This window comes from Halichoeres trimaculatus, unplaced genomic scaffold (genome assembly GCF_033239565.1).
Source record: "Halichoeres trimaculatus isolate MK-OKI-2021-1 unplaced genomic scaffold, fHalTri1.1 fHalTri1_scaffold_13, whole genome shotgun sequence".
Lineage (NCBI taxonomy): Eukaryota > Metazoa > Chordata > Actinopteri > Labriformes > Labridae > Halichoeres > Halichoeres trimaculatus.
Window position 1 is genome coordinate 20,886,660 of NW_027437191.1, and position 59,842 is coordinate 20,946,501.

The 59,842-nt window shown below is 39.7% G+C and overlaps 4 protein-coding genes across 4 annotated transcripts; 3 read left to right on the forward strand and 1 right to left on the reverse strand.

Moving 5' to 3' along the window:
* Positions 1–5,431: 5,431 nt before the first annotated feature.
* On the reverse strand, positions 5,432–8,593 carry LOC141801914 (protein c-Fos). Its single transcript, XM_074685244.1, has 4 exons — positions 8,366–8,593; positions 7,694–7,906; positions 6,908–7,015; positions 5,432–6,711 (listed from the first exon to the last, which is right to left on the reverse strand). The coding sequence occupies exons 1-4, from the start codon at positions 8,507–8,509 to the stop codon at positions 6,001–6,003; spliced, it is 1,176 nt and encodes a 391-aa protein (XP_074541345.1). The 5' UTR covers positions 8,510–8,593; the 3' UTR covers positions 5,432–6,000.
* A 4,949-nt stretch (positions 8,594–13,542) lies between these two features.
* On the forward strand, positions 13,543–16,035 carry fosab (v-fos FBJ murine osteosarcoma viral oncogene homolog Ab). Its single transcript, XM_074685844.1, has 4 exons — positions 13,543–13,839; positions 14,285–14,512; positions 14,629–14,736; positions 14,848–16,035. Exons 1-4 carry the CDS (start codon positions 13,708–13,710, stop codon positions 15,520–15,522), a joined length of 1,143 nt encoding a protein of 380 aa, XP_074541945.1. The 5' UTR covers positions 13,543–13,707; the 3' UTR covers positions 15,523–16,035.
* Positions 16,036–20,898: 4,863 nt separating this feature from the next.
* tmed10 (transmembrane p24 trafficking protein 10) lies at positions 20,899–26,121 on the forward strand. The gene is made up of 5 exons (XM_074684577.1): positions 20,899–21,164; positions 22,087–22,207; positions 22,575–22,648; positions 24,346–24,472; positions 24,805–26,121. Exons 1-5 carry the CDS (start codon positions 20,988–20,990, stop codon positions 24,924–24,926), a joined length of 621 nt encoding a protein of 206 aa, XP_074540678.1. The 5' UTR covers positions 20,899–20,987; the 3' UTR covers positions 24,927–26,121.
* Positions 26,122–26,723: 602 nt separating this feature from the next.
* Positions 26,724–29,223, forward strand: eif2b2 (eukaryotic translation initiation factor 2B, subunit 2 beta). The gene is made up of 8 exons (XM_074685298.1): positions 26,724–27,063; positions 27,460–27,580; positions 27,812–27,963; positions 28,216–28,379; positions 28,486–28,581; positions 28,661–28,798; positions 28,879–28,945; positions 29,031–29,223. Exons 1-8 carry the CDS (start codon positions 26,892–26,894, stop codon positions 29,186–29,188), a joined length of 1,068 nt encoding a protein of 355 aa, XP_074541399.1. The 5' UTR covers positions 26,724–26,891; the 3' UTR covers positions 29,189–29,223.
* The last annotated feature ends 30,619 nt before the right edge of the window (positions 29,224–59,842 follow it).

The following is a 59,842-nucleotide window of genomic DNA, read 5'->3' on the forward strand; positions in this document are numbered from 1 at the left end:
CAATACATTTATGAGAACTTATGGCACCTCTCCCTACTTCCTCTATATTCTACCCTTTGATCAAATCAATCTGCTTGTGACCTTTCATGAAAAACTGCCTCGGTGACAGATAGTTTCATTCAGAAAGTTTGCACAGAGGTTTGAACAGATCAAGTATTACACAAGCAAGACACACATATGAGAACTTTTGAAAAGTTATTCCTTTACATAAACATCACCCAGGTAACGTCACAGGACCCCTCAGAGTTATCACACCATTCAATGGAGTGCCCCTTGTTGCATGTTGGGAATTTCTGGTGTACAAGATTAACACTGGGATGCTTCCCTCTGTGAAACAGGCATGTAGAGACTATTTCAGATGGGGTGACCCAACTGAGTTACTGACTCATGCAGGGTTGGTATGAATGCGCACATGCACAATGAATAGAAATCTTTTATTCACTGTTTATGTCCCCACTAATCACACCTGCCTTGGGTAAAACATTCAAACACTCAAATGTTGTATTCCTGTGTGTCATGTTTCTACTTTTAAAAATTAATGCTACAAATTTCTATTCTAACTTAAGTTATTGTAGGACATGAATGGAAACCGTTTAGCTAAAGTCACAATTGGACTTATAGAACTGACTTTTAAAGACCTTATCAGTACTTTTACCAGTATGACCTTTACATATAACCAAAACAAAATGCTACTTTTTCTCAGACCACTCACAGACAAGTGCAACCTTACATTTTTTAAGGAATAGAGGAAGTTTGATGCTTAACAGCTGTAAATCTGGTATCATGCTTTATATACTATCAGATTTTTTTACACAAATTACTACACTTTATACATTTGATTAATTCACAACAAAGAAGTAGGTAGAACCCCAAATTATGTCCACAAATTAATGATAAACGACCCAGAAACCCTTGTGCTGTGCCTCTTGTGTTTACAGTTGCCTGTACATTCAATGGGATACATTCTCAGAACTAAAAAGTGCTGTTTTAAAGTCAGTCACAGATGGAAATGATTACTTTAAGAAGATGAACAAGAGAAACAATATCAAAGGCTTGTCTGTTTGTTAACTGACAGTTGGATATTTATAATGCATTGTTGTTATAATTCAGTCATAATAGATCCCAGATTTTAACACCCTCTATCATATAACTACTATTTCAGATATCACTGCCAATCTCAAAACAGAATTGCTAAAAGTAAAATAAATAATGGACATTTTGGGTGAATTATAATTATGAACACTTTGTTTTTGTATCATTTTAATCAAGTGCAACTTGAGTAATAACAACCCACGTTCCTGTTATAATGTCTCAGGATTGTATCTGAGGCTCCAGTAGGTTTGACATGATACCATCTCAACTGTTCCACCTAGAACAAGCAGCTGAGTTATTAAAGGCTCACAAAAATACCCCACTCTGTTCCTTTTTTTAGATTCTAATTCGGTTCTGCAGTGATTTATGGTTCACATCTGAGGGGAGGTCAGGGGGGGGCAATGCGTCACAGCCATTCTTAACATAGATGACAAATTCCAGGAGAGGAATTTGGGTTTAATAAAGCAGAACTGAACCAACGAGCAGACAGATTTCACAAAACAGGAGGGTCCAGGGCATCTTTTGTGCACACAGCTCAGAGCCCCCCCCCCCCCCCCCCCCCCCCCCCCCCCCCCCCCACAGGTTTAGACTTTCAGCTCAATTCTTCTGTGTATGCAGGAAGGCAGCCAGAGATGTCACTCAGTACTCAGACACACATGGTGCTGGCCCATTTGGCACTTTGAGCCTTTAAGAGGGAATTGTCCCTGCCAAGAACAATAAGCCTTGATAATGGCACCCTGAAAAAACATAGCAGTCTGCATATGCAGGACAGGTATGTTAGGCATGTTAATGTGTTCAAAAAAAGGTTATCAAATGCTTCTGGATTGTTTTTCAATAGGCATGCTCCTTAAGTGTGAGGTTACACAGAAATACTGCAAAGTAACTGAAGCTTAAATTCCCAAATGCTCTGTTTACAAATTCTGCATCAGATAAAGATTTTAATTTATGTTTATTTTTAACCTTGTCAATAGTCATTTCATTAGAATATAATCTTGCTTTTTCCCAGCAACTGCCTGAGTGATGAATGGAGAAGGAGAGCAGTTTGTGGTTTTGCAGTTTTGCCAGACTTCTGCAGAGTACTTTCTGTGTGGGCGTCAGTCAAGGTAAAAACAATGAAACTGTTTTTTGCACCTCCAAGCATTTTTGTTTCCCTGATGCTTGATTTGTAGAGCTTTGACTAAAATATGCATGTTGTTTTCAGAAAACTTGATGCAAACTCACCAGCTTCTGCAACTCTTCTAACAACATCTAAACCAAACTTTAATTTTTCTTGTTATTTTCTAACTACAAACTGTTAACAGAATCTTCTACAGGTCAAGTGAAGAGGTTTGTCATGATATTATCCATCAAAACATCTTTGGGGAATACCCAGCAAACCAGACGCCTCCAGACACAACCCTGACTCATCATCCACTGCACTGCAGACAATACGAACTCAAATTATTTTTGCCATTGTTTCATTGAATTTCCTTCCTCTCTTCCTTATTTTCTTTCAAAATAATCCCAGACACTTGTCACTGGATCACGTCAAAAAAACATGTCTGGCAATTTTGATTCAGATGCACCGTTGAGTTATTTTAGAAATATGTGAGAGATGTTCTGCGTTTTAAGAATGTTATGAGGAAATTACTACTGATTTTTATTTCCCATTTTTTGGTAACATTGTTTTTGGGGAAATGGAAACATTTTGGGCAATGTATTTGAAAATTATGCAATTCTGCAGCCATAATGTTTGCAATTTACCTACAGATTAATCTAACTATTCACAGAAATCAAATCATTCTCTCATTTGCCTATGCTGACTTTAAAGTCCCCCTCTTTTCATTTTTATCCTCATTTCTTACCAGCGAGCTTTCTGCTGACGTTCCACCTAAGTCCCTTTCCTCCCTCATGGACCCCATTTCTGTTTGAGTTACAGCTCCCAGTGTTATTTAACCAGGGCATTTGATGGTATGCTTTTCCGAGATCTTGTTTTTCCACTGTATCATTGAGGATACTATCACAAGTCAGGTGACCCAGTCTTCATAAAGCCGTATGACACTGATTTATCCCAGCCAATATAGCACTTCCTTGGGAATATCACAGCAGGCAGGAAACACAGTGGTCAGGAGGTGCATGAAGATGAGATAACCGATGGAAACAGTGAGCACACGACAAAGAATGGAAGGGAAGATAGAGATCTGTATCCCGGCAATGTGAGTCTACACTTTGTGAGACATATTACATGTGCTGGTGTTGCTTGGAGGAAACCATCGCTGAAATATCACTGCAATATGAGTAGGCCTGCTAGTTAAACTTTTCAATACTTTTGGAATAAATCAGGTCAATTCAAGGTGTCACAAAGCACACTCTCTCTTAAGACAGTTGAACTAAAGCAGTCGTAACACAGCCACATCTAGATGGCAATATACTCAACATGAGAGCTTTACTATAAAAAAAAAACAAGGGAGAGAATTGTCTAATAAGAAATTAAGTATGATAAAATAATATAAGAATATGTTGAATTAAATGACTAAAGTAAGGTTGGTTTGTTTTTTTACTCGTGGAAAGAAAATATTTGAAGCAAACATTTTGATGTAGGCTACTTGTGGTCACATTTTATTTTATTTTTTTGTCTTGTAAAGATTTTTGCACTTGTTTTTGTTTTGTACCCAAAGGAAAGAGATGTGTTTTTTATGCAAAGTACATATTCTTTGCGCATGAATAGAATTGTCTCTGTAAAACACATCCTCTTTGTTTGAAAAAGTTTTGGCAGGAATTTAGCTCCATATATTTGCCTATCAGAAAGTGTCAGAAGAGGGGACAGCTGTCTTCTGCCTAGGCATCATGCCGTAAGACACACACAGTCTGATGGAACAAATTGACTGGATAGTGTGAATCAGTAGACATAAGAGCTGCTGACAGACCCATCAATCATCCCTTAAAAATAGCTGGCTATTGAGACAAACTGAGACAAACATACATAGGCTACACATTCAATCAGAAGCCAGTCACTGCCTGACAAGACCGTGCTGCAGCTCCCCCTACTGATGGAAACAGTTACTGTGCTGTTCACTTCAGAAAAGTTTTCAGTTGATGTTGTTAAAAATCGACTTTGCTCTCAAGAATAATGTAATGTTACTAGTTTATTTGAAAAACAACTGTGTGCATCGACAGTGGTGTTAAAACTGCTTTGAAATATTAAACCTGTTAAGAGCAGAATCCAACAGGCTGTGGTTCTTGAAAACTCTGTTCCAAGAATTACTCTGGCCCAGTTGAAAAGGACCAACTACCATCATTCACGTGATGTCCGCGCCGTAACTGATAAGAGCTTTGTTTGCGCTCCATAACAGCTCCCCTCTAGTCTGCTCCGACTTTTTCCGGTAACATCCTCGGGCCACGAAACAAGACACCCGTAGCCATGGAAACAAAACAACTGCAGTTACCTAATATGGTCAAAGGGGAAGTGAGACGTAGTGGCATTCGCGTGTTGACGTCACGAAAAGCACGCACTGTGCGGCAGTTGCGGCTGCTGAAGGATCGGATTCCCTTGACCGTGACAACAGTGGAGTCGGGAACGAGCTATGAATAATTAATTAGCCTGCTGTTTTTTGCTGCTCCCACTCGTTTTTTTCTTTCAAGATTCCCACGATGATTGTACTTTATGTAATCCTGTTTCCAAGAATAGAATGGCCTGTCTATGTTCGGATGTAGAGGTTAAAATATTAAAACATGTAGCCTAATGTACAACAGCAGTCAGGAATTAAATAATTGGCTAATATGAACTCTAGTCATCTTCATCTGGTTGCTTTCTATATTTGACCTCATGAATGACCAGTATGGAGGGAATTACAACAAAGTTATTTGGGCTTCTTCTTTGCTGCTATGTAGTGTTTCTGCACAATATTCCCAAAGATGTTGGTCATAGATGTTAGAAAAATGCAAAAATAATACATAAACAAATGAATAAATCTAGCCATCAAAACATCTGCTTAAGTAAACTTAATAAACTTAGAAGTCAATCAGCTCAAATATCAACATGATATTTTTCTTTGACATTTGTTGCTTTCCTTCCTGTCTTTAAATCATCTTTTCTTTTAAGCCTGTCATGTATACAACTGGAAACAAGTTTAATCCCATGTTTGGAGCTGATAATCATAGTTCACAATCTTCACAGACAAGGAAAAATTCTGATCATCAAGATAGGCACATTAAAATTAACCTCTGCAAACATGAATAATGTGCAAAGGCTATCTGCTCTTGTAGAACATTTAACATAAATAAAAGCAGAACAGAACAGCTATAAATCCAGAGTGTTAATCAAATAACATTTCTTAATGAAAGACAAAAAACAAGGACATATTTCTGATTGTTTACTTTATTTCCAGCATTATAGTCTTTTTTGCATTTGAACATTTTTAAGAAGTAAAAAAATAAACTATGTCATAAAATACATCTTGATAAAATACATGATGTAATATATATTTTTAATGGACAGGTCAAGTTAGAGGACACCTTACAGCAAGATGTTACACCTACACGCTACACATTAGTACCCCTGCTATTTTCACTTTTGGTTACAACACAACATTGTTAACAGTACACATATATTAAAGGCTACTGAGCATGATCTATCTTCACACCACATTTAGGGCTTTTTCTTTTTTTAAACACAAGATATCACCTCTTCTTGAAACACATATGACTTGTATTTGCATGCATTTTTCTCACCAGCACAGTCTCATTTTAGAGTATTGCACTAGCAGTATGGAAGAAGCTAACCCTGATACATCCACCGAAACATGTCATAACACGACCTCTGATGTTTATGTTTTCACAACACCAACACTCACATAAGATTATTTGAGAGAGATCATCATAGCTTGCTTGCTGGTTAGATTACAGTATTGTTGCATAACTTCTTTGCATTCACAAGGCCAGAAGTGTTGGAGAGTTAAGATTATCTTTCATTAACTCAGATGCACCCAGGCTGCCTTTGAGACCTTCAAAGCCTTCAGACAGGGAATCAATCTCAGAGTAATTAAAGGAGAACACCGTGCGGTAATTGCTACAAGAAGGACTGGAAGACATGACCGGTGTGTTCAAAGATTCGAGGTCGTTTGCTACAGACTTGTACAAGGTTTCCCAGTCTGTAAGGCCAAAGGGGCCACTCAGGTCGATGTCAGGGACTGATGCTGCCATCTCTGAAGTCACTTCCATCTCCAGACTTGGCACCAAGTCATCCAAGTCATCCCCTTTTAAGTCCTCCAGAGCCTCCACTTCCTCTGCGCTTGAACACAGCAAGATGTTGGAGTTCCCCAAAATGGCAGCAGCAGGGATGCAAGAGACACTGTCCATGTCTTGCCCGATAGGGACTTCTGCAACAGACGAGTTGACCTCAGGGGTTTTTACATTCTCTAAGATGGACAGAAGCTGTGGGGAGGCCGGAGGGTCCTGCAACATTCTGTTCCCGTCATCATTACTGTCTTCCTCCTCTTCCTCCTCTATGTCATCTTTTAAAGGGAGTTTGCAGGATGGGATGTGGGAGGCTAAGGCCTGCTCCAGTCGCTCCTTCTCCTTCAGCAGGTCGTCTATCTCTGTTTGGAGGACAGACTTCTCCTCTTCCAGCATGTCAGTCTCCTAAAGTGAGGGAAAAGAGAATTTTTAAAAAAAAAAAAAAAAGAAGGCTTGGCATGAGGAGACAAGTAAACAGTGCAGTCCCTGGAGCGCAGCTGTGAGCCTTGTGATACTCCTGTTGTTTTTAATCACAAATGACATGCAATGCAGCGGTAAATAGTGCACGTACTGGGTGGCATGTTTAAAATAGTGTACTTACAGCTTGCAGGGTGTCTATCAGCTCCCTCCGTCTGTTGCGACACTTTGCTGCAGCTATTTTGTTCCTCTCCCTCCTGATCCTCCGCCTCTCATCCTCCTCTTTAGAAACCTGGAATCAATTACAAATCGCCAAAGTTTAATGCGCATCCTGGGACGTTTTTTGCCAAATCAGCAGTTGGCCCTTCAACATCAATTTTCCTGCCAAAAAGGGGGAACAACAATCTTCGTCGCAGTGTATGCTGGGAATACTGATCGGGTCGGTGCAGACGCTCCCGTTCAGCTCAGGCGTTAAAATGCTGCACCACTGGCACGGTCCAGTCAGGCTCAGGCACGTGAACGCGCACGTTTATGCAATTTGCAGCCCCATTCATAAACATGGCGTTGCTCCTTATCGAAAAATCAATTGAGCTTCTACTAATCTTTTGAGAGATTTGATGACACCTGCACTGGTAATGTTTTCAGGTCTCAATTAACACAGTGATATGCACGCTTCTTCGTCCCCTGAAATATCGCGATAACTCAGTTTTATCTCAACCTCTGTCAGAGGGAATACTTAGAGATTTTTTTTTTTTCAAAGGCTATTGTATGATAATTATTGGAATATCACCTATATGTTAAATACTTTATTGGCTGACTGGTGGTTGATCGGTCGATTCATTGATTGATGGGTTACAAACAACATGCATGTATTTCTTTAATCTTACATTAATTTTCCTTGTTGAACCCCGTCTTAATTTTTAAGAGGTTGACTTTCAGTTTCCTAATGAAATATTTGCATATACGCTACCTTGTCCTTTGTTCCTTTTCTGTTGCAGGGCTTTGCCTTGTTTACCCCTGCCGAGGAAGACGCCTGGTTCTTGCTTTGACTTCTGCTTTTTGCACGGCTGGAAGGAGAGACAGATGTGATGACTGTCGGCTGCACCATCCACTTCAGATCCGGCGAGGTTGAGATTGCAGTTACAGTCGGAACAAAGGATTCTGCTACACTGGTCTCAATGTCCTGGTGACAAAGACACATGTGCATGCAGTCAAACACCAATTTATGTGAACAACGTCTTGAAGGTTGACCTTTAAGTGCGCCAAACTGATACACCAATCACCTGGCAGAAAACCCTCCACTGTCTGCAGAATTATCACAGTCAGTGATATGTTCTACAACCAAATCCTAATTTTCATGGATCTCCCCTCCTAAAATGAAAGGTCACATCTATGCAAATATATTACAAAGCATACTGCTCACTAGAGCGCTGCAGATACACAGAGACTCTTCAGTCTGTGTTGGGTACACCTTAAGCACAGGATAATGTTAAAGAACAGACTGTCTGTGACACGGTCTTGCACATGTGTGAACATTTTGTACCAACACACCAGCCTTTTGCATCCAAAACAGCCCCATGAATTAGTTATTTTGCATGATGTCTAATGGATCACTTCTTTGGATGATCAGATCCGCTTGTACCTTGTCGCTGTCCACTGATGATGAGAGCGAGTCAGAAGGATGCTGGCTGCATCCAGGGGTGTCCCCGCCAGGCGATGCTGTGCTACAGCTGGATGAGGAGTCGAACTCATTGCAGGAGTCTGGATGCATGTTCTCGTCTAACATCTTTGCTTAAAAAGAGAGAGCAGCCTATCTGTTCTAAAGATTGGGAGTGAAGCCTGTATTCTTTCTATATTCCATTTGCCAGCTCTGTAGACGAGCACTGTGCAGATAGTGGAGAGGCCCGCCTTTTATAGTGAGCCGGATTTTTATGAATGAAAACTGTGTGGTGGGGCTGAACCATTTCACACGGGGAAATGTTAGAGGGGCAAGAAACGAGCAGATGCTTTTTAATTGAAATATTTAGTTTTTTCAAATGTACGTGCGGAGCATCATCTGTCTATTCATTTCAAATCATTTTATTCATCAAAATATTCAATACTGACGAGGAGATAGAAGGACACCCCCGCCTGCTTTGGGTGCCCATCGCCATGAATGGACTACGTCATATCATGTATGCAGCATCTGCATCATATAGGCAACATGATGTTCTCTTTGTGTCCTTAAATGTTCACACGATGTACTGAAATTTCACTGCAATATCCGTGGATTTTTTTTTCTCATGAAGAGCACATGTGATGTTAGTGCATCAATTAACATTTAAACCAGCAGTATCTATGTGATAAGAACAACGAAGGATCTTCAAAAAGTATTTGGGGCATTTGTAAATACATGACACCTTCAAATTGTCACCCTGACACATATTGTAAAACACATCCTGATTTTGATTTTGAACCATTTGCAACACTTCGCATCCCAGCTGATCAGTAATGAGCTCCTAATCATCTCCATGGCGTGTCCTCCATATATCACATTGCATGTCCCCATGTCCCTGCATATGAATACAGCTCCAGCAACAGAATTGTCGCTGTCGTAAAGCAGCCAATCATTGAATAGACCGGTCGAGCCATATATGGTGTTTCCGGTGAGCAGGGGCGCGCTGACGGTGCATGGAGAGCGCGCAGACGGACGCGTGTGTGTGGTGGCTGTGTGTGGCCCACTCGCTCACATTCACAAAAAGTGAAACATGCGTTAAAAGATTGTCCCGTCATGCATTGTAGGCTACCTGATAATATCGTCATTTAGTGCGTCTTGAATGGACGAATGGACAGGTGCTGCTTCATCATTTTTATGACATGAATAGGATTCCAAATCCCTGCATTTAACCCAAATAGTAAGATGAGTATATAGGCTATATATATAATTTCAAACACATGCAAACAGTTTAATTGTCATGAAGACGTGTTTGAAAACCGCTTTCAAACAATTCTCAGAAGCTCACTAATTATCTGACCCAATGAAACGATTTATTGCACCAGTTAGGCTAAGCATTAGTCTATTCCCGCAGCAAGCTGCCACTTGAAACGGCATTGTTTGGGCTTCATATGCCATTTTTAGGTGGCAGGTGACATCACAAGGCTATTGGAGTGAAAGCGGTGGACAGTGAATGGAGAGGGGCCTCTCCCTACTCAGAGGGGCTGCGCTCCCGGCTGCTTCCCAGCAGTCACAGCCCCATCCGGTCACATTTACTGGCACATCATTAGGTGGTCCGCATTAGCCCATTCAGTGTGCAGTGGGGTCCAAAGGTTGGACATAACTGCAGACACCCCTCACAACAACACAAAGGATTGTTTTCAGCAAGGCAACCTAAGCGTGAACGTGCTCATAGCGGTGGAGTTTATTTTTAGCGTCAGTGACATCAGCGTTCAAAGTTCATGTAAATGAGGCAAGGAGATCATTTCAGTCTACTGTGCCCCCGCTGCTTTGACATGACACTCAGTTGCTCTAATCTCAAGGCCTGAGAATGTTTATTGTTTATTAAAGATCAGCTTAATAAATCAAAAGCGGTAGGCTAATTAAAAAAAAAGTGTAAGAAAATGTGAGCGAAGATTTGGACTTCTGAAAACCCTCAGTTAAATGCTTTATTAATGCACGGATTACCCATAATTCAAGCTATGAATGATATTATTTGCAGATGAACCCTGCCTTTTTCGTGTCACTTAAATAGCCTAATAACAGCCTTATATGCTACACCATCTCTCATGTCGTTTGGTGTCACAATGCTTCGAACACTAAAAACATTGCCTTCAATAAACAGCCAGGATCAACATTGTTGAATTGTAAACAGATGTTCTTGCCAACCAGTAAAACAGAGTGTTCACATAATCCACAAGTTCACGGGTTGTTTGGTGTCCTGTTTCATTTTGCAAACACCGTGAGGGGAGAGCAGTGTGAGAGGCAAAAAACAGAGCACTCACTCCGTCATTGATTCACAGAACCAGAAATTCCGGGCATGAATCTGACGTCAGGGACTACATGTACCGGGTTACTTCACAGCCGACACTTAAGAGACGGTTTTTATTTTCTGTTGTCGAGTGAGCCGTCTCCACAACATATACGATCGTTGTTGCTATGCAAAATTGGGACGTCACTGACGCGAAGGGGTGGAGTGTTGCTAGGGCAACCAATAATGTTTAACAAAACAGGAGCGCGGGAACTAGAGCACTAGTCTCTCAGCTAGATTGATTAAAAAATGGCATTATAACATTGTTATGATCATTTTACACCATCATACATTACTATTGTATGGCTTTAGACTTTTAATATTATTTTTACCAACAGCTAGTTTGTTAAAGCACAATGTTGTCAACACCTTTAGAGGCTTATGAAGGGCAAAGGGACACTTTAGGAAAGCAGCATAGTAAAAGTATTCATGTCTGTTGTGGCTACAGATTGTTTTCTTCTTTATCTTTTTTAAAAAGCTTTTGTATTGCTGTTAGATAAGTAATTGCTATCTCAAAACAAATAAAAAAAAGAAAGAAAGAAAATTATTAATGACATTGGATTAATTCCTTGAAGTATGCCTACATTTTTAAGAAAATACTTGAAACAGTTTTATTATTATTATTTTTTAATATTTTTAATAAGGGTGCAAATTGGGGGGAAACTGTATAGAAAATTTGACAGAAGCAGTCATGCTATTATCTATTTAAAAGAGCAACACAAATGTTGATTGCTGGCTCAATGTTGATTATCTTGACTGTGTTCATCTCAATAGGAGTCATGAGGATTCCCTCTCACCACATTTGTAGGGAAAGACCTTTAAGATCAAGCCTTGAGACAATTTGTTGTGGAAAAGTACACTTGACAAACCGGTTATCAGTTTGTAGTGCAAATGAACACGCCCTGACTTGTATGGCAGTCCTAAGGTACAAAACATGCCTGAGGACTGTGTACATATGAACCTGCGTCTGCTCTGACATAAATTAATCAAATAGGCTGCTTGATGTTTGTTTACATAGAGATGTTTTGGTTGTAGGCAAATTAGGAACATCTCTTTAAACCTTTTCAATGAAGGGAGTAAGTACAACAAGAGAAGAGCTGATTATGTGTCAGCGGTTAGCTTACAAACCGTTTTTTTAATCTTTGATGTCTGACTTGATCCTAATACATCCTAACCTTTGCTCTTATTATCACTATGTTGCTTTGTTCTTCCAAAGCATTTTGCGTATTGGGTTAGATTATATTCAAAATTAGACAGTAATTTTAAATAGGACACAGGTTGTTAAAGCGTATAAAACATCTTAAAACTGAAATAAAAAAAAATAGGGCATGTAATTCTGATGTACAATACAATTTTACAAAAAATAAAATAAAATAAATCTGCAGAGTTCTGAAAGTTTGCAGAGATTCAACACTTATTGAAGAAGTTTTTTTCCCCTCAAATTTTCACAATTATTGGAAAATCTGTTCTCTTTAAATTCTAAATAAACTTGAATATTTAAAGCATTGGTAAGGATTTTTTACTGGTTATGAAACATACATTTCTCGGTTTAAAGAAAGCAAGATTATAATTACATATAGAAAGCATAGTATGCACAACACAATATTAGCAAAGATATAAGGCCACTTTTTCTACCCGGGATGTTCCCAAATCAAGGCTAAAAAGTTCCTGATAGTAACTTAAATTTGGGAATTTTTGTAAGACTTTTGATGAAAGGACACTGCTTTCAGCCATGTGATGAGATAAAAATTTTAGGTTTTTTAAATGTTAGTTTTCATGAGACAGGGTGCTAATCTGTGAATGTAGTTGATATATGAGGTAGCTATTAGGCTACCAGCATGAAAGCAGGTGGTGTCAGACAGGGTGATTGGTTGTGATAGTGCAAATCAAAGATGAGGCTCTAACTGGTGCATCTGTGTCAAGCACTGTGTCTGGTTAAGTGTGTCAGTGGATCAGTCTACATGGGGGATACTTTCAATGCTGGTGTACACAGATTTGAAATGACATATATTTACTCTGTTTGGACTTTAATCTAGGCTCTCTGAGATATCAATATCGTTAAAATTCAAATACCACATATAACTTGTGACCTGTAGCAACAAGATGGCAACAACAATTAAATTAGCCTATATATTACAGCGCTGGAAAAGTGAGTCCCAAAGCAAGTTTGTCAGAGGTGGGTTAAAAAAGCTGTAGCATTTGCCTCAGGTAGCACCATACTGCTGAAAGAGTGAGCTTTTTGATGCATTATAAGCTGCCATAAAAAAAAAAAAAAAAAAAAAAACAGAAAAGAACCTCCATTCTCGGTATCTTTGCTTAACTTTCAGTGAGATTTGTATTTCATAACAAACAAATCTGCATGTTTAACTTAACTTCTGCAGTACTTTAGTGTGTAGGATGTACTTTTGCTGACCATTATCCCACTTCTTCAGTTTTCACAACAGCCTCTGTGTTTGTTGTCTTACATAACGTCATGTCGCTGTCGGCCACTCGGATGGTGTATTTCCCATCAAGGTCCGCCCCTTTTTACAGGATGCACCATATTTGGTAAATGACGTCTCGGGGATACCGCTCTGGAATATTCCATTTCTTGAGGGCGAGAGTTGAACTTTCATTCTAAATTGATCAATTCGCCTTTAACAGCAAAATTTTAGATTTGGAATTGATCTATTACTTCATTTTAGCTCCCTTTAAATAGCGATACTCTGCGTTTTCGCTGAGTTATAGGAGTTTGTTGTGGTGCTGTCTCCCGTGGTGTCAGGTAGCGCTCCACCTACCCTCTACGTCACTTCTCAAGGCTTATAAAAAGCCTCCAAGCAGCCAGAAGTGGCATTCAAACTTTGAGTAGCACAGCAACAACGGGACCAAGAGAGACCAGGAGCTGATTTTGAGAGTTCCTCGCAGAGCTTTCCAAAGGATTTCCCCACTTAAGGGTTAATTTTCTCATTCATTTGGATCTCTACTTGTTTATCGAAGAAAGATGATGTTTACCGCTTTCAACACGGAGTGCGATTCCTCCTCCCGCTGCAGCACCGCTTCGCCGTCCGGTGACAACCTGGCATATCCATCACCGGCGGGTTCTTACTCCAGCATGGGGTCCCCCCACTCTCAGGTATGTGGTGTAAATTATCCTCAACTTTTAATCCGATTAAAGCTATATTTAATTCAATGTGTGTGCAATGCAATGGAGATGCAAGATACAGCTAAGTTAGCATTCCCCTTTTGACTCTCGTAAATCTTTAGCTTGAAAACAAGCCCAGCGACTGACCAGTAAATACTGAAAAACCTGTTATAAATATTAAATACCCCTGTGCTAAGTTTTGCTTCAAACAGTCTACTGACCTGCACTTAACAGTGCAAGGCAAGCTCCATTCATCCACCTGGAAACTCCTCTGAGAGAGTGTAACGTCATGGCTGACATCATAAGGATATTTTTAACCACCCCTGCTTTTTATAGGTCCCCTGCTTCATTCATAGACACCCTGCAAAGCTGAACCCCCTCCTCCTGAGAGCATACAACATGTACTGATGATTCTCTTGCTTCATTTCCCTCACAGGATTACACTGACCTGACAGCATCAAGTGCCTCCTTCATCCCCACCGTCACAGCTATTTCAACAAGCCCAGACTTGCAGTGGATGGTGCAGCCTTTGATCTCCTCAGTGGCCCCCTCTCACAGGGCTCACCCCTACACCTCCAGCCCCAGCCCCGCCTACTCTAGACCGGCCATGAGGTCTGCAGCCTCCAAGGCTCACAACGCTCTGAAGAGGGGCAGAATTGAGCAGGTAATTATTATAATATCATCAAGCACTTAAAGTGTTATAATGAGCATGAAGTTAAAAATTTGATTGCTGTTCATCACTGAGCTAGAGGCTTAACTTTCCCCCCTCTTATTTTGCAGGCATCACCTGAGGAGGAAGAAAAGAAGAGAGTTCGCAGAGAGAGAAACAAGCAGGCAGCAGCAAAATGCCGCAACAGGAGGCGAGAGCTTACAGACACTCTGCAAGCTGTAAGTGTGCCACAAATTTACCACTCTCATTAAAATGTATTATTACCACAGCTAGCACTGTTATCCAACAGCCAAGCTAATGCCACTTCCTCTTTTCTCTCCCCCTCACAGGAAACTGATCAGCTAGAGGATGAGAAGTCCAGCCTGCAGAATGATATTGCCAATCTCCTGAAGGAGAAGGAAAGGCTTGAGTTCATTCTGGCAGCACACCAGCCCATCTGCAAAATCCCCTCAGAGCTGGACACTGAGTTCTCCCTCACAGCCATTTCTCCTTCCCACTCCATCCTCTCTACCAAGGTGTCCCCCCAGCCTCAGACCACCATCCCAGTTGTGTCCACTATCCACTCCAGCCAGCCTACCTTCACCTCACCCTCCAACTCAATCTTCTCCAGCTGCAGCTCCATCCTCTCCACCACTACAGTCTCAACCAGCTCGGTCAAGATGTCAGACCTGGAGTCCTCAGTCCTGGAGGAGTCTCTTGATCTGCTGGCAAAGACAGAGATGGAGACGGCACGCTCGGTTCCAGAGGTCGACCTGTCAAACTCCCTCTACACAACTCAGGACTGGGAACCCCTTCACGGCACAACTAACAACAATGAGTTTGAGCCTCTGTGCACGCCTGTGGTGACCTGCACACCTGCCTGCACTACCTTCACATCCTCCTTCGTGTTTACCTTCCCAGAGGCCGAGACCTTCCCCACCTGTGGCATCGCCCACAGGAGAGGGAGTAACAGCAATGACCAGTCCTCTGACTCCCTCAGCTCACCAACGCTGCTGGCCCTTTAAAGACTCTTCCAGAAAGATTGACTCTTCCTAAAATGCACATTTTCTTCATGTATGAGACAATGTGTAGATCACAGGGCTATGGAAAGGACTTAATCAATTATTTTACTGGCCTATCTATACTTGCATATGACATCAATGTAGCAAGTTTAAAAAAAAAGCATGTTTCAAGTAATACCACCCTTGTAGTTTTATGAGTTCATATATGATTTTTGGTGCTAGATTTAAAAAAGATGTTGTAGTGTTGATGTGTTTTCAGAGCAATAGTTAAAATTGATCCAGTTTGTTTTTTCTGGTTGATGGAATGTGAGAGTAATTGTGAACTTTTTGTGAAACTTAAAACTGACGTGCTTCGTCTTTAACCATGGTCTGAGTGGTCTGTCTTTCAGTATGAAGTTTTCTGTGAAAACATTAGTGGTTTTAATTTATGAAATTTCAATTTATTTTTTTACAAGAGAGTAACTATGACTGCTGTTTGTAATATATGTAAATAAAACATAGTGATATTTCAATTGACATATATGTATGGTTGATTTATTTTCTTTGTCACCTTTTGTTCACACATTTAACTTTGTTTTTGTCTAAATATACTATATAAAGAGAGAGAAAAAGAGCTTTAGTGGTAATCATAGCGCAATTAAATTAGTCTAAAATTAGCCTCTTTAAGGAATAGCCGTATTTTTCCTGCACCTCCACTACATGGCTCTATTTATTGTTCCGTCTGTTGCCAAGGTTAACTATACGTCAGGGCTCTGACGTCAGTGCGTTCTTTCCATTTTTTTTAAATTTGCAGACATAGCGCGGTGACGTTTCATTTCCGTGCCCAAATTTAGAATGGTAGCACGGTTTGTTGCTGAACGCAGGCAGAAATCTCTGTTCGAGGACATTTCTTCTCCTAAATTCTGTCCTAAGTCTTCGTTTTTGAGTGTTTTCCCACAAGTATGTCTTTCTGTTTCAGCTGGTGTTTTTTCAGAAAGACAGGAAACGTTTTTCTTTCCTTTTCTAATCGAGGCGATGTGCTACTCAACCGCTGCACGCTGGTGGTTATACAACAAAACTCGCTTGTGGATCCTAATGCAGCACTTCAGCGGCGATCTACTTTGGTTTGATTAATCTGTACCCAAAGGCTTGAACCTTTTAAAATACCACCTCCCACAGTGAAAGACGTGAGTTTACAGCACGATGCAAGAAATAAGTCAGCAGGAACTGTTAATAAATCTCAGATAGAAGTGTACATTGTAGGGGAAACGTCTGAGCCAGTGCAGGCAGAGGGAAGTAGGTTCTTCTTTCAAATCACAAACGCTCAAAATCCAAATCCAATGGAGACGCATATCCGAGCAGATTTATGTATTTGAAATCAAAGTATCAAATGACACAGAGGCCAAAAATGAATATAAACTTTCACATGTGGTGAACTAGACTTGCAAGAAGTCTGAAACATTTCATCACTAGTTAACAGGTAACAAATGGTGACCATTAGGTTGAAGAAACCCACAACAAACTCAAAATAATTGCCACAGTGTTTTAAAACGTTTGACCTTTGAACTTGATTTGTTAATTTTTGTTCACCTTTTTTCCTAAGTTTTATCTCACCTCACAGCTCTGAACTTGCAATCCTAACTTTTCTGTCGTTTACCAACAGAGGATTGTTGCTCCAGAGCCAAATTCATCAACACGTAAAGAGTGAATCCAGTACTTGCACAATTGTCAGTGGTGACAGAAATATCAATTAACAATGTGTGATGATATTGTCATTACTTTGTCATGGACCTCTCCTACCCCACCCTTTTACTTCACACTCTTTCACCTTATTTGCTCATGTCAGCCTTTATCAATATTATGTAAAATATCTAAAGGCGCGGCAGATTGCTTAATAGCTTAACACAGGAAATGCGTGCATGTGCACGACAGACAGTCCAAGTGGAAGACTTCCATCACACAATAACTAACTTGCCCTGACGCTTGATCCCTTTCAGTGTGGACACTCCCTTTTTGTGCAATACAGGTTCAGTTATCAGCAGTAGGTCTGCTTCCTGTTGGCCGAATCTTAAAAAACTAAATAATTCAATCATTTGATGTAGTTTGAGTACTGTGCTTCCTTCTTGCAGAAACTGAAACATGCCCAGAATAAAAGTGTTTTTCCTCAGGGCTTTATTTGTTAGCACTGTGCTGTTGTATAACTGCTGTACCTGTTTTCTTTTTGCACTTTAGCAGCCACTTACTCCCTTATTTTTGCTCTATGTGCGACCATGCAGCACCAAACAACTCCATCTATTAATACCCCCTTTGCCAGCCCTGGGGAGATGGGGAAGCAGCAGAAATAGCAGGTGCCTATTGCTTCTTTTAACATCAGCATCAACAGCAGTAAAATTAGACCACTATGACGCCAACCTGCGTCGGTGCTGCAACCCAGGGGAGGAAGCAAGCAGCGTACGCCTGATAGAAAGAGAGGAGGAAAGTAAGAGATGGAGGGGGGGCAGACAACAGAGATCCCTGGCTTGGTGTAATAATGAGCACAATGATGATGAAACAGTAGTTTGACTTTGTGTCACAGTGAAACCTGTCCCTTGACATGTTTTCTTTTGTGAAGACTCCAGGATTACTTCACAGTCTCCCTCCTGTGGTCCTCTGAGTGACAGATGGATGCAGCTGTGTGAGTTGTGGATTTACTCTCAAGACATTTTTACAATCACGAGAATGAGTCCCTTATCACACACTGTTTACTCTTCTGTGAGCAGTCTTCTCCAAAAGTATGACAAAACTACTCCAAATGTCTTATCAGTCTGTATGCCTGCCTTTATTTCTCTAGGCAGTATCCAGAGGTGGTAAAAGGCATAATTGAAGGTACGACAACAGTCAGATCAGGGTGTGTATATCCTTGCGTAAGCATCCAGGCTCATTTCCAGGAGGATCCTATTCTGCAGAGTACAGTCTTAATGACCTGCTGAACCAGTGCCCAGGGATGATAAAATATTAGTCAATCAATAGTGCGATTTTGGTGTAACTTTCCAGGTGCTCTGCAGACTGCATTTCACACTCGGAAAGAATTAGTGTACAATGAGATTGTAAAAATTCATTCAAAAGTTCACACTGCAGTGATTAAACATGTTAAAATGTAGCTAAAGGTACATGGATACAGTGTTGGAAGAAATTAGTTCCTAACATTGAACCTCTGCAGCGTGGAGGTGTGTGTGTGTGTGTGTAAGAAGCTATTCTTAGAGGTTTTTTGACGCACTAAGCTACGATACTGAAGGGATTTCTCTATCCAGTAATTACTGTTCACTTAGAGCCAGACTCCCCGCACAGCACTGTGTCTTCGTCTGGTCTCGTGGGATCAGTAACAAGGATGTTTCCCTGGAAACTGGACAGCTCTATCATATGTAATTGGGTAATCTCTGAGCTGCTGACAGAAAAATAATAGCTTTTGGGATCTTCAAAATACCCCAGCCAACATTGAGTGTGATATTTTTGTTACATAACTAGTATTTACCATCACTTCTCGATGGGTTATTATATAATAATGGTAACATTACAGACACATTTGAGACAAAATCTATAGATATCAAAAGTAAACATTTAGATAACAAAGAGGAAAAGTAAAACGATTTTTTTAAATAAATGCACTTCAGAATTTTCCTGTCAGAGCTGATTTAAGAAATGTTACAGGCTTTATCAGCCAAAGCTCATCTGTTGAAGAATGTGCTCCCAAAGAGAGTTTTATTAAGACAATCCCCTCCCTAAATAAGATTTGAGATTTCAAACAATCCTCTGTTTCATGCCTGACTTCCTTTTCACAAGGCCACCCCATGGTCCTACCCTTTGTGTCAGTTGACCCCTCCGTAAAGTTAGTCCAAATAAATATAGCTGGAATGAGAGCAAAGCCATTTTTCTACCAAGCTGTGGACATGTTTAATTCCTCTGTGATGACGGGAATTTTAACAAAGGCTTTGTGTGAAATCACTTACTCATTACCATTATTCATTATATCATTATTCACACCCAATCAAGGACTTCCTGTGGAGGATTTACGGTGAGCTAATAGGTGCAGCTAAAAAAACACTGAGGACATTCCTCAGTGTCTCACTGTGTGTCAATAATGATGTCATTGGTGACCCAAACTAACACTTTGGATTTTAATGCCAGGCAGTGGTCAATGAAATAAACAAAAGTATGAATGAGTTGTGGAATACATTCAGCCCACTGGTAATCAATGATTGTCACTGGTTCAGACAGCACTGAAAAATGGGCCCCTTGACTAGTATCTGTGAAATTTTATATAACAGTAGATTTCTAATTCTTGGATTTCAGAGCTAGCCTTAAAATGCATTTTTTTAAACACTTTTTCATTAGCTTTGCTTTATCTGCACCAGAACTTCCTGCTTGACACAACTGAATACAAATGGCCTAATTCCTGTTGTCTTTCTCTGTTAAGACGTCACTATAGATATTACAGTAATCAAGTGTATTGGCCCATTTTTTAACTTCCTTATCTCCATTGTGTTCCAAAAAGATAGCCAAGTCACCATCACTTAATGCAAGTTTGAAACTTTAGTCACATGTGTCTCTGGTGTTAAATGTCCTCTTGATTTCCCCCTGGGAAACTCCTGCATCCTCACTGCAGCTTACTTTACTTGGCCTCATTTTTACTCGAGGTAATGAGAGAAAAAGTTGTCCAAGTCAGGGTGAACAAATGCATCTCCAAGTGTTCACACAAGTTCCCTGGGCTCCTTGTCAGGAAACCTTCAGGAGTGAGTTGTCTGTTAGTGAAAAGGGCACCTGTTACAGTTAACTCTTTCTTCTTCTTAACACAAGACCATGAAACACAACTTTTTTTTTTAATTACAAAATTAAATACATAAAAATTCTCATTATCATCATCATTATTATTATTATTATTAAAGAAAGCAATTTTCAGATGAAGCATTTTAAATAAATCAACCAGTGGTGAAGATGCTAGACCAACAAAACAACAGATAAGATAAATTGAATAATTAAACATAAATAAATGAGCAAGTGATGAGGATAATAATATTTCAGCAATGAGTTATTTAAGGGGTTGTAATTTTTTTGTGTTACCAGTCTGTCATTATTTTCAATGGTAAAGGTACATTTGAAATGTATCAACAACAAAAAAAATTGGGGTGGGACTTTAGGTTTCTCTTGTAATAAGCCAAAAAAAAGCCTGGAAAGGCTTGGAGATAAATTACAGCGGACTACATCATTTTTGTTTTCAATATCCTAAACAACCAAACGTGTTGTGCCTTCTTTCTTTTAAGGGGCAAATACGACCACGCGTACGGGTTGACCTCACCATGAAGTCAGGGAGGCGTCTACAGCTGTAGTGTAGTTCTTCCTCCGGTCCGCCACGGCGCTAGGGAGCGTCGACAGACCGGTTGTGTGAGTTGGAAGTCGGTGTAAAGGTGGTTGTTCTGGCACGGGCTGGTTGGTCGGTTTGTTGAGGGGTAGTCATGGCTCGGTTCGCTGTGCTACTGCTGTTACCGGTTCTTATTGAATCTGTATCTTCCATTTCTTTCTTTTTGCCTGTCAACACAAGGAAGTGTTTACGAGAGGAGATTCACAAAGACGTCCTGGTCACGGGAGAGTACGAAATAAGCGAACAGGCGAACACGAAAACTAATCTGAAGGTGAGCTACCAGGCTGTATTTAGGCCAAAATGGCTTCAAAAGGCAGACTGATACGTTTAGTTACATTCATGACATCAATTTAGACACAAAAATGTCAGGACGTCTCTACTGTAAGAGGTGTGGGGCTAAAATTAGTGCTAACTGTTGTTAGCATTTCAGCTAGCCTAGGCCTCGGAAACCCGTCTTCCTGGTTTCAGGAGCTAATTAGCCAGCTAATGTCAGTTTCTTCTGCCATTATCTACTTCATGCTTTGGCATACGGTCAAATATTTCAGTATTAATGAATAACACTTGTATTAGGGACTTCGGGGATGTATTACATGCTTGTTATGTTTTATCGGGTGAAATAATCCCATGTGTCTCAGTGGAGACAGCGGCTCTGAGCTGCTGCTGTTACACGTCAGTCTTACCTTCCATTCAAATGGCAGGCACAAGCTAGCGAGATTAGCCCATTAGCCTACATGTCAAACCAGTAAACGTCATTTCAAGACGTTAGGTGGATTTTAATCATAGATCACAACCCGCCGTATAAGTCATTGTTTCTGACTGAAGACGACCTAATTGTCATGAATATAATGAAGATATGATTAAACTGTCACCACGCCTGAACAGCTGCTAAGTACATGACAGCACGAATAGTTTGCGATTATTGCACATATATTTAAAAGTCTTGATTGGTGCTTAAACTCAGTTTATTACAGTAAATCAATACTCTAAGGTAATATCAGCTTTGATATGTCAAAAAGCTATGAGAGCTTATTTCCTTTATACAGTTTTAAAAATGTAAGTTTAATAAAATACTCTATGGCTGGAGACAGAAGTGATTTAAATGTCCTTCTGAAATCTTTGGTGCCCTGTTTTTTGCAAGTTAGGTTAAGTTTGTTGTGGTATTGTGTTTCATATCATTTTGTTTCACTTTGTAGATCACAGATTCCTCCAGCCACACTCTTTACTCCAAGGAAGATGCAACAAAAGGAAAGTTCGCATTCACCACAGAGGACTATGACATGTTTGAGGTTTGCTTTGAGAGCAAATCACCCATGGGTAAGTAGCATAATCAGGCAGTATGGACACAACATTTCTATGATTTATTGAGGGACACTGATTGTTTATCAGTTATATAAAGGGTGTCTGAGTTTATTATGAATATTTTGCTACAGAAAAAAAATCTGCAAATGATTGTGAAACAAGAAAATTTTATTATTGTGATAAAAGGAAATTAATCTTTCAATGTTGCCACTAAGATATGAGAAAACTGTGTTTGATTTTCAGGTATTGTAGATCAGTTAAAATTTCATAGTTATTTTGCCCCACTTGTAGAAGCAGACTAGGTCTACATAGCATAAACTAGGAGTAACATTTAATTCTATTGATTGCTTATGATGCTAAAATCTCTGCACTTTTTGAACAGGGACTGGAAGAGTTCCTGACCAGCTGGTCAACCTGGATATGAAACATGGTGTAGAGGCTAAAAACTACGAAGAGGTACGTGGGGTCTGAGCCACATGTCTGCTTTGAATGAGACAGATATTGCAAATAGAAAATGCCTGTTTCGTGGTTGTGGGTGGGTGGGTGGTCTAGAAATTGGGATTTCTCGACAGAAGTAGCCCTGGTTTATATGTGCTCTGGTTTAAAAAATGAAAAACCCATAGATTTTGTTAAAATCAGTTGCCAACCCTGAGCCTGTTTCAAATGTTTTATGTTCCTAAATGTTCTTTTGGGAGTCGAATTTGAGGAAATAAGTTGGGTAAAGTGTTTTCAGATGTCTAATGACCAGGCGGAAATAATTAATCAAGGTAGTATCAGATTAAAAGTGTTGAGAAAGACAGCCTCAGAAAGCCATGTCTTTAACCAATGAATATCATAGTTGAGAGAAGTTAGATTTCTTCCAAAACTTTAAGCCTGCATTTGAAGTTGCATTTGTAAAATCTTACTCATGGGCCCAAGTTGTTGAAAAGGAAATCAGTGGAGGAGATTCTTCGCCTTCATAACACTCCTTAAAAGGGACACATCCTTGTGCATCATCACTTACTCCAGATCTTCTGGGAAAGGATAACACTTGGTGCTGTGGGTGCTGTAGGTGCTCTGGGCAACACTTGAAAACAAGAAGTGATAAAGCTCTGTGAGCTGAGAATCACCCATCCTCCCACGCGCTGCATGAACATGACGTCCTGTTCTGCAGAGTGTGGAGGAGGATGTTCAGGGAGAGCTCGAGTGGGCATGCCTGTCTGAGGGCAGGTGGGTGGAGCTTAGTTTACGCTTTTATCAACCAGTGTAAAAAGTTCTAATTTGCACATGTGCACATATGATATGTTTGATTTGCCAGAAGGAGTCAGTGTTTTAACAGTGGACTTGGCAGATGCAACATGTTCTCTATCAGTTCTGTTTATTTTGGTCCTGTGCTTATTTAATGATGTTTGCATTCCTGTCAAATTTAACTTTGAAGGCTGTCTGAGGAAAATGCTGCACATTTATAATCTTTCCCCCGTTTTTATGTGGGCCAGCATGCTTGCAATTCAGAAACTGATGCCCAGAATAACAAAAATCCTTCCAATGTTCCAATTCCAAGACACTTAACTTTAGTGTTTAGGCGACAAAAGAATCATACAAGCCTGACTTTAAATTAGAAAAAAAATGCACTCTTATGAAAAAAGAAATTTGTCATCATTAAATATGTATGTGCCCTGTATTTCCCCTTACATTTCTTCCCAGTCACTTAGACCTGTTGTACACAAAATGTAAAGAGCTGATTGGAAACTCTTTTGCAGAGTTGGTAACCTGTACAGTAATGTAAGAACAAGAGACTCACATACAATTAGACATACAATTAGTTTATGTCATGATTATTATTTGAGACCCCCCCCCCCCCCCAAAAAAAAAAAAAAGACCATATGGTTGGTCAGACCTTGTCTCCCATCAAAGTGTATTGTAAACCCCCCCCCCCCCCATACAAACTGCCCAAGGGTTCGTGAGGATTATGACACACCCTTAGGTAGTGCAGCTGTTCAGTTCACACACAATCTTTCTCACCAGCCATCAACCAACAGGTGAACTGTGTAGGAGGATATATCTCTTCACAGCTGCAGAGTGACACCTACTGGACAAATCTTATGATGACAGTGTTACAAGAGAAGCTTAGAAAGAGGAGTCACTTTTTAACAGCTCTGGTTTGTTTCTTGTAGATCGCTAAAGTGGAAAAGCTGAAGCCACTGGAGGTGGAGCTGAGGCGGCTGGAGGACCTTTCAGAGTCCATCGTGAACGACTTTGCTTACATGAAGAAGAGAGAGGAGGAGATGAGGGATACTAATGGTGAGAAAACAGAGAATTTGGTCGGTTTGCTTAAACAACACAACAAGGGAGAGATGTAATGTGTGATTTTTTGTCGTTTAATTTTTTTTTTTTACATTTTTTTAAGTTTTTTAACAAAAGTTCATGCATTCTGTAGCTTTAACCCATGCAGAAACAGAGAAATGACAGTATAAATCTTTTATAAGAGTCATTGATATTTTCCAAACAGTGAGTTTCTTTGATGTTGTTGTGTGCCATGATTTGTGGGAGTAGTGTGACATTAATCCCACAGCTTTTTGTTAAATCATTACACAGGGAGTATTTCACTGACCAGCCTTTCCCTCCCTATCCAGAATCCACCAACACACGCGTGCTGTACTTCAGCATATTCTCCATGTGCTGCCTGATCGGCCTGGCTACATGGCAGGTCTTCTACCTGCGGCGCTTCTTCAAGGCAAAGAAGCTGATCGAGTAGAGTTGACCTGTAGCTCCTTTACCTCGGTGGAAAGCTGCCAGCCAGCCAGCCAACACATCCCAACATCCACCCTCCTTGGACTAGCTTCAGCAAACAACAGCAAGTGGGGTTGAGGGGCTCAAATTCTAGTTTTCACGGCTGTAAGGGAAAGAGCACCGGGGTTGTCCTCTGAAAATAAAAAAAACGATCCACCTGCTTATCGAAGTGGTTCGAAACATGAAAAGCGCTGTAGGGAGAAATGCACTGTGAGGCACAGGAGACGCGTTTGTCTCTCTCCATGCTACCTCTCATTTCTATCTGCACCGTTTTGAATGTTGCGGCTTACTGAATAAGACCTTATTCCTTCAATCAGTTGAACAGCAATGTTTGATTTGAGCTTGGATGTGCCATGAGCGAACGTCTTTTGCCCTTCTGTTAATGTACACATTCTTTGCCACACCAAGCAAACTCAGTCCTTGGTGCCCTTTTTATCAAGTGAAGGTTATTTGAATAAAGTGGTTTGTTGTTACTTTGGTGAGAAAATTGGCGACCACTGAACTTTTGTGTTTTGTCACTTAATTTGCAGACATGTTTGGTAGCTAAATTTATCTGTGTCTTTAGTTTGTTTTCATATTGTAAATGCTACTTAGTTGCTTTAATTGGTTTATTTTTGTGGCGGGGGTTGTTGAGCTTTCAGAGTAATATTCTTAGTTATACAAAAGGTCATTTCTATGAGCTCTTGCACGTTCTATTTTTCTTTATGAAACATCTGAACATTAATTTATCATTTATCAAATTGACCAGGAACCAAAACCTTTGTCTTTGTCCCTGCGCAAGTTGCTCTTGTTGGAATGCAATGGATGGTGGTTTTTAAGGTAACATGAAACATGATCCTAGAAACTTTCTCAGAAATTTCCTTTGAGTCATTTACCCCTTTATCTTTACACACTGGTAAATTTTGTTATTTGTAATTTTCTAAGTACCACGCCACATTTACAGTACTTGCAGATCCATCCAGCTTGTTTTTTCTTCAGAAATCCATAAGAGGTTTGGGTAACACGAAAGCGTGTTTGTTTTTGACAGGGATGAATTGAGGCATCTGTCATGGATACAGTTTTAACAATGGACATGCACATTGTGCGTAATCAATAATTTTTATGTTATCTGATGAATTTTGTAAATTTGTGTTGGGCTTTTATTCAATAAAAAATTGGATGGATTTACATTAGTAATGACGCTGTCTTAAATGTTTTTACCTTATTTGTGTCTGACAAATGGACCTCGAAGATGGGCCTTGACTTCTTCTCAACACAGAAGGTGAATTGTAATGTTACCAAGCAAAACAATGAAATCACTTAAAAGATTTACAACTCAAACATTGACCAATGAGACATGACATATATATAGTATACAAATTTGGTTTAGATAGCTATCTTCAGAATCATACAAAACAGAACGTGTAGAAATTGCAGAAGAAATGGAAAAGATATTGTTGAGCAGTATGGCAGAAACGAGTCAAATTAACTAAGTCAAACTATGCATCCTATTTTCTAACAATGTAAAGGTGTAAAAAAATAAATAAAATGAAATTTAAAAAAACGAAGTTTGCATTACAAAAAATGTCTCTCAAAGAGCGGCACATTTTTCAGTGGCTTTTTCCAGGGACACTGAGAAATCACAAATTTTGATAATGATGATAATCTTATTTTAGATTGTACATTATGAATAAGAAATTACAGCAAAGTGAGACTAGCAGATGATCACACGTGAAGAAAAAAAGTGAGATTTTAGAAGTAGATCTCCCTTGAGACCCGTGGAGGGCAGCAACACCCTTTGGTTGCGTCAAGTCTACAGGAAATCCAAAGAAGAAGACAACCCGGAAGTAGTCGTGAAACTTTCCCCTGCCCAAAATATTGCGTGATACAGACACTTGGAAACACACAATCAGCGATTTTCTTTCGTCAGTAAGTGGTTTATAAAGCAAACATGCCGGGCCCGGACAGAGAAACAGACTTGACGGAGAGGGTTGAGGCGTTTCTGTCCGATCTGAAGCGTGGGGGGAGCGGGACGGGGCCGCTGCGGGGCTCTGCCGAGACAGCCCGAGAAACGACCGCCTTACTCCGCAGGATCACAGCACAGGCTCGGTGGAGCAGTGCAGGTACCATAAAAATCTCTTATTCTTTAGCTACAGCTTCTCCAGAAACTGCAGACACTTTAACCGTTAGATTTGTTTCTAATGTAAGAGTGTTTACTTCTATTAAACATTGGAACTGTCTCAACAGCTTCAGTGTGTTGGGACTGAAACAGTATGTCCCAATTTACTAAAACGTGATAAATATTTTAGTTAAAGGGGGACCAGTTTTGTTGATTGACTATTACGTGTAGTAAGTATCTATACAAGATACAGGTCTCCCACAAAATAAAATAAATATTTATTCCCACAGCTGTGTACACACCTAAGGATAATGACACTGCTGAAGATACTGGTTTACATTTCTCACGTTTTCATTGCGGTTTCCAGAGTTTCTTCCTGTCTAAACGGGTTATGTTTCAGGTGATCTGATGGAAATAATCCGGAAAGAGGGCAGGAGAATGACTGCAGCCCAGCCATCAGAGACCACTGTTGGAAACATGATCAGACGAGTGCTGAAGATCATTCGAGAGGAATATGCCAGGTCAGACCTTGACTCATTCTGTTTCAACTCTAACTGCACAGGAAAGGTTATGTATGAATGTCAATGATCATACTTTAGGGAAGGAAATCACTGTTTGACTAACAATACAATTTAACAGCTAATACACTTTTTACAAGTGTTATTTGCACCAACACAAATGCATGGGTCTTGAATGAATAGCATGTCTTCAAAAATCTGAAAAGCTCTTGTTTGTGCTGTTGATTCCTGCAGATCGCGAGGTAGCAGTGAAGAGGCAGACCAGCAGGAATCTCTCCATAAGCTCCTGACCTCTGGAGGACTCAGTGAGGAGAACTTCCGGCAGCATTTCGCTCCCCTCAAAGCAAACGTTATCGAGGCCATTAATGAACTGCTGACTGAGCTGGGTATGTCTTAGCTAATATATATATATATATATATATATATATATATATATATAAATATATATATATATATATATATATATATATATATATATATATATATATATATATATATATATATATATATATATATATATATATATATATATATATATATATATTTATATATATATATATATATATGAATATGCGTCAAACTCTGGGTGTGTTTTTTGAGGCTCATTTTTTATGTCACTGTCAACACGGAATATCCAGAGGGGACCACAGACAACATCGCAATGCAGGCCCTGGAGCACATTCACTCTAATGAGGTCATCATGACCATTGGGCGCTCTCGCACAGTGGAGGCTTTCTTGGAGGATGCCGCACGGAAACGCAAGTTCCATGTTATTGTGGCAGAGTGTGCACCTTTCTGCCAGGTACCTCAAACACATCAAGAAAAAACAGTAAATTAAAACAATGGAAAGTATTGGTTTGGCATAGATAGGTTATGCTGGATATGTTTTTATTGTATTTGTCTTCTAGGGACATGAGATGGCAACCAGCCTCTCAAAAGCTGGAATCGAAACAACAGTGATTGCAGACGCTGCCATTTTTGCGGTCATGTCCCGTGTTAATAAGGTAGAAGCACTGCAGACAAACTTGGATTTATCATGTCCGAGCAGCTGGGTTTACTGTGAAGTGATCTCTGGTTTTTTAGGTCATCATTGGTACACAGACAGTTCTTGCTAATGGAGGCCTGAGAGCCGTCAATGGGACACACACTTTGGCGCTTGCAGCCAAACACCACTCAACCCCTCTAATTGTTTGTGCTCCAATGTTCAAGCTCTCCCCTCAGGTAAGAAGACCCTGCCAATTTGCCAGAATCCTGTCAACCCTAATGACACAGATCACCATAACGCTGTTTTGTGTCCTCAGTTTCCAAATGAGGAGGATACTTTTCATAAGTTTGTGTCCCCACATGAGGTGCTTCCGTTCACTGAAGGTAACTCCCACATTTAAAACAAAATTTGATCTTTAAAAAAAGGCTTTAAGCCTTCAAATTCATAGTTAACTTTTTTGTATTTTAGGTGAAATCCTCTCAAAGGTGAACGTTCACTGTCCTGTGTTTGACTACGTACCACCTGAGCTCATCACACTGTTCATCTCTAACATCGGCGGACATGCACCATCGTACATCTACCGGCTGATGAGTGAACTTTATCACCCTGAAGACCACGAGCTTTAACTCACCGGATTGATGAATAAATTAAATTAAATTAATAGTGCTGCATCCTTTGTGTCTCTTTCAGTTGCCTTTAAAGTGTAACTTCAAAACAATCTTCAGGCAGATCAAACATCAAAGTAGTAAAATTTGTGAAGAACTAACACTTACAATGCTTTTCTACAGCTCCATGACAGTCTGTTGTCAAAATTGCTATGGTTCTGCATCAAACAATAACCGGTTAAGAAATGCAGTCAAAGTGTATACAATATGATCAGAGGTGCCCAGTATATGTCAGGCATTTAACAGCATCCCCTTCATCCAAAATGGAGCTCCTACCTTTAACAGGGTGTCTGTAGGGTCTTTAAAAGTAATAAAAGTTGATAAATCAATTGTGGGAAAATCAAGGCGTTTAAAAAGTATTAAAAAGTCTTAATTATGGTTTTGTAAGGTATTAAATTTTATTGGTGTTCAAGCTTTGACTCCAAAAGTATCCATCATCAATGATGTGCCAGTGGTGGACACAAGAAGCTGATGGAAAGCAAATCATATCGTCTCAGACACATTTCCTAAATTTTGATAATGATAAAAGAAGTTCTTGTTTTTCAGCTAGTTGGCCTTGAATGATTGCTGTTACTTGTATGGGGACAAGAATGGTAGTGCCAATAAACCTGCCAGTAGTTTCATTTATTCTTTCAAGCTTTATTCCTTCACAGCTTACCTCTTTTATATCAAAATCCAAACCACAACTGCTAAAGACGGGTTGCCACCAACAGCTTAAAAATGCGATGAGGTCTTAAAACTTTTTTTTAGGTTTTTTGAAAAGTCTTAAAAAGGTATTGAAATTAACCTCTGGGTTTCAGCATAAACCCTGTTTAAGGCAATCGTCAATGAAATCAAATTAGCTGGAGATTTTTCAAACACATTTCCACTGAGTGAGCAGAGCAGGAGTAACCAAGTCAAGTATGTTACTATAAACTTTAACGTGATGATCACAGCACAGTTCAGTGCTTCAGGAGAAGACATGTATTAAGTGTTGAAGTATCAGATTTCCTCCAGGTGGAGGCAGTGTGTGACAGCTGAACAACATGCCCGTTTCTGATGTTCAGAGCTTAAAAGAAGATGTAGATGATGACTGTGATGGTGATGGTCATGTTATAAGTAAACAAAGGTTTGGTGTTGTGTGCATAAAAAGACTGGGTCTCGCTGTATTACTCAGGCTGCACTACAGCGTCTATTCACAGGCGCGATCCCACTACTGAGCGGCACGGGGGCTTTGACCTGCTCCGTTTCCGACCTGGGCCGGTGCACCCCTCCTTAGGCGACCTGGTGGTCCCGGGCTCCCCCAGGAGCACCATATCGATACCGAACTTAGTGCGGACACCCGATCGACATAGTCCACTGCAGCTCAGAGCTCCTGAGCTCAAACGATCCGCCAGCCTCAGCCTCCCAGTAGCTTGGATTACAGGCGCGCGCCACCGCACCCGGCGAGGAACGGAGACATTTACAGGGCTTTTGAGCTCGACTGAAGTGACGTCATGACGGGGAGAACGTCCAGCAGCGCTTCTTAGTGGCGGGAAATGTAAGTGCATCACAGGATTAAAGCAGCTCAAGATCAATTAGTTTTTATAATCAAACTGTAATTTAAAATTTATTTGCAGTTTTTTTTTCCATTAGGTCCTTTTGATTTTTTACTTTTTTTTAAAGTAAGTTACTTAACACGTTTGACCGAAGACTGTAAATCACAGTCCTCAAAAGCCTGAGCACAGACAACCCATCACATTTATCAGCAGCTTTGTTTCATAATCTTTAATCTTCCGTTGACAGTGTATAACTATTTTACAATATAAAACATTGAGTTGTCATATTTATTGATGAAGCCTGCGTTTAAACTGAGATTTTCCTTTAGCAAATATTTTAAGTCCTGAAAAAAAGAGAAAAGATGGTTGAGGTAAATGTATAGTAAAATATTTCAGCTTTAAATTACCACAGACCACCGGTAAAAATAGCCTGTTGTCTCTCTTTTAATCCCCTTAAAGACAAGCCAAAATCCTGAATGCAGCACATCAAATGTGTTTTAAATCTATTTGTTTGCATGATTGTGTCAATATAAACACAATGTCTCTTGTAAATGTTTAATCTATTTGTGTAATTGCTAAACTAATTGAAAAATGGTAACTGTCTAAAAGTTTTGAACTAGAACATTCACACATCCGTCTTAACAATACAACTTGATTATTGTGGACAAAATGTGAAAATAGTCAAATAATTTTCTTCTTCCCTTGAGGACAAACCTGACAATACTTTTGATTTTTAATTAATCTGCATTATAATAGCTACTTTTATTTTCAGCAAACTGGGGAGATGCTAATCACAAGAAAATCAGATTCTAAATCAGCTTCATATTGCTGAACGAGGACAGAGTGAAACCTGTGGAATTGAATGTTCACTGTCAAAATTAAAATAAGCAGGTGAATTGTACACACTTTAGAGGGATTTAAGCAAACCTGACACCCTTTGGCTGCAGTCAATTAGAAGAAGACAAAAACACAGAACAAAGGAAATCTATTTCTTTTTTAATCTTAACGTGATGGTTGACCAGAGAAAAACCGCTTTGTGACTTAGTGTTTAAAGGAAAACAGAGAGACTAGCCTTCTTTAAACTGAGCATAGTCACTTTATAAAAGATTGAAGAGTAAAACTTTTTTCCTGACTTTGTTTGAGCTTGTGTGTCCTAAGTTTTGGCTGATCAATCAAATCAACCTGCTGACAGAAACATCAGAGAAACACACCCATGTCCTCCATTTGACAAATAATAATAATAATAATAATAATAATAATAATAATAATAATAATAATAATAATAATAATAATAGTAATAATATGCTGAAAAGAGTTTCTGTTTTCATTTTCGCGATGAAATTGAGAACTTGTCAGACTTGTTCCTTCCTCTGAAGAAAATTTATTTCTCTTTATTGCCAGAAATTTGAACTGTTGTCAAATACTGATGAGTGAAATCTTAAAACTTAAATTAATCTAGCATCTGAAGACCTTCAGCCCGCATGGCGTAATAAGAAGTATTTGTGTGTTGTAGTATTAGGTTTCCTCCAGGTGGAGGCAGTGTGTGACAGCTGAACAACACGCCTGTTCTGATGTTCAGAGATGGATTGGAAGATGGAGAAGCAGCAACATGGATCCTGTGGGTTGATCTTGTTAAACGCGAAGTGAGTGTAAGTAAAAAGGTTTGGTATTGTGTGCATAAAAAGACTGGGTCTCGCTGTATTACTCAGGCTGCACTACAGCGTCTATTCACAGGCGCGATCCCACTACTGAGCGGCACGGGGGCTTTGACCTGCTCCGTTTCCGACCTGGGCCGGTGCACCCCTCCTTAGGCGACCTGGTGGTCCCGGGCTCCCCCAGGAGCACCATATCGATACCGAACTTAGTGCGGACACCCGATCGACATAGTCCACTGCAGCTCAGAGCTCCTGAGCTCAAACGATCCGCCAGCCTCAGCCTCCCAGTAGCTTGGATTACAGGCGCGCGCCACCGCACCCGGCGACAAACGGATACAGTCACAGGGAATTTGACTACTCTAGGGTGACGTCATTTACCTGGGAGCTCTACTCTGAATACTGCCATAAATTAAGAGCCCACTTTAGCCCCATAAGTTATTTTTTTTTCTCATTGTTCTATGCAGAGTTAAGTCAAGACAGGACTTACAATCTTTTTAAATGTGTCAACATTTTGGTGTAATCCCTAATGAATTTAAAATAACAGTAATTGTGTCTCAGAGTTGTTATTTGCACGCATACCCTATAACGATACAATCTGATCATTGTGGACAAAATGTGAGAACAGCCGCATCATAGCACAGCAGAACATCTTGCAATTTATTCCCAGCAAGGTTAGACTTACATTTAAACAATTTTCTAACAAAGCTTGACTTTTTTAAATCCGCAGACTGATGTTGAATAGTTAAATGACGTCACTACAGTGGACTAAAGTTAGGCTACTCCATATCAAGGTGAGGTAGCCCTCGCTAATGGGAAGAAGCTCAAACCTGGGAAGTCTCAGTGGTATTTGAAAAGTTCATTTTGCTCACTAAAACCTATAGGCCCATATGAAGTATCTGTGAAAATTTGAATATTCAAGTAGTGTCTTCATTTTATACAGAGCTGTAGGCTATTCAGAGTGAAATTTCTCAGGTAAATGAAGTTTTTGTGAGGCCAGTTTGAACTTCTTTAAACCCTGATGTTAAACTTTTTTTAAAATTCAAAGTCTCCATATGAGCTACAGACAGGAGATTCCGCAGGTAAATGACGTCACTTCAGTCGAGCTCAAATTCCCTGTGAATGCATCCGTTCCTCGCCGGGTGCGGTGGCGCGCGCCTGTAATCCAAGCTACTGGGAGGCTGAGGCTGGCGGATCGTTTGAGCGCAGGAGCTCTGAGCTGCAGTGGACTATGTCGATCGGGTGTCCGCACTAAGTTCGGTATCGATATGGTGCTCCTGGGGGAGCCCGGGACCACCAGGTCGTCTCAGGAGAGGTGCACCGGCCCAGGTCGGAAACGGAGCAGGTCAAAGCCCCCGTGCCGCTCAGTAGTGGGATCGCGCCTGTGAATAGACGCTGTAGTGCAGCCTGAGTAATACAGCGAGACCCAGTCTTTTTATGCACACAATACCAAACTTTTTTTTTACCTACACTCACTTTGCGTTTACAGTTTTTCTCGATTGTTTACACACAATTTTTGGTTCCTGAGACACAATGACCACACCATATAACCAATGCACCAACTCCATGAACCAAGTCTGCTAAACTATAAGCACAATTCCTGCTTTACACTCAGACTGCAGATCTACAACACACTTTTTTCAAAACACTACACACAATTCTCTGAGTCTTGGCACAATTTTCATGAAGTAAACTTCTTGTTTTCACAAAGAACACAATGCCACTCAAAACAGTAAAATGAATATTCCTATTATGCCCACTGACTCGTCACATGGATAAACACCTGTCACATATTTTTACAACTAGCAATCAGAGCTTTAGCATAAACGGGCAACAGATGAGTTTCTCTGTTTTGGAACAATGGATGCCAACATTGAAATCAGAGGGAGAGCCAGAGGTGTGAGAATGAGAGGAGGACGAGGAGGATGAGGAGGACGAGGAAGGATGAGGGCCATAAATAATCTCTGATGAGATCAGGGCCACTTTGGGTGACCATGTGGTAAACCATGGTCTAACAATGAGGGAGGCTGGGCAAAGGGTGCAGCAAAATTTGAGCAGAAACACAGTAGCATCCATCTTTCGAACTTTCCAAAAAATGAGAAAAAGAAATTTAGTCTTACTAGTATTAGGAAATTGTTGTACTGCAATTCAACACAGCACTCAATGAGTACAGTATTACAGTATTGTTAGTGGACTGTTCTGAAGGACTGTAAAAAAGTAAAGTGTTTATTTGAGAAATGTATTCCTTCCTTTTTATCCCTTCACAATATTTACAATATTTCACTCTCTGTATTGCAGAGCTGAAAGGTGACCATAAAGAGGAGGTCGGGAGCGTCTCCTGAACAGGAAAATCAAACTTGGAACATGGTTCTAGAGAATAATGTCATTACAATACGACAAATCCAAAGAAAATTACTAGAAAACAATGACATTTTTCCAAATGTTGATAGAATAAGTTTATCCACTCTGGACCGTGTCTTGCGAAGAAATTCTCTGAAGATGAAACAAGTCCACAGAGTTCCATTTGAACGCAATTCAGACAGAGTCAAAGAACTGTGATATAACTATGTGCAAGTAAATCCTGTAACTGATGCATACCCTGGAAACTGTAAATATTATACATGTTTTAGTGTTGGAATCATAATGAAAGTATTTCACAATAGTGACCACTCCATGTCTATTTCTGATATTATCCTGTGTGTTTCAGAGAGTCCTCGAGCTAGAGGTGGCTGCAGTGGAGCACCAGTTTGTCTTTATTGATGAGGATGGATTCAACCTCACAAAAAGACGTAGAAGGGGAAGGAACATCATCAGCCATTTCGTGTTCTGAATCAAAAAATAAATAAAAAAAAGAAAGACATTTCTAAAATATTTTGCAAGAAGTATCAAACTGAACACAACAAGGCCCGAGTCATGATGAATATTATGTAATCACAGTGTTTTACACTGAACACATCAGTGTTCAACTGGTTCATATAAATGTTTGTTCATATAGTGGTTTGTGTGTGTCATTTGGAGACAAAACACCATTTTGAGAAGAATAAACACTGTTTCGGATGTAAAATTTCATTTTGCAGGAGAATTGAGGGGTTTTGAGAAATGTGTGAGTGATTTTTTGATTTGTGTGTAGAGTTCTGAGAATATGAGGCATCCTTTCAGAAAATGTGTGTAAGCAATCGAGAAAAACTGTAACAAGATCAACCCACAGGATCCTTGTTGCTGCTTCTCCATCTTCCAATCCACCTCTGAACATCAGAACAGGCCTGTTGTTCAGCTGTCACATGCTGCCTCCACCTGGAGAAAACCTGATACTTCTTCAACTACGCAAATACTTCTCAACACATCCTGCAGATTAATGTTTTGAGGTGATTGGTTCATGTAAGTGAAAAAGCAAAAACTCTTTGAAAGAACCTATTAGAGAAACATAACTTCTAGTGAACAAACACACATAGATTTAAGAAAGATTAGAAAGACAATCAGTGAACACATGGGTAATGTTTAGATTAGACTAGACTTGGGCTATTTATTTTACAAGCTCTAGCTTTCCAGAATAATCAGAAAAAATAACAATTAAGTAGCCTACACCAGTTTCCATATGTTTTGTGATCTTTGTTTCTGGAAAATACCGAAAGCGGATAGGGGCAGTTGAAGAGAAAGAGTTGTCTTTCTAAATGACAAAGATCACAAAGTCAAAAAATAGGTGTGGAAAGTGAATGTGACGGAGAATAGTGGAGACAGAGGAACTGTTAGTTGCTAGTCATTAACACATAAACACACACCATGCTCCATGCCACACAGCTCTGTCAGTCAAGATGTTTACAGGACAACCAGATTAAGGCTCTGTCATGGCCAGCACAATCTCCAGGCCTGATTCCTATTAAAAACCTCTGAAATGTGATCAAGAGGAGGATATAGCTTTGAACCACCAAACAAAGCTGAGCTAATTGAATGTTTGCACCAGAAGTGGCAAACAGTCACTCAACATTAACACAAAATAAAAGTGAACAGCATGTAAGGCATATAAACACTGTGATTAAAAATCAGGGTTATTCCACCAAAAGTTGATTTCAGAAATCTTTCCCTCCGTTAAAACACTTGTTCTGTGTTGTTGAAAATGTAGGTGAACTTTTTTCTTTCATTTGCACTATTTGAGTCCTTACAACCTGTAGCATATCTTTTTTTTTTTCTTTTTCTTTTTTTTGACAATTTATTTTCTGCATATGTGCTTTCATAGTACTTTTATTTTAAGATTGAAATAAAGTTCTCAGTGGTTTGTGATAGTTTGTATTATTAAAAAAAAACTATTAAGAGAAATATCAGAAAACACTTTATATTTTTTCTCAACTGCTTTACAATTCTTGAATCATCCTCGCCATTTGCAAAACAGTAAGTGCATTTGTCAAAACAGTTTGTACAAATAGCAAAACACCATGGATAACTTGCAAAAGCCAGTCTTTGTCTCAAAATCTCAAGTTAATTTTATAAAAAGTAAATAACTGTGTCGGTGAACATGTCAGTGCATCAGAATGACCAGTCCTGGTGTCATTGTGTATGGATAGGACAGTCAAAGTGCTTTGTCATGTTGTCAATCTCCCACACACACTAAGTACTTACAATTTACAATAACTGTCATCAAAACTTTAGGCATAGTTTTCATAAGGACATCCTCTCAGAGTTCATTGTTGTACTGATTACAAGAGCCTGGACAAAATCCACATTTTCTCTTACACTGTTTCTGCTGCAAATTGTTGACTGACCCCGTCATTGCAATTCAGAAAGGAGAAGAAGGTGCTGTGCTATGGCACCAAGAAAAAAAAAGTAGAAATGTGAACATCTAACAGTCTCTTTAGGGAAAACTGTTCATGCAGTGCTGTGGGAATTACAGTGCAGTGAAGTCTTACTACACCTCCTTATGTTCCTGTATGCTGGGCCATAAACTCTCATCCGCAAATATCTTCTCTGTTCACATTAAGTCTGAAAGATTGAGGACACTGTTGTTCTCCCAACTTTTGGCTGCATCCTTAAACCAACCTCTGCCTTTGTCAGCTTATGACTGAGAACATGGTCCAAAACCGTGATACATCTTTATTGTTCTTTTACAGAAAATTTGTTGCCACTGTCTGTAGAGAGAAAAGTACACAGACATAGGCTACTTGCCAGTTGATGATTCATGAGATCCACTTTTGAGCTATTTCAGAAAACTGGCTGATCATTGGTTGATCTGATGCTTCACACATTTCCATTTGTTAGAGGAAGTCAAGATTGACCAGGGAGCAATATACCAGTCCAGACAGATTTAGAAAAAAAAAATCTGATTGGACTTTTTAGAAAGATGCTTGACATGTTATAATAATTTGTTCAAACCTTTTTGCAAGTAAAGACTTATCTTATGAACTCATGACTAACTGTTGTGGGGGTGAGACTATTCTAAAGAGGCCCATGATAATCTCTTTTGATCAAGATGACATAATCAATTGATAATGTAGGAAACGGCAGAGCATTGTACGTAATCATTTGCATTGATGTCCCAAAGCATTTTTAACTTGTTCAAAGAAACGAGAAACTGTTTTTTGATGTGCACAAGTGACACATGGTGTGACACACGGTGTGACGATTGGACAAACAGTTTCGAGAATTTTCAAGTAAGCAACTGAGAAACTTCATTATTGGAATGATTTCTTTATTTTATAAAAAGCTGAATTCAGAGTGAAGATTTCTCAGGTAAATGACGTTCTTGTGAGGCTAAGTTTGCACTTATTTTAGCCCCAGTGTTATTAAGGCTATGAGCCCGAGGCTGGAGATTTCTCAGGTAAACGACGTCACCCTAGAGGAGTCAAAAGCCCTGTGACTGTATCCGTTTCTCGCCGGGTGCGGTGGCGCGCGCCTGTAATCCAAGCTACTGGGAGGCTGAGGCTGGCGGATCGTTTGAGCTCAGGAGCTCTGAGCTGCAGTGGACTATGTCGATCGGGTGTCCGCACTAAGTTCGGTATCGATATGGTGCTCCTGGGGGAGCCCGGGACCACCAGGTCGCCTAAGGAGGGGTGCACCGGCCCAGGTCGGAAACGGAGCAGGTCAAAGCCCCCGTGCCGCTCAGTAGTGGGTTCGCGCCTGTGAATAGACGCTGTAGTGCAGCCTGAGTAATACAGCGAGACCCAGTCTTTTTATGCACACAATACCATACCTATGTCACCAAACACACTTTAGGCTACATTTAACAGAAACATCCCACAGAATCCTCGCTGCTGCTTCCACATCTTCTTTTTCACTACTGGACAACTGGCCTGTTGTTCAGCTGTCACACACTGCCTCCACCTGGAGGAAACCTGCTTCTGCAACAACCACACAAATACATCGTGATCTGAATATTTGCTTCTATAGAGCTTCCTAAGACACACTTATTTCTTAAGGCTTTGTCTCGTTCTGTACGGACTGATTTTTTAATTAAGATAAGTTTTGTTGTTGATTTATTCATTTACTGTTCTATGATTTTTTAATGTTCTATATCACGATATTATCACAATATGATTTTTCATGTGAAGCACTTTATATTACTCTATGAAAGATGCTACGCTAAATAAAATTTACAAGTCCACTTACTAACAAACATTTCTCATGACGTCCTGCAGGTGGAGAAAAAAAAATAAAGCTGATGAGGTACTCTTTTTTTATGTCAATGTCCTTTTGAGTTTTATCGTGATGTTTCATATGTGAATGGGCAAAAAACTCTTCCTAAAAAATCATCACAAGAACATAGTAGCAAATTTAAACACATTCTTTTCTATAGTCTTTTTGGTTCAGAAGCCTGTTTTAGTGAAAGCATATATTGAATCCCAAAGGATTCACAAACAAACAAACAACATACAGAAAACTAAATATTGCAACTCATACAACATGGAGACGAACTGTCTTACAATGGAAGAGACTCAAAACTTTGTCCAAACAAGCTGGATAAAACAGACATTATAGTTTATTTACTGCATTATAAGTTATACATTTCAAGTATCTTCATTTTAAGTTAGAAAAAAATCTCATAGTTTTTAAATGTTCATTTCACTCACATAAACCTATAAAGAGAAATGTCAAAGAACATGTCAATATTGAAGAAGGCTACTGTCTTCATTTTAAAGAGAGCTGGATTCAGAGTGTAGTTTTTCCAAGTATATGACGTTGTTGTGAGGCTATTTGCGCTTCTTTTAACCCTTTAAAACGTTTTTATTATTATTATTATTATTATTATTATTATTATTATTATTATTATTATCATTATTATTATTATCATCATCATCATCATCATCATCATCATCATCATCATCATCATCATCATTATTATTATTATTATTATAATTATTATTATTATTATTAATAATAATAATAATATTATTTAGGCTATTTCTATTAAGTTCCATGTGACCCCAAGACTGGAGATGTCTCAGGTAAATGACGTCACCATAGACAACTCAAAAGCCCTGTGAAAGTCGTCGTTTCTCGCCGGGTGCGGTGGCGCGCGCCTGTAATCCAAGCTACTGGGAGGCTGAGGCTGGCGGATCGTTTGAGCTCAGGAGCTCTGAGCTGCAGTGGACTATGTCGATCGGGTGTCCGCACTAAGTTCGGTATCGATATGGTGCTCCTGGGGGAGCCCGGGACCACCAGGTCGCCTAAGGAGGGGTGCACCGGCCCAGGTCGGAAACGGAGCAGGTCAAAGCCCCCGTGCCGCTCAGTAGTGGGATCGCGCCTGTGAATAGACGCTGTAGTGCAGCCTGAGTAATACAGCGAGACCCAGTCTTTTTATGCACACAATACCATACCTATGTCACCAAACACACATAAAGTTTAACAACATCATCCTAAAGAATCCTTGTTTTTCAGCTGTCATACACTGCCTCTACCTGAAAAAGCACACAAATAGAACTGGCCCTGCCCTTACGAAAGAAAAATATATTGCAGCATATTGGAAAATATCATGTCATACATTAGTTTATAAATTCCCATATATGAGATTTAGTATTTATATTTTCCAATATATTGCAATACATGGAAAGCGGCAATCATTTGAATATTTTGCAATATATTGCAATATATTTCATATATATAGCCTACAATAGGCTATATTGTATATGTGCCCTCAATATATTATTTCAAGTAAATCATCAAATATCAATAATATATCTCAACACATTTCAAAAAAAATATATTGTACATATATTTTTCTTTCGTAAGGGTGTCCACCTCGTTTTCTTTACAGACACAAAGGTCACAAAACATATGGATGTTGATATAGGCTGCTTAATTGTTGTTGTTTTTTTTTTTTCCAAAATGTTATTATGGAAGATAAGCTTCTAAAATGAATAAGTCAAGTCTTATCTTAACATGACCCCAGTGTTCACTGATTTAACCTGCAGGATGTATTGTAAGTGGTTGTTGTAGTATCAGGTTTCCTCCAGGTGGAGGCAGTGTGTGACAGCTGAACAACAGGCCTGTTCTGATGTTAAGGATTAAAAAGAAGATGTAACGGCAGCCGCAAAGCTTCTGTAGGGTGTTTCTGTTCAAAGTAAAGTCTGTGTGGTGACATAGGTTTGGTGTTGTGTGCATAAAAAGACTGGGTCTCGCTGTAATACTCAGGCTGCACTACAGCGTCTATTCACAGGCGCGATCCCACTACTGAGCGGCACGGGGGCTTTGACCTGCTCCGTTTCCGACCTGGGCCGGTGCACCCCTCCTTAGACGACCTGGTGGGCCCGGGCTCCCCCAGGAGCACCATATCGATACCGAACTTAGTGCGGACACCCGATCGACATAGTCCACTGCAGCTCAGAGCTCCTGAGCTCAAACGATCCGCCAGCCTCAGCCTCCCGGTAGCTTGGATTACAGGCGCGCGCCACCGCACCCAGCGACAAACGGATACAGTCACTGGGATTTTGAGACCACAATAATGACGTCATTTACCTGAGAAATCCCCAGTCCTGGACTCATATGGAAATTACAATAAACAAATATAAACAAGTTTAGAATCAGGATTTAAAGACGTGCATACTTAGCCTCACCAAAAGATGATCATGTTCTTGGTTCAGGGAAAATGTTTTTTAAAACAAACACTTAGTGTTTAGCTAAAAGAAAGAATATTTTTTATGTGTACATATGATCAATTTAAATAGTTAACTTAGGAGACAAAAGTATGACCCTTTAGTCGTTATTCCTTTAGATAGGTAGATAGATAGATAGATAGATAGATAGATAGATAGATAGATAGATAGATAGATAGATAGATAGATAGATAGATAGTAATTTTAGTGTCTAACCACAAGGTGCCTCCCCACTGCTTCATTTAAAGTGAAAGACTGAAACTGCTGTCCTACCTCATATCCACTTAGAGCTAAGCTGTTGTGGCAGGGTGGAGTTGTGTTGGTTGGTTGGATGTGAAGGCTTGGGATCAGGGTCAGCGGGGAGCATGAGAAGGGTTTGGGCACCCTGCTATGGTCTGACAGAGAGAGTGCATTGTTCTCTGACCCAAATTTCTTGACCTGGAACTGCTGAAAAAAATAAAAAGATGATAATGAATGGGACGCTGCAACATGTCTTCACTCTCCACTGCCCAACACTCGCTGACCAGACCATGACATCATCCAACTGTCAAACAGCATTTTCTGACAATTAGCCTCTTCTGAGGAGAGTTGAAGACAACAACTTACGAGTCCAATTAGCAGCTAATAACTGTTGCCATATGACTAGCCATGGAACGTGTTCACTTTCAGGTTGGGGTAGAAAATGAGAACAATTGATCTGTCATTTGTTCACAAGAAATCAAAATGAGGGGAGTATTATTATCCGAACTTGAGCCAAGGCAACTGGACTTAAAAAAAAAGTTATTAAAGATTTTTCATCCTTCTTCAGTTGTGAACAGAATTCTGGACAGAACTAGAAAATATTAGCCTTTAGAGTTAATGGTATGACAGTTAGACATAAAGAGTTGTTGGTAAAGTTGCTGGCCCAGTTCCTGAAAGTTGTTGCGTCTTTTCACTTGGGATGCTCCAATACCAATCCTGGTATCGCTGTATCAGTGCCCCTCAAAGCTGGATCCGTATCGGTGGAAAGGTGCTGATCCATGGTGCCGATCAAGGACCAGCTCTATGCCTTTTTACCAACACTCTTTTCTACTTGACTTTGAAATGTTACCTCTGATGCACTTTCTTTGTTTTTTGATGCATTACTTGTCTACAGGGTATAAAAGTTAACAGTTGAATAGAATTTTTGTACATCTGGAGACTTGTTTTGCTGGTAAACATTTAAATATTTTATAGTTTAAATAAATATTAACTTCCATAATTCCATATACTTATTTTTTTTTTCTTTGACCCAAAACATTACAAGCCCTATACCACAGCAGAAAATGCAGGTTATTATTGGTATCAGTTCTGATACTGATACTCAAAGCCCAGGTATCAGTATTGGAACCAGAAAAATTGGATCAGTGCATCGACACTTTGTACTGCAGAAGCAGAAACCTATGCAAGTGTTGTACTTATTCTAGAGAAAAGTCTTAATAGACTTCAAATCAGCCACAGTGTTCTAACAGGTCCAGAAAAATATTGTTTTTCAAGATATTCAAATGCAGATGAGGTAAGTTAAAAACTGCTTGTCAAGTTTCTTGAAATAAAAATAATGTCTTCCTACGATTCTTTTGCCATTCCACAGATGTATGTTCCCTCCAAATTTTGCACAATTTAATGATGGAATATACAGAGTTTGCAATAATATACTATTTATTGTAAAGATGCTTTGTTACAACAAAGAAATCATCTACCAAACAGAAACTGCCTTACATTTCTTTCGATGTTCAGAATGGCTTTGCTTCAGGAGCATCATGTTATTAATCTGAGCTCATTTTACAATACACCCTCTTTAGTTTTCTTGGGGTCAGCTGATTTTAACCTTATGTGCCATTAACTTGCCCGTTGCAAAATTCTGTTTTACTGTGTTTTTTCTCTCCCCTTTCTACCTCACCTCACTAAGTCAAATCAGATTTTAACGTGGTTGAAAGACGCGTCAATGTCACTGTCTTTTGCTGGAAAACTCATTATCATCCCACACACATTCAGTGGTGTAATCACAGTCATGGGTAGGTCCAGGTCGAGGCTTACTTGTCATTTGTGTGTGTGTGTGTGTGTGTGTGTGCACACAAGCTTTTCTTAGTATGTAAAAAAAAAGGGAAGAAGAGGAGGAGGAGCTGGAGGAGGGTGCAGATAAATCTCATCCCTTTTTTCATCACACCATCTTCATTCTCCACAGCTCTTTTATGAGAAAGGGGAGCATACCTGGGTGGAGTCTAGAGATTTACAGGCGACAGAAGCGTGCAGACCATTAAAGCTCAGTGCTCTGCTAACAAATAGTCACTGCAATCGCAGCTAGCGGAGTGCAGTGTGTGAATGACTTATTGATCCTGTGTCACCCAAAGGACATGTAAGCTCTAGTCTGACCCTGTCACATTAAGGACGACAAGATGTATCTCTACCTTCTAATCAAAGCATGGTTTATATGATAAACAATACCAGCCAAACCAGAGAGAGTGGTGCTGCACTGAGTATCAGCATGGCTATGATTTAGTCCCAAGCTTAAAGCATGAACAACAAAAAAAAATGTATCCACTTGCTCCCCTTGCACAAAAGTGAAACCAAAATACCCCCTGCAATAGATGCTGACAATAGAGCCTGAGTCTGTGGAGAATGTCACTTACTTTTGTATAAATTCCTGTCATTTTTTTCTCAGCATTTCCCTTCTACTCTACCAATCTAATGCACAGGAGCCACATTTGTCAACACAACTGTCAATCATATCGCATTTTTAAAAACAAATCTTTAACTGATGGTTTTCCCTGAAAAGGAATTGCATTTAGAAGTAAACAAGCTTGACGAGAAATGACCTAAACAAAAAAAACAAAAAAAAAAAAAAACAAGCTTTAAACAAAACAAATTTTACCTGTGTTTTGATTTTAATGTCCCATCTTTAATCGTGGACACATGCTTTATGACCCGTACAGCCACCAGCCAGTAGGGGAAGCTCTAAATGTGTCAACTTCACTGTTGGATAGCTTTCATACAGCCTGATGTTACATGTTTTTAAGACAATAATTTAACAGGACACATTTCTGGGAAACAATAACAAGCAAAATCTTGTTTTTGTTCATTTATCTTATACTTTAATCCACATCATTAACAGCTCTGGAAGCATTTTGGGGGATATTTATCTGAATATTTCCATGTGTTGAACAACCAGTGAGATACTGCTCAAGTAGGAATCTCATAAAAGAGTTTAAAATTTACAGAATATGAATGAGTACAGCAGAGTTTAGGCATCATCTGTGAATCATAACAATTTCCCTCCGTGGTGTGACTAAGTGTATCTTGATGTTATCTTCCCCAACACACGCACACAGCATCATTATTCCTTTCATCTCCCCCAGAGTATTGACGTGCAGCCGGCAGCCCCAGCTGTTGCTTGGTGATGCAGCACTCCAAGCTGTGCAGCGTGTTGCCATCAGAGCTGCGGTGTCTCATGGGAGAGCAGAGATGAGTGCTGTAATTAGCGAGGAATGAGGCCAGCAGCAAGCCAAGTGTTCCCACGGGGCCCCAAGAGGCCTCGAGGGACTTTAAGACGCGTGGCCAACCTGTGGGGCCGCTACCTGTGGCTGTCAGTGTTAAGTGGCAGGCTAACAGATAACAAGGGCTTCTTTGAAATGGTTAAAACATGTTTTGAAGACTGTACTAAGCTGAATTATATTCTTAAATTATACACTTAGAAAAAAAGCATGGGAAGCAAAAACCTGAAATAATTTCATGATTTATGTTGAAATCATAAAAAAATATTCATGTACAAGGAAAAGCTGGCTATAGAGATCTGTGGTTTTCCCTGCTGAAAACAATTTCGGTGGTTAATTTTGTAGTGATGGTGTACACAGGAGCCTAACTGTCAGACAGAAAAAGGACAGAAGATCAGAAGAAAGCTAAACAGGAGAGTGATGCAGCCCCAGCTAAAGGCTCAAAGGGCTAAGCTGTTGGTGATAGTGTTCATCCCAACCCACATGCAGCAGTTATTCTGCAGTGGTCTGTTCAAACTTTAGAGTCTATCAATAAAATGAAGAGTGAGGTTAAGTTAGCTCTGCTTGGCTGAATTTACAGAAATCCTGGTCATGTCCTGCCAGTGCTCGTATTAGTACTAACATTACACATACCCAACATGTCACACAGCATCAGGCTGTCAGTACCGCTGTGGATGGATGGCTACAAAACTACTGTATGAACTGACAGTTTGCTTGTTGTCATGTTAGCCTACCAATGCGTTGTGGCACAGAGGTGCTACAGCTACTGACGTAAAGTGCAAACTTATGTTCGCATGTCATCAAATTTCAAACAACAGCGCTACATAACTGTACTGATATATAACTTACACCACGGGGTTGTATACAGTAAAAAGTTATCTTGAACAAAGAAAATGTGTTCCAAAACAAACATGCCTGGTTAAAGGTCACACTTTTATGACAGTGTACGTAAGACTCATGGCCAGAAGGTGGCGAGGCGGTCCAATCAAAACAGATCCTCCTCATAGCATCTTAACCACACCTTTGATGCTGAAATGAAGGAAACTTCTAACACTATTGCTATAGTCAAAACTGCTTTTTATTGTATGTTATTCATGGTCAGGTAACTTTTCCCTACCAGAGTTGGTTTAGTACCAGGTAGCTGTCATCATTTCCCAGATGAGCCTGAGACGCACACCAACGTGTTTTTAACAATGCTTACCAGCTACGAACGCTTATGATAGTGAATGTTTTTGCCACAGTGTGAACAGGTAGAAGTGAGATACTGTATGCCCAACTCCTTGACATTTGTCAAGTGCGAAAGTTGAACCATCAAATGGGACATTGAGAAGCTAACTTTTCTGTATAAATTCATTGGGTTAAATCACAACTAATACACTGACTGTAAATAGATAGAGATAGAGTGATACAAGAAGAAATGGCAAGTTCCAGCCTTCAAACTTGGAAATGTACCAGTTATTTCTTTTCCTCATAAAATACTGTACGTTTTCAATGTAATATCTTGTTTCACTTTATTCCACATAATTAGAATTTATTCTTTCTTATTTAATTTTCTTAAATTTATCTCTTTAATCTCAATGTAGCCAACATGGTAAGCAAACACAATAACAAACTGCACGTCTTCTGTGGAGTGTGTGTGTGTGTGTGTGTGTGTGTGTGTGTGTGTGTGTGTGTGTGTGTGTGTGTGTGTGTGTGTGTGTGTGTGTGTGTGTGTGTCTACATGCACTGGTGTGTGCAGGTGTATGACGACTGCTCCTGCTCCATCTGTGTCTGCTGCTGCTGCTGCTCCTGCTGATGAGTAAAGCCATGAAATAGATCCAGCTGGAGATGTGCAGAGGAGACTGAGGCCTCCTGGGAAATCATCCACACCTCCACCGGCACCGTGTCAACTCCTTTAGCACCCCAGAGAGCTATCAATAAGTGGGTAATTGAATTTTAAGCACAAACACTGCTGTCAGATGAGCGTCTGTGGGAGTGTGTGTTGGGGGGGTGTTTAGCAGTGTGAACATGGTGAGGCTGTCATCAGGCCCTGAGGGGTTTTCACAGGAAGGATGAATGTTTAATCTATTAAATAACAATTACAGTCTGTAATGGCCTGAGTGGCTGCTGGATGGAAGGAGGGAGAGAGGGATGGAGGTAAAATGGCTGAGCAGCTCACGTTTCTGGAAATGAGTTTGCCTCTTTGTGAGCACAAAGCCTCCATACATCACCTCATTTGTGATGAAACGAACGTCGGCACTCACATTCTCTAAAAGAGCCGAGTGTTAGTGAATTAATACAACCTAAGGAGAATTTAGCAGTGTCTACACACAGGCGATCGTTTTTCATCTGAAGCTTTTCTAAACTCCATATACTGACTTGGATGATTTCCAGGCCAAAAGAAAAAAAAAAAATACAGCCAGAGGAAACACACTTTATACCTCAGGCAAAGAATTGTAGGTTATACTAATCGATCTATGTCTACACTTCTACATTTTATTGTGTGGGTCTGTAATCGATGAAGTTTGCTATTGCAAATTTATTTGAGTGAAGAAACTTGAAACTTGAAAACTGAATGCTGCGTGTATTGAGCACAGACTTTATAAAACATGGACATGTAGTCTCAGATAAGTTACCCACTGTCTTTAAAGTGATGTTATGAAGCAAAACAATGGGAATTGTTATATTAGTGATGTTTCCTGTAGCTTACTTTTGGGAACTGTAGAAATAGACTTAGAGGTTGAGCTGATAAGCCTCCTTAAAAAACAGTCTCAAGCAGCAGCCTGTTAGTCTAGAGGCTACTAAATTCCCTTTGTATCATTTTTCAACTCATTTCAACAAGGGCTTGTGCTTCAATACCTGATTGGGCAGAGCTGACCATGATGTGATGTCATACTCGGCAGTTTTATTGGTGTCCAAAACTGATTTTAGGGTGATGTCAAACCATGACTAAGGGTGACATCGCAGCTGAGATCGGGTTGATGATGTCAACGTTGGACTTTTTGATGAAGTCAAAGCATAGTGTTGCTTTGACTTATATATACATTTTAAATCACTTTTACTAAAAGAAAATGATAAAAAAAATAGAAGATAATAAAAGACTATAAATATATATAGACAGACATTCAGTAAAATTTAGGATGAAATGAGTCTTGGAGCTTTTTTAGAGTGGAGAACAGGCTCTGTCTTGAGAGTCAGAAGTGAACAGATGTTTGCTCAAATTACATTTCCACTCTGCAAATTCCTGACTACAGATTAAATGTGGACTGCATCACAATGATAACAGTTATAATAAAACCATGAGGTGTAAAGCCTCGAGTGTTAAGAATGACATACAGGAAAATATGGAAGGAAATATAAAACCAAAAAAGGCTCAATGAAAGCATGTTTAAAGTGCGTACATGCATTGTTATAACTGTTCAAATAAACTTAGGACAGCTAATGAGGTTATTGCAGTAATTTCTTGCATGTTTACTTGTTTTACACTAAACAAAAACATTCACTTGGCTCACGGTGCTTAAAAAAACAAAATAGCAATCAGCTTGCATTGCTTGACTGCTGTAGCATAAAGTGTGTGAGTTCACAGACACAGACATGCATACACTCGGCTCCGTGAACACAGTGTGTCAGTGTGTTCGTTAAATTGCACTTGTGATCCAAAGTGAGTTTGCTAGCTGTGGTTTTCTCATGCTGCTCACACAATGGCCTGAATATGGGAGCTGCCTGGTGGCATTGCTTAATTAGGCGAAGAGTTGATTCATTCGCACTAATTGACAGCTAATTAAAGGAGTGAGGGCACATCGAATTGACGTTCCTTTGAGCAGGGAAGCCTTTACTCCTGGGGAGGTTGGACAGAAGGAATTATGAAATATTGGGCCTAAAGGGTACCACCTGCCATTAGAAGTGGCCTCAAACATATGCACCAGTTTCTGTGTTTGTGTTAAGTTAAAAGGCTCATCCCACAGTACTGACACGCAGACCAGCTGCCAACATTCAACATTCTCAACTTACGCTGCAAGAGAAAGAAAGTTAAACCGAGTTAATAATATCACTGTACTTAAGCTTCTGCTATGAAGATACTAAATGATCTCAAATAAATCACAGAGGGATTAAATGTTTCACTAGATGGCAATCACATGGAACTTTATTTTAAATGGGGTGTTGTGTTTATGATGGAGACACTGTGAAAGACAATCAATAAGGTGTTTTTAAGCAACAAAAAACATTCTATGTCTGTGTACATATAGATTATTGTTAGTTTATCATTAGTTTATATTCTATGATTATTTGATTTATTTGTGACTGATGTTAGTTCTTTTTTTGTTCTTGAAATTTTTATGATTGTTGATATGTCTTTTAATCTTTGTATTTAAATATTGGCTTCGGTAACATGCTTTTGTTTTGTTTTGTTTTGTTTTTAAAAAAGCTTCATGCCACTAAAGCTTATTTTCAATTTGAATTTGACACTGATGATTTTATTCTTTTGAAAATGAATAAAAAGGATTAGACTCTAAAAAAGATCGAACTCACAAAGAATTTTTTTTTTTTTTTAAATATGTCTCACCCCCACTGATTTTGTAACAGTAATTTGTGTTATTACTGAAAAATGAAATGAGATGAAAGAGTTCAGGCATAAACTCACTAATAATTTGCAGTTTTTCTTTCCCTTTTAGCACATTTTAGCTCCTGTTAGCATCTTTTAACCTAATCTTTTGGTCTTACAGCACTCCATGCTTGCATCAAAACCTCTAAATGCTACCTGTCCAGTACCGATCACCATACTCTTACAGTGAGCGACAAGCTTGAGCAGTCTTCAGACAATGGGGTGGGGACCAAAAATAAAGATAAAAGTTTGCAGTCAGCCCATGTGATTGTGTGTTCCACTGTCTCAGTAAATCTGGGGGACTCTGTCTAAAACAATAGCTAAACAAAAAAAAGAATGACTTTCTCATCATCCTGCTCCAGTATCATCCATGAGTACAAAAAAAAGAGAAAATTATCTGAAGAAAAATAATCTTGAGCTTGCAAGCTAACTGCAAAGGCTACTGTTGTACTTAACCAGCTGATTTACAAAAACAGACACTTAAGAGAAGGCGCTGAAATTGAACCAAAAAAACAACTCTTAAATTGATTTTAAGAAATAACCACTTGACTTGACATTCTCATTGTAGATTATGAAGAGGTATCTTACAGCCTGATGTGTGGCAACAAGCTAAAATATAATGTGAATATAATATGAAATAAAATAGCTTAAGTATCATTCACTTAATTGTTTAAACTCATGGTGCACAGGCAGAAAATGTAAATCCAGGGTTTTGCACCCACTTTCCCCTGTGTCCTGCTTTTCAACGTGTTGGCGGCTCCCCAGGTTTGCGATGCTGTCACAGGAGGTTAAAACAAGTTGTCTGGGGTTTGACAGCTCCACAGTGAAGGTCCTGTGAGAGTCAAGTCAAATTTCCTCTCTTTCTGCAGGATGAGGACCATGCTCTCTACAGGACGCCAAGAATAGGCAATCTTCATGTCTGCTGGTGCTACCATGTGAAACAAAAAAGACAATTAGGGGCTTATTAGGGTCTCGGGGAGTCCGCTCACCCCCAGCCCTGAGTCGCTGCCACAGCTCAAAACAGTCAGTGGCATTGTCTCACCTAATTACGTTGAAACCAGAGGCCCTTTTTGTGTGCTACTGCCATGCCTGTCCGATTCCCTTCTCCTGCCAAACTGCTAGTCCCTGTCCGCTGTGGCAGTGTGCTAATTAGACAAGAAATGGGCCCGAGTAATTATGTCATTTCTCGTTATGAGCAACCACAATGAGGCATATTATTCTGTGGAGAAAGTTTTGGTGTTTGGGGGCCACTCTCCCACGTTTGCCTGAGTATTTTCCTCATCTGCACATGGATCAGGGGAATGTGGCACACTCGGCAAGTCAGAGTCCCCCGACCAACTTCAGAGCATAGAGAGATGCACTCATACAGAAATGGAGACTATAGAACGGCAGTAGCATGAAGTTATTGCCCTAATTAATGCTTTGTGCCCACAGAGCAAACTGTTGAATCACCAGCGGCACATTGTTAGGATTGTGGGAGCCTTTTGTTTCCACACCCTAATAGGATGTTTTGATCAACGGCTGTTTGGTGACCCAGCTCTTCTTCTAAAATGCCAAGCTCTGGGAAACCGCAATTAGCTAGATTAGAAGAAACGTTTCTGGAGCCCCGAACAAAGACCAGGAAAACGATGGATCAAACAGAGAGAGCTGGTTCACAAACTTGTTAGTGACCCAGACTGATTTATAATCAAACACTGTTTTGGTCAGTGTTGTTTAAAAGTTGAATTAGGATCAAAATTATGAGATGAATCCATAAAGTGTTGGCTTTCAGGCAAAGAGCCTGGATAATGGATGCAGCAACTGTTTTGCATTGAGAAAAGAATGTTGTTTTATCAAAGTCATGACAGCAGGGTTTCTGTTGTACTACAGTTAATCAGTTTGTGGCTGTCAAGATGTGTGCCTGATAATCTTCTGTTACAGACATTTATTAAAAATGATTTTCAAGTAACTTTTCATACAAACAAGCCACTAAAACGACTGGAGGGGTGCATCACTGTTGCAAACAACAACAAAAACAAAACAATGCAAAAGAATCATCATTACTCTGGAGGAATGCTGCTAGAACAACCACTTCCACCTTTTTTTCACCCCAAAGCCTGGTTTATGATTCTGTGCCAACAGCTCCAACTCTGTTTTCATGCAAACACAGGCCGCAAACCCTGATTGGTATGCTGCAGCACCATCATATATCTTGTATTTACAGATTTACTTGGATGGGCCTTATGCACAACTGAGCACGACATATCTGGTTAAAAACTGAGTGGCATGTAAACTTCCAGTCACCATAGAGCAAATGCTTGTCATCGATTTCTCAAAACAGTGCATTATCGTTGTTGTTGCTGTATGGTTAATATTAATACTTATGTTCATGTTTTTAATTGTGGCCTGATTTTTCATGCACTAAAGGAAATGAGGTAAGATCGTACATAGGTGCTCTTTTCAAGACGGGATGACAACTCTTTCAGCCATTTCCAAACCACTGCTGTGTGGTGTAGGAGAGATATAACATGTTAAATGGACTGAAAAAGGAATCTCTTGTAAGTAAATTATGTACATTTGTTGGTGTGTTCAGTGATGAAAGTTGAACAGATGTTGAATGGATTAAAAATGACTCTCTTGTGCAAGACTATTACACTTGTTTGTGTGTTCATTGATGAAAGTTGCTATTTTGCTGAAAGAACGAAGCTTTATCAATGTCTGCTACCTGTTAGCATATATCTTGTAAGAGAGTTTTGAATCAGCGGGCTCTCAGGGAGATCTCTTGTCGCCCCGTTTCTATGTTGTTCTTTCATAAAAGTACAAACATATGAAGTGAGAGGTATATACACATGATTACACTTACTTTAAAGTTTGATTGACCTGAAGCTCTCCACTTTAAACACGAAAGTAAGTCTTCTAGCTCAGGCTAGCGACTCTTAGCAAGTTACCCGCAAAGCTCCAAACAAATAAAAACACATACATTTTAAAGCCTTGCTGCATGGTGTTGTACTAGATACCTGGATGATTCTTTGTATATCATTAACAGAAACTTTAGGCATCTCCAGCAAACACCGTATTTATTTAATCTCTGCCATCATAACACCGTCTACTGTCACTTTCTACTGCTTCTTTCGCTGACAGAAATGCCCTTGCCACTGCACATCAACGCGGAAGTGATCAGTGCATTGAGCCTATTTCACATCTGACATCTCCTCTTTCCTTCAGTGCTGTATTATCACAATGTTTATCAGCTCTAAGTTACAATAATACACTCATAGTCACCTCAGTCCACCAGGCATAATACAAACAGAACACAGAAAATATAGCAACAATGTAAAATAGTAAAATAACTTTAAAAATTACACTGCCTTACAAGTGTGCAGGTAGAATATTGCAGCATTAGGTAGATAATCCAATGCATAAGAGTGTGGTGCTCACAACCACATGTCTTACAAATCTTACAGTATAGTGTTGTCCCAAATCAAACACTGCAGCATCGCATTTACCGGAAAACTGTGATCGTATTTCTCAACTGTTCACAGCTGTACTGCTTTTTAATGACAACATCAATCTACCGTTGTTTGATTGTTTGCCCCTTTCTCTTCGTAACCAAGATGGAGGCCTTTTTTCCATACTGTCAGTGTGAACGCACTTATGCACTCTAAATTGTAAGTGTAAGTGCAGAAGTATGTGATTTGGGACAGTATATGTTTTGAAAGGCTTAGACCAGACGTATTCTATGATCAAATTTTAACACTGAAATTCAGTAAAGCATTCAGCCACATTTAGGCTCATGTCAGGGGCTAATGTTATCTCAACAAGCTGGATAAGTATTTGTAAAGAACTTTATTTCGTTCCTATCATGTAGGAATAGACAATACTATCAAAAATATAATGCTAGCTTTTAGCTGCCTCTAAGCCAGCGACTCTCAAAGTGGGGTCCCAGGACCCCCAGGGGTCTGTGAACCAAAGTTTGGGGGTCCACGGAATAATGTTAAAATGATTATAACAGTGTGCTGTATCACTGAAAAAGCATATCACCAAACTGTGATCTCTCTCAGAAATAAAAACAACAATTTTTTTTCAGTACTCTTTTGTTATGTAGTTTTGTGCTGTGGGATCAGCTCTGATATAAATGTGACATGTTTATCACTTCACAGTGTGCAATGGTGGAAAAACAAAAAAAAAAGACTCAAAACAAAAAACACATTGGGATCAACATTTTCTCCATGGTTTCAAAATAAAGTACTTGGAAAGTATACATGTAGCCTATCGTTGCAAAGTATGGCATAGTTCCTTATTACATAGTTTATTATCATGCGAGCCAGTGTTACAGTAATGAGGGGGTCCTTGGAAAAATGTCCCACCTGAAAGGGGTCCCTGGTCTAAGCTATAGTGATACAGTACAGGGCAATTAGCTGCTTGGTTGCTGAACTCTAACGTCACCTCAAAACAGAATACTTGCAAAGTAATCGTGTTTTGTTAGGTATCTTTATGAAATGAAATGGTATTAGCACTCAGCTGCTTCATAGCTATTGGAAACATGAGCTAGCAGGTGGCTCAGTGCTAACATTTGCAAGTATAATTGGTAACCCTCAGATTTTGAACTGTTTGATGTCTTTTTTTATTTGAAGCATTTAAAATAAACCATTTTGAGACAGTCAGTTCAACACAGACGTTCTTGTTTTCATTTGAATTTTTTGAAAATATTCCGAGATGTTGTTCTGTGTTGTGATGTCATAGTGTTCTATTACATCACCGTAAGAACACTTCATACATGCTTTAGACTAGCCCAGACCACTTTCAGTTACCACATTGGCAATTTCACTTCTCAGTGCAACTTGGAAGAGATACCACAACGACAAAACATTTTCAAAAATGTTCTCTCGTACTCGAAACACAAACATGTCTATTGCTGATAACAATGTGAGTATAACAGAAAAGTTATGTGCAAACTTTTTATATCAGTTTACGAAGATTTTGTGAGATGTCTGCATAGCCTCTAGTAACTCTAAAGGACAGGAAAATGTTTATGTAAAACTGGTCAAAGTGTAAAATTACTGCTCAAATTGTGGTCTTTTGCAGCCCATCTTGTCAATTTGAGGAAGTTTTTCATAAGTTTCATGCAGATGTGAATTTAGCCTTAGTGTAAAATCAAGTGGATACCGTCTGAGAAATAACCATGCAATTCAGTGTTTTACATTTCCAGCTGACCCCTAATTTTTTGTTTTATTGCAGAGTTCAAAGATCCACACACGACACAGCTATCCTGGTGTGCTACCAACTTCATACAGGGCTGTGGACCTGCAGCATAGTAGGACCGAGGCTCTGCTGCGCCAGATAGATATGCTGTGTGCTGCAGAGGAGGCTCATAAAAACAATGTTTTAGGGAGACTTGGACAGCAGCGTTCAAGTCAGTCCCCAAGTGTCCCAAGACCTGACTCATCCATTAAAAACTGGGAAGTCAGATCTTCATTTGACTTGGAGGGAGAGATTCCAGATTTTGGAGACGACTGGCTCGGGAGCATTTCCGTCTGCTCTGATGACATCCTGAGCTCTTTTAGTCCTACCACTCCACCTGAGCTGAGGGAAATTAATCTTATCACAAGTCCAGTTGATGAGGCTCAGGTATTTGTCCCTTACAGACCTTCTGCACTACCCCCAATTAATCCACATCCAAGGAGGACAGTGTCCCGTCTCCCAGTGATGCAGAGGAATTACAATGGAGTAGGTAAGTTATTGTAAACCGTTTTATGAGTCTTTTTGAGAGGACTAATCTTTGAACTCAAAATTTTGAGTATAGTTCAGTTCAGTGTAGTGCGAATACTTAAACAGTGGAATCTTTCACTTAACAGAAAAAGTAGTTCCTGGTGGATGCAAACTCGTGACAGCTGAAGGACAAGCCGATAAAGTACTTAGAGGACTGATGAACCTGCAGACTACCACCACACAATGGCCCCTGGCAGCTCCAAAAAGAAACGGCTTGCTGCCACGAATCCATCCAGCCCCTCCACCAAGACGTCCAGCCCCTCCTTCAACACCTGCTCCAACAAACACAAACAAGAGGAGAGTGGCACATCTTCAACCTGGTCCTACACCACCAAAGAGGACAGGTGCTGCAGCGGCAGCCTTCAAACCAGCTCCTCCTAGAAAACCTGCTCCACGCCCTCAGCCGACTGCTGCTGTGAGAAAGAAAACTGAACAACGTAAAGTCACAAACTACACCGACATACCGGAGTTACAGCCGCTGCGTAACCCTTCAGAGTGCCTGTCTCAGTTCTTCAAACTGATGAGCAATGACGACTGGTAAGATTTCTACACTTGTTTACAGAAGTTTCCACCTGCTGTGCAATGACTCAATCAAACTTCCAGCTTTGTAGTCAGTTCTGATATATTTAGCTCTTTGTTAATTCAGGATCCACATCTCTTTGGATCTGGGGATTTGTTTTTGATTTTGTTTCCCTGCTAACTTCTGCTTTAAACAGCTCAGCATGAAACTTTAGTGATTGATAGTATATGTAAATAGCTGATCTAGGTGTTGTTAGTAAAAAGTATAAAACTGGCCTCAACTTTGTCGTCTACCACACACAGGCAGAAGAAAATGGAGGGATTAAAGATGATGCAAGCGCTGGTGCAGCACCATCCACACATACCAATGATCAAACTGCATGAAGTGTGTTATGCAGTGACAGAGGAAGTAAGGATCATGTTGACCATCTCTTTAAACACTCTTTGCTTTGTGTGATTCAGTCACCATAATCCTGTATGTCTGTGAAGTATGATCACTGACGGCTGATGTTTGCTTCTTCCTCTCCAGATGAAAAACCTGCGCTCGTCAGTGGCTGCTGCAGCAATCGACACTCTGGTGTATCTGTACATGTACCTGCAGACAGCCATGGATGTCCAGGCGGAGAAGACAGGCCAAGCTTTGCTGCTAAAAATCGCACAGGCCACTGTGAACAACTTCCTCCAGCAGCAGGCCGCCGCGGCCCTGGAGGTCCTGGTACATTACTGCAGCGCAGCTCCAGTGTTGAATGCTCTGCTGCACACAGGGCTGAAGTAAGTTGTTAGTGAAGATCAGAACGTATAAATAAGTTCAGTGGTCACATTACAAATGTTTTGAACTGAATCTCAGTGACTGACTTCTTTTTCTTGGTCCTCTTTTAGACACGCGAGTCCTGCAGTAAGAGAAAGTGCTGCTGAGATGCTTCATGTGATGGCTGACACACTGGGAGCAGAAGCCATCATGACAGCGGGAAAGACCTTTACTGAGCGCTTCTTGGTTGCTGTTAACAAAGCAGCTGTGGACTCTTCAGGCAAAGTCAGGTGAGTAATCAAGCCATTTATTTCAATGGGAAACTTTAAATCTGAGTTATCTGATAGCTTTTAGTTTGGGGTTGATGCACTGCAGTACTAACCTGGAAGCTTATCCCTGTGCAGGCCCCACGGACTCACCATACTACAAGATCTCATGTATGAGGAGAACTTCCTGGACCTGTGGGCAAGAATCGTTCCCGACAAGGATCGACCCTACCTGGAGAAAAACCTGAAGAGGATGAGGAGGGCATAGAGAAGGAGATACATCTGATGGCTGACAAACTGAGAGCAGGAGCCATCATGACAGCGGGAAAGACCTTTACTGAGTGTTAAGGAGGGCATGGAGGAGGAGAAATAAAATGACAATAAAAAAACAAATAAAATTAAGTCTGAAAAATGACATCAGAAACACCATCTTTATCACACAGAATCCGTACAAACTGAAAGTTATAAAAGCCTGTGGTACTATTTCAAGTTAATAGTTAATTTTTTTAAAAAGTTGAATTGCTTTTAAGATTGTCAGTGTGCTTCATCCTGCTTTGTTTACACTCTCGGGTGAATCATTCATCAAAACCCTTTGCTTTTCCAAGTGTAAACAAAGGCTGTTTCAGCAGCCTGTGGTTATTTACTATACTGACACTTACCCCCCACCAGAGGTTTCAGACAGTAAAGAGAACCACATAGAAATACCCACTCTTCATGCTGATGGTCTCATTTGCTTTTGTAGGTCATAAAGAGATTGTTTCATAGCCAGCTGAAAAATCCTCACAGAAGCTTTAATATGAATTTAGAGGAATTTGTTGAAAGTGAAGAAAGTCACCACATTTACACATATTTGGTCCAGCAGAGCCAACACTATATTTTTTTTCAATCAGTATTTTAATTTGGATGAACCTGAAAGAAAGTAAAGATTTCTGTGATAGAAAAAGAAAAAGAGAGGTGGTTGCTAAATTCTACATTTTGCACTAAAGTAATGTATATATTAGGGGAGGATAGGAATGGGTACCTTTCACATTTGAAACGATACAATACCAATGCCCAGTGCCTGGCAATTGGTAGCGGTACTCAACAGTAACAATTTTGGTACTTTGTGCGTGTTTATGTGGTAATAAATGTACATTTGTTGAATAAATTTATATATAATTTTCATTTATCAATGTATAAATGTGCAATGCGGTGCTTATGTTTGGTTTGGAAAATTGCCTCCTCTTCCACAACTTCACAATCAGAAGGATGCGCTTAGATACCAAAACATGATACCATTTGATTTTATGTCAATCAGTACTCTGTACTACAGACAGAATTTGATCCAACCTATGAAAGTAGCTGATGTGGCACCCATCCGGACAATGAATAGTGAGCATGTTGTTTCAGCAGATAAGAACAGGGTGAACTGTACCCTGAAACAAATTTTCAGTTATGAAGGTTAAAAGTATCTAGTTCAGTCATATATCAGGGACTTACATGCTTCAATCCCAGGATCTGTTCTTACAGTCTGAACCAAAAGTCACAACTGAAATGGACAGAAAGGTTTTTAGATGTATTAATCCTTTCACTTGCAGCAAATTACAGAAAGAGCTTAATCTAACAAAAAAATCTGGTCTCACTAAGTGGGTTCAGGATGATGTTGAATGGTTTGGAGCAGACACATCAGGCTGCATGTGTTTTCCCCCTTTTTTCATTTTGTGACTTTGGGTGAAAAGAGAGAGAAAAAAGATTTTTGACCTCAGTGAGTTACTCCCTGGTTAAATGATGGTTGAATAAAAAACAGGATGTTTTTAAAATGTAAAAACAGAATAAAATGTGAGCCATAGAACATAGGAAACAGATCAGATTTTCCCTGCAAAATACTTGCTGTTTTTTAAACATTATTGATTGTATTTTCAACAGAAACTATATCAGTTTCACATCAAGGTTGGTCCTCATGTGACAAACAAAATCAAGTCCCCCTGGTGCAATATTAGCCCATTTTGAATTTGATGGCAACAACACCTCTCAAAAATGTTGTGACAGGAGCAACAGAAGGCTGAAAAAGTAAACAGCTGTTGTAAGAAACAGCTGGAGGAGCATTTTAAGACTAATAAATCATCTTGCCGACTTGTTGCCAACTTACTCGGGTTTTAGAAGAGCATCTTTGAGAGGATGAGTCTCTCTGAAGTAAAGATGGGTAACATCCCAACCTTTTGGAATTGGGGGTTAGAATAAAAAAATGTTTATTAAAATTAATCATTTAGTTAAGTTTTCTTGTTGCTGAATCATAAAAAAGAATGAAAAGATTTGATATCAATTCATCCCCAGCTGAAAAAGCAAGACTAGTTTATTTTCATCAAACTTTTTTTTTCTTTTTCTTTTATTTTTTTCATGTTTTGGCTATCGTTTTTTTCATCTGAAATGAGTTTAGGTTTTTTTTTTATTTTGGTAATAAAAGAAATATGAAGGCAGTGTTTGCTCAGATCAGTTAGAAATAATGCACATAAGGTATGTTGTCTGTCTGCAGCCTCATTTGAGAGGAAGAATGGGATTCATGGATGTCACTGGATCATGTGCTGTGTCTCATGAAACCTCATCAGCAGAGCTGTGGTGAGGCACTGATCTATGCTTTTCTATTGAACTGCCTCTGTGTTAGCTCCTCATGAGATGCCCAAGGTAATTTTAGCTGCCTGACTCTGCATTCACTTAAATCTGGGCCAAGTGTGTATTTCCTTTTATTCATTTCATCCCAGTGTTTATTCACAAAAATTTCCTTTAGATTGTTTAGGGTAATTAATATAATTTAGTTAAATATTTCACCCTCACTCAGGCAAAAAACTCCTTTTATAACAAGATTTACAGCAACAAACAAAATCCCTGCTTTGGCATCAAAGACACGTTGTTTAAAATATTGAGGCCTCTAGTTTCTCCTTCCTGTAGCAGTGATACACAAAGGAACATCCAGCCGATAATAATTGACTGGACCCGGGTGATCTAACCACATCTCAG

Excerpts from the sequence above, each read along its gene's own strand:
- LOC141801914 (XM_074685244.1), bottom strand. The coding sequence starts at position 8,509 with ATGTTAGACGAGAACATGCATCCAGACTCCTGCAATGAGTTCGACTCC. Across the intron at positions 7,907-8,365 it reads CATCAGTGGACAGCGACAAG|GACATTGAGACCAGTGTAGC; the intron begins GTACAAGCGGAT and ends CTTTGTCACCAG. Across the intron at positions 6,712-6,907 it reads TGATAGACACCCTGCAAGCT|GAGACTGACATGCTGGAAGA; the intron begins GTAAGTACACTA and ends CCCTCACTTTAG.
- fosab (XM_074685844.1), top strand. The coding sequence starts at position 13,708 with ATGATGTTTACCGCTTTCAACACGGAGTGCGATTCCTCCTCCCGCTGC. Across the intron at positions 13,840-14,284 it reads TGGGGTCCCCCCACTCTCAG|GATTACACTGACCTGACAGC; the intron begins GTATGTGGTGTA and ends TTTCCCTCACAG. Across the intron at positions 14,513-14,628 it reads AGAGGGGCAGAATTGAGCAG|GCATCACCTGAGGAGGAAGA; the intron begins GTAATTATTATA and ends CTTATTTTGCAG.
- tmed10 (XM_074684577.1), top strand. The coding sequence starts at position 20,988 with ATGGCTCGGTTCGCTGTGCTACTGCTGTTACCGGTTCTTATTGAATCT. Across the intron at positions 21,165-22,086 it reads ACACGAAAACTAATCTGAAG|ATCACAGATTCCTCCAGCCA; the intron begins GTGAGCTACCAG and ends TTCACTTTGTAG. Across the intron at positions 22,649-24,345 it reads AGGCTAAAAACTACGAAGAG|ATCGCTAAAGTGGAAAAGCT; the intron begins GTACGTGGGGTC and ends TGTTTCTTGTAG.
- eif2b2 (XM_074685298.1), top strand. The coding sequence starts at position 26,892 with ATGCCGGGCCCGGACAGAGAAACAGACTTGACGGAGAGGGTTGAGGCG. Across the intron at positions 28,380-28,485 it reads AGTGTGCACCTTTCTGCCAG|GGACATGAGATGGCAACCAG; the intron begins GTACCTCAAACA and ends TTTGTCTTCTAG. Across the intron at positions 28,946-29,030 it reads GGTGCTTCCGTTCACTGAAG|GTGAAATCCTCTCAAAGGTG; the intron begins GTAACTCCCACA and ends TTTGTATTTTAG.